At 47.1% G+C, this 71,542-nt stretch overlaps 2 protein-coding genes and 1 long non-coding RNA gene across 3 annotated transcripts in view; all 3 read left to right on the forward strand.

Annotated features, from left to right (window-relative positions):
* The first annotated feature begins 10,162 nt into the window (after window positions 1-10,162).
* LOC103172017 (NACHT, LRR and PYD domains-containing protein 3-like) lies at window positions 10,163-24,334 on the forward strand. The gene is given in 7 exon segments (XM_042345796.1): window positions 10,163-10,758; window positions 14,690-14,856; window positions 15,313-15,484; window positions 15,655-15,720; window positions 16,516-17,486; window positions 17,489-18,303; window positions 24,244-24,334. Coding segments are annotated over 7 exon segments (2,433 nt in total). The 5' UTR covers window positions 10,163-10,607.
* A 7,997-nt stretch (window positions 24,335-32,331) lies between these two features.
* LOC121851739 lies at window positions 32,332-36,763 on the forward strand. The gene is made up of 3 exons (XR_006085975.1): window positions 32,332-32,357; window positions 36,334-36,501; window positions 36,668-36,763. It is a non-coding gene; the product is annotated as an uncharacterized LOC121851739 (long non-coding RNA).
* A 26,397-nt stretch (window positions 36,764-63,160) lies between these two features.
* LOC103172597 (NACHT, LRR and PYD domains-containing protein 12-like) overlaps window positions 63,161-71,542 on the forward strand; it is a 13,520-nt gene continuing 5,138 nt past the window's right edge. Inside the window, 6 exon segments of the mRNA XM_042345795.1 lie at window positions 63,161-63,623; window positions 67,563-67,729; window positions 68,176-68,347; window positions 68,518-68,583; window positions 69,379-70,433; window positions 70,436-71,160. Coding sequence (XP_042201729.1) covers window positions 63,521-63,623; window positions 67,563-67,729; window positions 68,176-68,347; window positions 68,518-68,583; window positions 69,379-70,433; window positions 70,436-71,160 — 2,288 coding nt within the window. The 5' untranslated portion in view covers window positions 63,161-63,520.

Raw genomic sequence — 71,542 nt, forward strand, 5'->3', positions numbered from 1 at the left:
CGTTGAAGCTTAACTCACTGCAATAACAGCAACAACAACTTGGATGTACACAGCGCCCTCCACGCCGTAGGGATGAAGAAGGTCGAAGAGGAGGGTCTTGAGACATACCTTGAAGGAGGTAAGGGATGGAATGAGGCGAAGGGACTGTAATGGTTGCCAAAGGTGGGGGCAGAAACGAGAATGGATTTTGTATTTCTTTGACTCCCGGTAGATTATTGTAAACTTGGACAGCTCTGTTAGTAAACAAAACACACTGAAAGTTGTCAGACTGGTTGGATATACATTTCTGGGAATCGCCGCTCCCTGTGGTAAGAGTCAAATTTCAGAAGTTTTTCAGAGCACAAACAGCCTGAGAGCTGCAGCTTTCCTGTGCAGCAACAGAGAAGCCACAGGAGGGAAGAGAAGGGCAAAACAGTAAAAATAGAACCAACAAATGAAAGAAAAAAGGAACAGATAAAAAATGAATGCACAGTTTGTCTGAAGTACTCTGTTTAGCGGTGGTTAATAATTATATCAGTTTGTGAGTCCGGCATCACCTGGAGACAAGTTGTTTGCTCATGTGGTAAGTACAGGTCAGCAAGTAAACTTTAGCAGATTCATGTTGGAATAGATGACCATATCACCACACTTTGTTGAATACTTTAATCTTTGTTGCTAGAACCATCTCAGTACTACTGGAGTTTTAAAATCTCTATCAGCGACTTATGCACGCAGTGACTTGTCAAATGGTTGGCGGTGATTTTGAGAGAAGCACCGCTCCCTTTAGTGAGTGTCAGGTTTCAGAAAGGTTTCAGACGACAAACAGCCTGAGAGCTGCTGTAGGAGGGCCAGGCGACTGGTGATTCTGAAGGCTGAGAGACGAGGTGTTAGAATATATAATCATGGGCGGTGGGTAAGGGTGTTGGGGTGGAGGGGGACCATCGAGCCATCCCTCTTTAACGGTCTCAACTCTGGTTCCTGAGCTGGTGGTTGTGTATTATTCCAGGGCACTGCTAATGACAGCCCAGCCTGGCACATCAGCAACTCTTGGAAGTGCAGAACAGTGTAAGAGATTGGGGACAGACGATACGGTTGTGTAATACTCCAGGATTTATTAATTAATACAAATAGCTTTACTTAATCTTAAAACTGGGACCATAGATATGGCACAATCGATATCGATTCCATTGGGAAGTGTGCTCACCCCCCACGACAACTCCACAACTATTTAAAAGTTAGATTTTTAAAAATGTGTTTCCAACTCCAACTCCGCTCATCACAGAGATGAACACATCCATTACAGGCTGCCAGGGATCCTTGAGGAGGCTCTTTTTGCATGGGAAGCAACACCTGGTCACCAGCTGCACAAATACACATACACACACAGCGAGGAGCCAATGTCAACACATGGACACCAGCTACACACACAGACACACACACAAAACACACAAAGTGAGAAGCCAATGTCAACACCTAATCACCAGCTACACACACGCATGGCACACACACACAGTGATGAGCCAATTTCAATACCTTGTCACCAACTACACACTCACACACACACACAACACAGTGAGGAGCCAATGTCAGATGCACACACACACACACACACACAAATACAAAGTGAGGAGCCAATGTCAACACCTGGTCACCAGCTCCACACACACACACACAGCCAGGGCCAATTTCAACACCTAGTCCCCAACTACACTCACACACACATACATACACAACGAGGAGCCAATGTGAACACCTATTTACTAGCTACAAACACACACAGATGGTCACACACACACATACACACATGGTGACGATCGAATGTCAATAACTGGTCACCAGCTGCACACACACACACAAACACACACACAAACAAACAACCACACACATAGCGAGGAGCCAATATCAATGTCAATACCTAAGCACAAGCTACACACACACAAACACACACAAAGACAGACAGACAGAGGCGAGTGAACCCATCGACACACACACACACACAAACCTCACACTGAGGCCTCCCGGCGCCGAGGAATAAACCAAATAAACAAGTCAGGAATTTTTACGCCAAAAAGATAAAGTTTAATTCTCTTATTAATTTTGAACAGAAGGAAAGACGAGGCAGGAAGAGGTTTGCGCGAGTGAAGCCGCGGCTTCTCTGTCAGGACGACAGTGAAGTGAAGCCTCCGGACAGAGTCTCGAAGCTTTTCTGACCCGATGACCGGACGCGGTGAAGACCTTCGTGTTGGACCGTGACCTGCGGTCACCTCCCCCTCGGCTCGGCCTCGAGCTCCGCCACTGTCCAGCGCTCTGGGACCATCCCCTTCACCAGCGGCGCCATATAAAGGCAAGTTGCTGTTGTTGTTACAGACACAATATTAATACAGAATGGTTTAGTTTGACACAGTAGCCGTTGTCCCCTCCGCAGGGCGAGGAGACGGGCAAACTGTGCAGTGTAATGCTTTATCCGAGGCTCCAAGAAAACATTACATTGACGCTGTAGGAAAGGCTGATCCCGTCACTACAGTCATCCAAACAGGTCACTGGATCCACAAACAGCCCAGACAATTGGGCGTCGCCCAAATATATTGCCACAAAATATACAGTCAGTTCCCTTCACAATATATCCTGTGACGACTCGTGGATTTGACAAGACGCCATATTATAATTAAGGATTATTATTGTTATCACTGAAATGACGACTGATTGCACTGACTATGACAGTACAGGACTACACAGATTAAATCGCTCCGTACAAATAATGTCCCCGCAAACCATAAGAAAAATAATATTGAGAATTGGAGGTAAATGAATAAATGTGGAAGAATTTTGTTGGAAGCTCCAGTCACTTCCTACTCTTGGACTTGAATAAAGATTCCAGGCTGATTTCTGTCACATTTGTCCAAATGTTGGAATACTAGCTATCCCGAAACATCTTAATGTTACACAATAAAACATCACCGAAGTCGCATCAGTTGGGACCATAACATATAATAATAATATAATATAATAATAATTGTTGCATTTGATACTTTGCCTTATCAGGTCTTCGGAATGTCGAAAAGTGTTTAGCAGAATATTTTGTTCAGTGAGTTGACTGAGTTTTGTGGGCGAATCTTAGCATCCAATTGCCAAAGCGACATCCCACAAACAGTCGTGGTTTCTTTGAGAGAATTATTATTTGAATTTTTTGGGAATATTACCCGCGGAAAGTATTTCAATAATTAACAAATCAGTGGATTTATATTTACTGTGAAGTAAGTTGAGGTGTGTGTGTGAAGTAATTAAACTTTCCTGTGGTTTCTCCATGACTCGCCCGGGAATGAAATTCAGGTCTAGTTTGCGGGGCGAGTGTTCGCATCACTGAGCTGCAGGACTTCATGTGCGAAAGGCTCTATGCAAATGCAACGTTGTTGTTGTTGAATTCCGAGTTGCAGTAAATTTGTGGAAACGCTGTTTTTTCTCTATTAATCAAGAAATAAACTGCAATGCCCACACTTTTCTCTGCTTCCTTGGCTGCGATTGACACCAGTATTAAATTGTATAGGTGTTTAAACTCTCTCTGTATTTGTGTGTGTGTGTGACTGTGTATGTATCTGTTTGGGGGGGAATGTATCTCTCTGTCTATGTATTTGTTGGTGTCTGTGTGTCTTATCATGTTTATGTACCTGTGTGTGTTTCTGTGTTCGTAACTGTTTGGGTGTGTGTGTCTCTGTGTGTATTTCTCTATTTGTGTGTCTCTGTTTGTGTGCCTCACTGTGTTTGCGTGTGTCTGTCTGTGTGTGTTTGTTTGTCTGTAAGTAGGAAGTGCAGTGGCCAAAATGTTTGCTCTGCCTGTCAGAGACTGTGTAGCTGTGTGTAGGGAGGGCAGTCCCCACAGTGTGTGCTCTTCCTGTCGTGTACTGGGTTTGATAACTGCAGCAGTAAACAAGCCGCTCCTGACAATCAGCTGTTATTTTACATCAGGGGGTCCAACTGGGGCCCACAGCCTAATCCCACCCGAGAACCCTTTCAAATTTGTGTCACCCACTACCCCACACCCTCCCTTCCTCTTTCCCTCCCACTCACTTGCCCTCCGCGCTCCACCACCAACCACCCACCACCTTCCCCAACCGACCCCTTCCCTCTCCCAATGTATCCTTCTCCCCGAACCGATCCACCACTGTCCACCCTCTTCCTTTGCAATCCTCCCCCCCATGTCCATTTCAGGATTCGCTGGCCCCTGTAACTGCTCTGCCCTCCCAAGTCCTGCCCTTGAGCCAGGCTGGGCTGTGCTGTCATCAGCAGTGAGTTTCCTGCAATACTGCGGATCCTCCTGGCTCAGGAATAAGACGAGAGACTGTCACAGAGGCCCCAGTTGGAGTGTATCTCTTTATCTCTCTCTTTGTCTGTGTGTGTCTCTATATTGTTTTCTGTGTGCGTCTCTCTGTGTCTGCCTGTATGCGTCTGTATCTCTCTCTACGTCTTTGTGTTGCTGGGTGTCTGTGCATCTCAGTCTGTGTGAATCTTTCTATCCCTCTCTGTGTCTGTGTGTGTCTGAATTTGTATCGCTGTCTGTGTGCTCGTGTATCCCTATCTGTCTCTTTTTTGTGTTAAAGTATATTTATATCGATCTGGCTTTGTCTGTACCGAGCTTTGTGTCTCTATATCTGTGTGTCTCTATATTCCTGTCAGTTACTGGTTACTGGAAACGATGTGTTTTTAGAAACCCTGCTGCTTCTGTGTTCATAAAGAAAAATATCTACAAGTCTGGGGTTTGTAAATAACGCCCTCACTCTGGTTACACAAGTGGATTCAACACAACATGGTTTTACAACTCAAATTAACATGAGTTCACCCAAATCTACATTCTCAATCGTCTGATTATCAGTTAAGCAAACGGCCCCAATTTGAGCTGTTGCTATGTATTGATAATAATAACAATAATTATAATAATAATGGGACGTCCTCCTGACGTGAAAGGCGCTCAATAAATGGAATCTTGTTGTTGTTGTTGATGGTATGTTTGAGCTGTGTTTGGTTTACATGTTATTTTTGCCATGTGCTCTCGTGTGTCACCAACAGAAAGGAACAAGAAGCTGTGTGTTCAATTCCCACATTGCACATCCCCTGTGGTTAGTCACAGAAACCAGCACCTGGCTTCCTGTCTTTCTGTACAAGCAATGAGACAGATGCAGAACAAGATGTCGGGGCTTTAGCTGTTGACTGAAAACCCTCTAACTTCTCACTGTGGCCAAATATGGCGCAGGGAGTGCAGTGCCCAAACTGTGTGTTCTACGTGTCCCGAGATGTGTGTGACATCAACAACATTAAAGTTGATCTGTATCAGTGTCTGTGATTGTGTATGTCTCTCTTGAATCTCTCTCTCAGTCTCTATATGTCTCTGTCTGTGTACGTGTGTGTGTGTCTATCTCTCTACCTGTATCTCTCTCTGTATCTCTGGTTCTCTGCTTGTGCGTGTGAGTGGTGTGCGAGTGTGTGCATTAGTGTGTTTGTGAGCGTTTAGTTGTATATAGATGGGTGTCTATATGTGTGTGTCCATTGTCTGTGTCTGTGTCTGTATGTGTGTGCAGAGATGCTGCCACACACCAGGCTTCACCAGGTCTCAGTGGTCCAGAGCAGTCATTGTGTTGTACCCAGGCCTGTGACAGCTATGTTAAGGTTCAAGAAGTTATGTACACATTACATCACTTTCAGAAACTTTCTCATTGTGTCTCTCTGTCACTCTCTCTGCCTATGTGTGTGTGTATCTGTGTGTGTGTGTATCTGTCTCTCTGGGTCTGTGTATGTTTAGTTTTCTGTGTCTCCCTTTTGTCTCTCTGGTTCTGCGTGTGAGTTTATCTCTCTTGTGTCTCTGTCTCTCTCTGACGGTATGTGTGTGCACCTGTCTGTGTCTCTGTCTCCCTCTCAGTATCTGTGTGTGTGTATCTTTCTATATGTGTGTGTGTATGTTCTCTCTCTCGCTCTGTATCTCTGTCTCTGTATATGGTTCATCTCCCGCTTTCTCTGTTAGTATCTCTCTCTTCACCTGTGTGTTTCTCTCTGTCTGTCTGTGTGTATTTCGCTCTGTGTCTGAATTTCCCTCTGTGTGTGCCTGTATGTATTCCGCTGTGTGCTCTGTCTCTCCCTCTGTCTATATGCATCGCTCTCTTTTACTGTCTACTTCTCTCTGTCTGTCTGTGTGTGTATCTATCTCTATATTTGTGTAGCCCTGTCTGTCTGCATTTCTCCCTGTTTGTCTGTCTATCTGTATCTGTGTGTGTGTATTTCTCACCGTGTTCCTGTTCTTCTGTATCTCTCTGATGTTGCACATATCTCTCTGTGTGTATCTCCCTCTCTCTGTATTTTTCTATCTGTTTGTATGTGTGTCTGTATCTGTGTGTGTTAAACTCTCTCTTCCTGTGTATGTCCTCATCTGTGTGCCTACGCATCTGTGAGTGTGCACAGGTGTCTGTGTATCTCTTTCTTTCTCTCTCACATTGTGTGTATGTATCTCTCTCTCTGCCTGTGTGTCTGTTAGTATTTCACTCATTGGATCTATCTGACTGTGTGTATATCTATGCGTGTGTTTGGTTGTGTCTACGTAACTCCCTATCTTTGTATCTATCTCTGTCTGCGTGTGTTTCTGTATCTCTTTCTTTCTGTTTTTCTGTGCATGTTTATGCATATGTGTCTATATGTTTATGCGTACACGCTTTTCTGTGTAGTTCTCTCTGTGTATATGTTTCTGTGTGTGCATATCTCTGTGTGTGAATGTCTCTGTGTGTGTCAATGACTGTCTGTGTGTGAGTGTCTATTTTTTGTATATGCACGTGTGAGTTTGTGCGCATTTCCCTCGTTGTGTTTTTATATTTGCGTATATGTATATGTGTGTCTGTATGTGTATCTATGTGTGTCTGTGATGATGGGGAGGCACTATCACACACCACACCACACCTCAGTGGTCTCGAGCAGACATTGTGTGGTTCTCTGCCCTGTGACAGCTATGATGAAGATCAGATAGAGACACACAGATCACATCATTTTCAGAAACATCCCTCTCATTCTCACTCTATCTGCCTTTGTGTGTCTCTGTGTATGGGTGTAGCACTGTCTGTTCTCTTTTTCTGTATGTTTCCCTGTATGTGTGTCTCGCTCTGCCCTTAACTCTCAAACTTTCTGCCTGTCTGTCTGTGTGAATATCTCTCTGTGTGTATCTCACTCTGTCTGTATCTGTGCGTGTTCGTGAGTGTGCCCCTGTATCTCTCTCTCTCTCTGCCTATGTGTGTGTATATCTGTGTGTGTGTGTCTTGCGCTGTCTCTCTGTGTCTGTGTATGTTTAGTTCTCTGTGTCTTTCCTTTGTCTCTCTGATTCTGCGTGTGAGTTTAACTTTCTGTGTCCCTGTCTCTGTCTCTCTCTGGCGGAATGAGTGTGCATCTGTCTGTGTTTCTGTCTCTGTCTCCCTCTCTGTATCTGTATCTGTGTGTTTATCTTTCTATATGTGTGTGTGTGTATGTTTTCTCTCTCTCTCTCGCTCACTCTGTATAATCTGTATCTCTGTCTCTGTATCTATATGTCTGTATATGGTTTATCTCCCGCTCTCTCTGTTAGTATCTCCCTCTACACCTGTGTGTATCTCTCTCTGTCTGTATGTGTGTCTCTGTATCTGTGTGTGTCTGTTTGTCTATGTATTCCTCTCTCTGTGTCTGGTTATCTATGAGTCTGTCTGTTTGTTTGTGTACCCCTCTATCTCCCTTTGTCAGTGTGCATGTGTGTCTCCCTCTCTGTATTTGTCTTCAAATTTATCTCTCTGTCTCTCGGACTGTACGTATACATCTGTGTATGTGTCTCTGTGTCCCTCTCTCTACATTTATCTTTTTCTGTGTATGTATGTATTTGTGTATGTCTATTTGTGTATGTATGTCTAGGTGTGCGTGTGTGTGTGTGTAGGCGTATGTGTCTGTATTTGAGTGTGTGTGTCTATTTGACTTTCTGAGTGTGTGTGACTTTGTGTTTGTGTGTCTGTGTGTGTAGATATGAAGGTGGTGGCACACACCAGACTTTACCAGGCCTCAATGGCCTTGAGCAGACATTTTGTTGTACCCGGGCCTGTGACAGCCATTTTGAGGGGCTGTTTCTTTGTTCATGAAGATATAAACCGCTGGTCTGGTCTGTGTGGGTAACGCCCTGATTGTGGCGACATGAGCGAACTCACTACAGCATGGTTTTCCAACTCAAATTAACAGGATTTACACCAAATCTACATTCTCAACCGTCCGATTGTCAGTGGAATGAACGGCCCCAGTTTGAGCTTTTGCTATTTGTTGATCGTATATTTGAGTTGTGTTTGATTTACATGTTATTTTTGCCCTTTGCTCTCGTGCTGTGACTGTCAGCAACAGAGAGGAACAATAGGCTGTGAGTTCAGCTCTGCACATCCTGTGGTTAGTTATCCCAGCGCCTGGTTTCCTTTCTTTCTGTACAAGCAATGAAACAAATGCAGAACAAGAAGCCGGGGCTTTAGTTGATGATTGAACTTGATTATACAACCTAAGATGCTATTTCGGATTGAAGGACTGATGAACCATGATTTGTATAGCAATAAACCCTCGGTGGAATCGTAGGTTTTATCACAGGGCTAAACATGTCTCTCCCAGTGTTATTGATAAAAATCACTCAAATACAATTGGTTACTCACTTCAAGCTATTCAAAGGCCATTGCTGTTTGCTATTTGGCTAATGTGTTTGCCCACAAAATCTCGTGAAGCATTTAGTGAAGTCCTCTTGGTGTGAATGGTCCATGTAAATGCAATATGTAACAATGTAAAACTAATAGTAATATTTAGTGGTAGTAATAGTATTACGATAGAAAATTACAAAATTACATTTGTACATCGCCTTTCACCCAAGATACTCTCCATAGAATCAGCAAAGGAAGAGTCGTATAAATTCCGAGCTGTTGCTGTCACCAAACAGACCAAATGGGAGACAGAAAACAGAGAGCGCTGGTAAACAGTTGTTTTTCTGTCTGGAGGGAAGTGTGCAGTGTTATGCCCCAGGGTAGGGGTCGGAGGGGGTCGGTTGTGGGACCACTGGTGTGTTTTTATCTGTATAAATAACTTGGACATGGGTATAGGGAGTACAGTTTGCAAGTTTCCAGATGATACTAATCTAGGACAAGTAGCAAACAGTGAGGAGGATAGTAATAGACTGCAAGAGGTAATAGACAGACTAGTGAAATGGGCAGACATGTAGCAGATGAAGATTAATGTGGAGAAATGCGAAGTGATGTATTTTGGGAGGAAGACTGTGGAAATATAAGCTGATGGTAGAATCTTTAAAGGGGTGAAGGAACAGAGAGACCTTGGAGTTCATATAAGTAAATCTTTGAATGTGGCAGATCAGGTAAAGAACTTTTTAAAAAGTATTCGGGTACTTGGCTTTATAAATAGGGGCATAGAATACAATACTCAGGAAGTGATGGTGAACCTTAATAAAATACTGGTTAGGCCTCAGCTGGAGATTGTTCAATTCTGGGCACCACACTTGAGTTTCCTCAAGTTATTGGTGAGGGTGCAAAGTAGATTTTCCAGGATAGTACCAGCAATGAGCGACTTCAGTTACCAGGGGAGGCTGGAGAAGCTGGGTTTGTTCTACTTGGAGCAGAGAAAGCTAAGAGGAAACTTAACGGAAGCTTTCAAAATTATGAGGAAATTCAATATAATGAACGAGGAGAAACTGTTTCTACTGGCGGGTGGGTCTGTATCTGAGTACACTGATTAAAAATAGATGTTAAAAGAAACAGAGGTGAGTTGAGGTTTTCTTTAAACACAAGTTGTTGGAATCTGGTATTCATTGGCTGAAAGGCTGGGGGAAGCCGATTCGATAACAACTTTTATTTAAGAGAGAAGTAGGTAATTATTTGGGGAGGATATGTTTGCAGGACTATAGAGAGGGAGCTTGGAAATAGATTTGGACAGCTCTTTTCAAAGAGCTGGAACAGGCATTATGGGCTATCTCTTCTCTGCTGTATAATTCTATGATTCTATGAAATTGGCTGATGCATTCACCACCGAAATACAAATTAACAACAATTCGCAGTAAATGGGGAAGTGTTTTGAGACATTCTCCTCACTTGAAAGAAACCAAGTGCAAGAAAAGTTAGTAAATTTATCCTATTTCAGTAAGAAATCTGACTTTGCTTAAATCCTGTTTGTTACACTGACTTACAGTTTACTTCATTCGCAGGATAAATGTCAAATGTGAGAAAGGAGGAAAGTCATTGGATAAGCTAACCTTATGGTATTGTCTGGTAGATCACGTCTGGATTCCCTGTTAGCCTTGTAAAAGTTGTTCTACAAGAAACATAAATAAGGCTGAACACCTGTCACAAAACTCACCACCAGCTCGGCTGCACTTAGCAGGAATGAAACGCCTTGTTGGAACATTGTTGGAAAAGAGAAAACAAAACTCTAAAACACTGAGACACGAAAAACCTGATGAATCAATGAAATGGTCACCGTCACCACAACCAAACACATCCACATCTGGCGGGAATGAAACAGCGAGTACATCTGCAGTTACCCAAACACATTGTGATACGGATGCAAATCCCAACCAATGTTCCAGCATTTTGGGTACGTCGAGCGAGATGGCTTCCATTGAAACTGAACCGATAGCGAATGCAGAGTGCCATGCGATGATATGCGGTGTGCACCAGATACCCGGCAACCCACCAGAAGGCAATGTCTTCTCTTTATCTGACTTTGAGGAAAGTCTTAAAGAGACGATAACGAACAAAGGTAAATAGTTTATTGAGTACTTTTACACATAAATAAATACTTTTATCTCACCGGCCTTGGAACTCGGAGACCTGTCAATGTCGATTTTGATTGAGCAAACTCCCAGTTTGTTTAAATGACGATCTGGGAATTGTTTGATGGTTCATGAACCAAATCCCAGGTGATGACAAACCAGCCAGCCGGGCACATGGGCAAGTTTTGCAGAGATAGACCAGCCAGCCGGGCACATGGCAAGTCTGGAACTGACAGACCAACCAGCCTGGCACATGGGCAAGTCTTGCAGTGAAAGACTAGTCATAGGGGAATGGATTATTCCCGAATGTCTAGTCTTTTACTTACAGCTCCTGTTATCGATGTAAACCACCGCCCTTATGGGTAGAGTGGATACAGCCTACATGTATGCGGATGACACTCAAATCTACTTCTCCGCCTCCTGCTTCTCCTCCATTTACGTCTCCCAGTCCAGTAATGTCCAGTCAGTTTGTCTGACAGACAACAAGGTCTGGATGAGCACAAACTTCCTGCAGCTGAACGTCTGCAATACGGAAGCCACACTATTAGGCTCCCGCCAACCTCTTCGTTCCTGTGGGTCCAAATCCCTCAACCTCCCCAGGATCTCGCCCAAACGCACCAAACTCCTGCGCAACCTAGGAGTCAGGTTAGATCCACAGCTTTACTGTCTTCCCCAATTTCGTTCCCTGACCAGGATCGTTTTTTTCCACCTCTGTCGCATTGCCCTCCTCTGACCATAACTCACACCCACAGCTTCTACCTCATCCGCGCGTTTGCCACCTCCCAGCTGGACATTCCAAATGCCCTCCATGTTCGTCTCCCAAGATCCACCATAAACAATATTCAATTAACTCCGCCATCCGGATACTAACCAACACAAAGCTCTGGAGTGTCATCACACCAGTCCTTGCCAGGCTGCACTGGCACCCAATTTCCGAACGGATCGACTTCAAGTTTCTCTCCCTCATTTTCAAATGCCGACATGCACCTCGCCGACATACTCAACCCCCAGTCCTCCACCCGCTGTCTCAGGCTAGGCCTGCTCCGGCGCCCTGTTTGGCCCTCGCCCCCTCCTTTTCAACATCGGTGGCCATCCCTTCAGCCACTACGCCACAAAGCTTTGTAACTCTCTCCCTCAATGCCTACACCTTGCCCTCTGGCTCCCCAGTTGAAGGGAGGGGTGTGAAGGCCAGATACTGTTGAGTGATCCCAGCGAGACAAACAATGGACACTTTACGTTCAGTGCTCTGAATAGTTTTAGCTGATTGGATTATTTGTTAAACTACAGCCGTGACACACAACATACACGCCAGATACCCCATAGATATTTTTTTCATCTAAAATATATAATATCCACCAGGCAGCCTCATCCACCTGCCTTTTGTCGCCCACCACCAACCCTCTCGGCCCTCCTCACCCTCCCCATCAGCAGCTCCTACCTCGACCCCCATCCTACATTCCTTCCTCCCCATCTCTCCCTCCTCCCTCTCACCTACCATCACCTCCATGAAACCCACCACCTGCTGCCTCGATCCCCTCCCCACCAACTTGCTGGTCACACAGCTCCCCTTCCTCTGGCCACTATTGGCTGACATCATCAACCAGTCCCTCCCTACGGATCAGACCCTGCCCCCCTCAAAACTGCTGCCATCACACCCTTCCTAAAAAAAACCTTCGCAAGATCTCTCAAATCCCAGCCATTACCGCCCTATTTCTAAACTTCCCTTCCTCGCAAAAGTCATAGAGCGCGTTGTTGCCAAACAACTCCGCGCACACCTCTCCTCCCACTTCCTCTACGAACCCCTCCAATCCGGTTTATGCCCACATTACAGAGACTGCACTTATGAAAGTCACAAACGACATCCTCTTTATCTGTGACCAGAGCTCCCTCTGCCTCCTTGTCGTCCTGGACCTCTCCGCTGCGTTCGACACAGTTCGATCATGCCATCGTCCTCCACCGCCTTTCCTCCGTCATCCATCTCAGTGGGACCGCACTCGCCTGGTTCGAGTCCAACCTCACAAACTGCCAACAGTACATCTGCGCAAACGGCTTCTCCTCCCGCTCTCACCCGGTCACCTGCGGGTACCCCAAGGATCCATCCTTGGCCTCCTCCTCTTGCTGATCCTCATGCTCTCTCTTGGGGATGTCATCCGCAGACATGGGGTATATTTCCACATGTACGGGGACGACACTCAACTATTTTTCCATCTCTCTCTTCGCCCCCCAGTCCCTGATGTTCTGTCAGCTGACTGTCGGATCTCAGGGGCTGGATGAGCGCAAATTTCCTTCAGCTGAACGTTGACAAGACGGAAGCCATATTCTTTGGCTCCCGTCAACGTCTGAAGTCTCACGGTTTTCACCTCCTCAACAAACCCGACCTCCCACTAAAACTCTCCGAACCCGTACGTAACCAAGGCGTCAGGTTCGACCCACAAATATCCTTCCTCTCCCACATCCGGTCCCTCACCAGCACCGCTTTCTTCCACTTCGGACGCATCGCCCGTCTCCGCCAATATCTCACCACAAAAGCAGTTGAAACCCTGGTTCATGCCATTGTCACCTCTCGCCTGGACTATTCTAACGCCCTCCTCGCCGGCCTCCGATCCATTCGTGAAATCCAGATTATTCAGAACTCTCACCCGCACCAAACTCCGCTCCCCGAACCCCCAGTCCTGGCCAGACTGCATAGCTGCCTGTCCCAGAGAGGATCGACTTGAAGATCCTCAACTTGTCTTCAAATCCCTCCACTCCTCTTCACCCACCGACCTCTCTTACCTCCTCTCTCATCACAACAGTGCCCGTTGCCTTCGCTCCACTGGGTCTGGCCTCCTCCTTGTCCCCCGAATCATCTGCCACCAGCCACTACTCCCCGAGGAGCTCTGGAACTCCCCTCCTCACTCCCTTCGGCTCGCCCCTGCTCTTCCTATTTTCAGGTCTCTGCTGAAAACCTTTCTTTTCGATTGCGCCTTTGGTCACCTTGCACTCCCACCCCCACCCCCGCACATACACCACTGCTGGGTCCCAAGATCCGTTACTGTGAAGCTCTGAGACGCTCTGGAGAGCACTGTATAAATCCAAGTTGTTGTTGTAGACATAGTAGTTGGCAATCTGCAAGCCATAACACTGAACATCACTCTATTCCAGACAAAGGGAATGTTCTCTGTGGCATGAGTATAAACATAATATGCACAATAAAAAAAATACTAGTAGGCCTTGATTTGGTTTAGCTACAAATCATGTGATAAAAATCATTCCATATCAGGAAGACAACCCAAAGCGAATGTGACTGTGAGTCTTGTGGGAGAATGTGACAATATGCAAACAACAATGTCCCTCAAATAGCCATGGTGTGAGAGACCAATTTTGTTTGGTGTTTATTTATCCAGGATACCGGGAGCAACTCCCTTGTTTTAACCAACAGCAGAGCAACAACAAATGGGACCTTGGTTTAGTGCCCAGTCTGAAGTTGGCAGCTCAGCAGTGCAGGATACCCCAGCAGTGACCTGCTTTGCAGTGAGAAGATATGAGTTCCATTTCCCGCCGTGTGGCTTCAACCCTCAAAACGCTCTGATAGGTTTATCTTAATAGATTTGATACACGTGTTCGTAAATCATGAGGGATTTTGAGAGTAGAGAGGCTATAACTGTTTCTCTGGAGGGTCCGTGAATGAGGGACACAGACTTAAGATAATAGGCAAAAGAACCAGAACAAAACAACCTTCTGTCTCAGGAACGGGAATGATACCAACTGAGCCAGGCTGGCAGTTCTCTGATGTTAGCTTCCAAATTGTATTTTAGGCCAATGGATGATGGTTTATTCTGATTTTTTGCAACAATAAATGTAATATTTCCTGAAATATATTTTTAGAGAATACAAGTAAAATCATGTCTGACTAACGTTTTTACTGGTTACTAACAGGCACAAACACCTTATTCACCGAGACCCTGGCCCTGTACAATGGGTACCAGCTGCACCGACTGACAAAGTTCTATCGGGATAGATTGGAACAGGCCATTGAGGAAGGCGTGGAGGACATCAGCTCAAGGCTGACACAGAAGGAATGTTTCAGCCCCCAGGAGCACAAAGTAGGTTTGAGTCAGGAGGTTTCCCTTTCATTTGTTAAAAGCTCAGCAAATCTGTGCCTGTCTGCACGGCTCATGTGCTGCTGTTATCAGGAAATCAGCAGAATGCCAATCAACACTTCACAGCCAGTTGTGTTGTAATGCAGGCCATGTACTCTATGTTTGTAGTGGAGCAGTACTGCACAATGTAATAGGTGTCTGGTTATATAGCGTTTGAATAGCACCGTTCACGTGGCGAGGCAGTCTCAAGGCACTGACAGTTGAAAGTTAGAGCCCGAGCTGGATTTGGGAAGGGAAGGGGAGGGAAGATGATCAAAGGCATAATCACAGAGGAAAGCAGTTTGTGGAGGGAAGAGATAGCAAATCCAGCCAAGCCATCAATTGGTCTGGGTATTGCTGATCACTGTCACTGTTCATGTTTCACTCCATCTTCAATACATTAATGCTCACTCTCTGCAGAAACTCACTGAGCTCACACACAGTGGGCGGAAGAGACAAAGCTCGAAACTTCTTCTGAACATGGTGATGGGGAAAGGTTCCCAGGCCAGGATAGTGATGTGGGAATCCTTTGTGAAAATGAGGCCAACTTTGCCCAAACTGAACAAAATCATGACTGAAATACAGGAACAAGGTAATGTTATACATATTACCATGGGCCGAATGGCCTCCTTCTGTGCTGTAACATTCTATGAATGTGTGATGGTACGCAGTGTCTCCATTCTGTGGCGAGTTACAGATTTTACTCAAATAGTATTGAGACAAAGTTCATTCAAGCTAGTAATATTAACTCTATTCAAACAGGTGCCAGTCTAGTGAATGAGGTGACCATCGACCGAGGTGTACCAGACGTCTCCAGTGATATGATAGGTATGAGACAATGACAAGATTCAAGCCAGTCAATCACTTCCGAAATAAACAGTTTAAAACTTTTCCATTTACTTGGTGATTTCCAGAAAACTCAAATGAGGAGGAGAGAGGGTAGTAGGCAGACACAGAGGGAGAGGAGGGGAGAGGGGAGGATTGAAGATGAGGAGGGAGGGGAATGGTCCTTATTGGATTCTTAGATTATTTCAGCAAATATTGCTTTGGTATGATTTTTCTCACAATAAATCAGATGATGTCTCACAAGTCGTCATATAATGGCCTGAAAATCTCCATGGTTTGAATGCAATTCAGATTGTTTAACCCTTGTTTGTCTGGCTCAGTTAGTGTTCCTTTTGTCACGGAGTCAGAGGTTGTTCAAGTTCACATCAACAGGACTAGTTGACACTCCAGTTCAGTTCTGGGATGTGCTGCATTGACGCAGATGCCACCATTGGGATATCAAACCGAGGTCGTGTCTCCCTTTTCAGATGGACTTTAAAAACCCCAAGATACCATTTGAAAAGAGAAGGGAGTTTGTCACTCCCGGTTTCCCGGCCAAAATCTCACAAATAAATGTGGTGACTCACTTAACAGCGGCTTGTGGGACATCGCTTTGCACAAATTAGCCGCTGTGTTTGCCAGCGAAAGACAGCCACTACACCCTAGGGTTAAGCTAGTGCAGCGCTTTGGGCAGTCCTCCTGCCTTGAAAGGCCTTACACTGAATCAAAGTATTATTGTTTAACAATGCTCAATAATGCTTCTATTTACTTTATGATTATTTAATATTCAACATGAAGCTATTCAGCGACTGCACAAGGAGACGTTACAGAAACAATGTGAGAAACTGGAAGTGAAGACCATCCTGATAAAGGAGAAGGTGAGGACGTTTCAGTTGGTTGATCGCTACACGGAATTAACAATCATTTCTGATCTCCGTCACCGGAAACTGGTAGAACATGAGCTGCTGGCGAGAGGCAGAGACCACGAGGAGTGGAGACAGAAGCAACTCCGGGGAGAGCTGGAAAAAATCCGAACTGATAAACTGTTCCACAGCAGCTTCTCAAAAAGAAATACTTTACCTTCTTCTCAGAGAAGTGGATCTGATCCTCCTACAGGGACTTCCGCAGTAGTCAGTGGAGTGGCTGGGATTGGAAAAACAACCATGGTGCAAAAGATTGTCCATGACTGGGCCACAGGCAAAATCTATCCTCACTTCCACTTTGTATTTGTTTTTAAATTCCGAGACCTAAACAGACTTCACGACAGAACAACGCTGAACCGCCTGATCGGGGAGCAGTATCCTTACCTCAGGGGTGTTCTGGATGAGCTGTGGAAACACCCAGAGACATTGCTCTTTATATTTGATGGTTTGGATGAATTCAGGGCAAGGATTGATTTCGCTGACAGTCGGAGAGACACAGAGCCTCAGCGCAGGTGCACAGACCCTGAATTCCTCTGTGAAGTTTCTGACATTGTGTACAGTTTAATACAGAAAAAGCTGCTGCCAGGCTGCTCAGTGCTGGTGACCAGCCGCCCCACTGCATTACAGTTACTGGCAAAGGCTCAGGTCAGTGTCTGGGCTGAAATCCTGGGATTTGTGGGTGAAGAGAGAAGGGAATATTTTCACAAGTTCTTTGAGGATCAGGAGGTGGCGGCTGCTGTTTACAGCCACGTGGAGGAGAACGAGCTCCTGCTCACCATGTGCTACAACCCGTCCTACTGCTGGATCCTCGCTCTGTCTCTGGGTCCCTTCTTTACACGGAAACACAGCAACAAACAGCAGTGCCCAAGACAGTCACACAACTCTTCTCCTATTATATTTATAACATACTATCACATCACAGTGTCAAGATGGAAAGCCCCCGTGATGTGATGCTGAAGATTGGTGAAATGGCCTTCACTGGAGTCTCCCATAGAAACATTGTCTTTAATAATGAAGATCTGTTCAAATATAACCTCCAGCCTTCCCAGTTCCTCTCTGGGTTTCTCATGGACCTTGTGGAGAGAGAGTCTTCAGAGCACAGTGTGGTCTACACATTCCCGCACCTCACCATCCAGGAGTTTGTTGCCGCACTCGCTCATTTCCTGTCTCCTCATTCCAAACAAACCATGTGGCGTTTGATCCGTGGTGACATGGAGGAGGACGGCCGGTTTGAGATATTCCTGCGCTTTGTTGCGGGTCTCTCCTCCCCACGGGCAGCTCAGCCACTGGAGGATTTTCTGGGGTCATTTGTCCATCAGACAACCTGCGCGGTGATCGATTGGCTGAAGGAGAAGGTTAAAGCTCAGATCAGTGACACAGTCACCGTCACTGGGAAAAGGAAGCTGCTGAACACACTCCACTACCTGTTTGAGTCTCAGAATCGAGCCCTGGCACAGCTCACACTGGGCTCTGAACACACACTGACATTTGGTGACATCTCTCCAGGGAAAGCATTGAGACTGACACCGATAGACTGTGTTGTGGTGTCTCAGGTAATTGGACTGTGTGACACAATAAAACTGCTGAATCTGAAGAACTGCTACATTCAGGATGAGGGCCTCCAGCGTCTGGTTCGTGCTGTGCACAAATGTCAGGAATTGTGGTAAGTTTACTCTGTTTGTAAATCTTATTCATATTTTTCTTATTTCAAAGATATTCTCCAGGACTTTAATGACATTAAACATCAGCTGATCAATGGGAGAATGGTATCACACAGCTGGAGGGAACAGTGTGTGACACTGTGATAGCCGTCACACACCACAATCCTGTCCTGCGGGATTGGGATGTGAATGGCTGACATTCCACTGCACACCTGACTGCTCCACACCCTAAGCCCTTCGGTGGCATTCCCAATAGCTGATGCTATTGGGATTGGTTCCTGACTCCCGACTGGATTACTCACTTTATTGAATAAATTTTAACTTGATCCCAGGTCAGACAGACCAGAGTTTGTGCTCAGAGATGCCATTCAGTGGTTACTGTTTATTCATACAGGAGATAGTTCTCCTGACCACAGAGTCTCTGACACACAGAAACCCTTTTAACCTCTAAGCCTCTGAGCTTTCCACCAGCTCAGGACCCGAGGGTTCACTCTCCAGAACTGTGTGATTAGGCCGAAGGATTTCTGTTTCCTCATCTCCCGGCGGCAGCACCTCCCCCAATGCTGCACTCCAGGGCGAAGGGACCTCCCGAGGGCTTGGACATCCCATTTATCCAGGCGCAGCCACACCCTCTCTCCAGTACAATGTTATAAAACTGATACAATATAATTCACCCCAAACACATCTCCCTCAGCCTGACATCAGTCTGACAGGTGTGGGCTCCCCTGGCCTGGTGAAGAGTCTCCATTTCCAGCTCCTGAAATCTCACGACCCCAGAGATTCCGTTTCCCAGATCTGGGGCTCACAGTTTGTGGAGAATGAGAGAATAGACAGATAACCACTGCCCAGAACCTGGTCATTAAAGGCCGGGCTTGCAGAAGCCAAAATAATAGCCTCACTCACACACTGACTGAGGGTTACAGTGCTGCTGAAATAGACCCAGCGTAAACTGTGCTGCTGCCAGGACCAGGCATTGGAGGGAATCCACTCCATTAAGTCCCAACAACCCAGCATGTTAAGATGTATTGCCAAGTTAAAGGCTGTGAGAAATACAAGGTTTATTATTATGATTATTATTATTATTTTTCTGATCAGATCCTATCATTCATATTGGCTCCACTTTATGTCCACAAACGGCTTCTCCCCCAGTCCCCGCACTGCCTCGTGTCTTGTTCCTCAGGGCTTTGCACTTGGTCCCCCTCCTCTTCAACCTGTATATTCTCCCTCTTGGTGACATCATCTGCAGACATGGGTTCAAGTTCCACATCTATGAGGATGACACCCGACTCTACATCACTGCCTCTACCCTCGAACCCCACGACCACTGCTGTAATGACACAATGTCTGTCAGACATCAAGTCCTGGATCAGAACTAGCTTTCTACAGTTGAATGCCAGCAAGTCTGAGGCTCTGCTGCTTGGCTCACACCAGCACCTCCGCAACTCAGGCACTGAGCATCAGCATCTACGGATGCCCACTCCACCTCACCAAACCTGGGTGCCTTTCAACTGTCCTTTCTCCCCCATATCTTTGCCATGACCCGCTCTGCCTTCCCCCACTTCTGCAACATTGCCATCTCCACCTCTGCCTCACCCCTCAGGCTGTCGACACCCTGCCACTTGCCTCCATTACATCCTGGCTCAACTATGCCAATTCCCTGCTTGTCAGCCTTCCCAAATCTTCCCTCCACAAGCTGCATAACATCCAATTCTCTGCAGTTCATGTCATCTCCTGCACCAGATTCCTTGACCCCATCTCCCCCAGCCTCGCCCGGCTCCTCTGACTCCCCATCCCTCAGTAGATAGAACTCAAAATCCTCTCCTCACTTTCCAGGCCCTCTACGGCCTTGCCCCCTCCTAACTCTCTGACGTGCTGACCCCATTCAGTAGCCTGCGGCCTTCTCCATGTCTCCTACCCAACCCACCCTGCCATCGGCAGCCGAGCTTTCAGCCTCTCTGCCCCCGCCCTTTGTAACTCCATCCAACAATCCCTTGGCCTCGCTCCCTCCCTTCACGAGTCGCGGTTCCTCATGGCCTGAAGAGCCACCCATAATATCAGCTGGTCCCACTGCACTGTCCTCACACCCAGGTCACTTACACCGTTATAACGGGCTCTGAGTACCGGCCGTGGGGAAAGCGGGTAAACTGGGCACTGGGAATGTGAAGCCCGAGGACTTGCAGAGCACAAGACAGCTACGGGGGGAATTGTTCTACTGGGGGAGAGGCAGTTACCCCTTCCAGGTGTCACACTCTCCCTCTCAGTTCTCTCTCTCTCTGTCTCTCGCTCTGTCTTTCTCTCACTCAGTCTCTCTCTCCCCATCCCTTCCATTCAGTCTATCTCTCTATCTCTCAGTCTCAGTCTCTCGCTCTGTTTCTCCCGTTCTGTCTTCATGTCCTCTCTCTCTCTCTGTCAATCTCAGGCTCTCCCGTAAAACACAGTTACACATTATAACATATTCTCTCACACAATTTCTCTCTCTATCTCCATCTCTAACTTTGTCTCTGCTGTCTCTATCACACACTCTCCGTCTCTCTCTTTAACTCTCCCTCTCTCTCTCTGTCTCTCTCTCAGTCTCTCTTTCTCAGTTTATCTCTGCAGTCTCTCTCTCTCTATCTCCTATCCAGTATCTCTCTCTCTCTCTCTGTGTCTCTTTATCTCATCCTCTCTCTGTCTTTCCCGCAAAACACGCATGTTATAATATATTATCTCTCCGTCTCTCGCTATCTCTCTCATTCTAATAATAATAATCCTTGCATTTGATATAGCGCTTTTCACGCCTTCTCGACGTCTCAAAGCGCTTCACAGAATATGCTGTCAAGTGAATTGACCGTATATTTGTGGGCGAAAGGCGATTTGCGCACAACAGCGTCCCACAAACAGTCGTTGATTGAAAATGACCCATTTATTATTGTTTTGTTTTGGAGGGAATATTATTAGGCGTGTGGAGTAAACTTGCCCAAGGTTTCGCCCTCCTTGGAATTGAACCCAAATGACTCGCTTGCAAAGCGAGTGCTCTAACCACTGAGCTACAGGACTCCACTATCACTCAACTATCACTCTATCGCTCACAGTCAGATCTCAAAGTACCTCTTACTTAATTTCTTTCTCGGTCTCTTGCTCTCTATCTATTTCTCAGTCTCTCTCTCTATCGCTCTCTCTCCCACCTTTAGTCTCCCTCTGTATCTCACCTACAAACTGCACATTCTATACGATATACAATATATTCTCTCTCACGGTTTCCCTCTCTCAGTCGCTCTCTCTCTCTCTTTCTGTCTATCAGTCTCTCTCAGGCTCCCTCTCTATCTCTCTCAGTGTCTCTCTCGCTTTCTGCCTCTTCCGAAAAACACACGGTTACTGCAATTTATAATATATTTTCTCTCTCTCTCTCTCTCTCACTCAGTCACTCTCTTTATCTGTCTCTCTCAGTGGCTCCCTCTGTACCTCTCCCAAAAAACACAGTCACTACACTTCGTAATATACTTTCGCCCAGTCTCTCCTCTCTCAGTTTCTCTGTGTATGCCGAAAACACAGTCACTATATTTTATAAAATACTCTCTCGCTCAGTTTCTCTCTCTCAGTCTCTCTCTCAGTCTCTCTCGTTGTCCGTTTCTCTATCTTTCTCACAGTCTCTCTCTCTCTGTCTCACTCTACCACAAAACACACAGTCGCTGTACATTATAATATATTTTCTCTCTCAGTCTCTCTCAGTATATCTCTCTATCTCACTCAGTCTCTCTCTGTGACTCTCTTCGTCTCTTTCTCACTCTCTCTCTCCCTCCCAGTGACTATCTCTCTCTCCTAGACTCTCACACTTTCTCTCATTGTATCATTTTCTCATATTTTTGCTTTTTCTCTCCCCCNAAAACACAGTCACTACAATGTGTAATACATTATCTCTCACATTCTCTCTCTCGCTTGCTCTCTCTCTGTCTCTTTCAGTCTCTATTTCTTTCACTCTGTCAGTCTCTTTCCCTCAGTGTCTCTTCGTCTCTTCCACAAAACACAGTCACTACACGCTATGTATTTTCGCTCAGTCTCTCAGTTTCTTTCTCTCTTGCAGTCATCCTTTCACAGAGCTCTCTCTGTCTCTCTCAGTCTCTCTTTCTGTCTCTCTCTCTCTCTCTCTCATTCTACCTCTTTCTCATATTTTCGCTCTGTCTCTCACCCAAACCACACAGCAAATACACTTTATAATATATTTTCTCTCACATTCTCTCTGGCTCTCATTCTCTCTCTCAGTCTCTCGTTCATTCTCTTTCTTGCATGTGTATCGTGTATCATTTGCAGTTACTGTGTGTTTTGTGGGCGAGAGAGAGAGAGATGGAGAGAGAATAACATACAGAGAAAAGGAGTCAGACCGAGCGACTCAGAGGGAAAATAGACTATAAAGTTTATTGACTGTTTCGTGGAAGAGAGTGAAGAGAGAGTGAGACTGAGAGAGAGACTGAGAGACACAGAGAGAGAGATTCAGAAAGGGACTGGCAGAGAGAGACTGAGAGAGAGAATGAGACTAATCGAGATACACTGAGAGATCGAAGTTGAGAGATGGACAGAGTGAATAAATGAGAGTGAGAGATTCAGAAAATAGAGAGAGAGAGAGGCTGAGAGACTGTGAAGGAGAAAGACCGATAGAGAGTGACTGAGAGAGATAGAGACTGAGAGAGATAGAACGAGAGACTGAGTGAGAGAGATCTCGAGAGAGTGAAAGAGACAAAAAGATAGACAGAGAGGGTTTGTGTGTGAGACAGAGGAGAGAAACTAGGGGAGAATAACGGCGATATATAGAGAAAAATGACATAGAGAAAGAGACTGGTTGGGAGAATATATTATATTTCAAGTATAGTGACTGTTTTGTGTAAGAGACAGAGCGAGAGGGAGAGAGAGAGCGAGACTGAGAGCGATACTATGACAGAGAATATGTTATAAAATGACTGTTTTGTGGGAGACTTAGAGAGAGACTGAGAGTGGGAGACTGAGAGAGACAGCGAGAGTGAGAAAATACATTATAATGTATAGTGTCTTTCTGTTTGGTGGGAGAGACTGAGAGAGAGTGAGAGAGAGAGGGAGAGACTGAGAGAGAGACTGTGAAAGTGACTGAGAGAAAGCAAGACTGATCGAGATACGCTGAGAGACTGCGAGACGGAGAGAGAGAGAATAAATGAGAGTGCGAGATTGAGAGAAACAGAGACTGAGAGAGAGGAAGACTGAGAGAGAGATTGGGAAAGAGAGAGAAAGACAGACAGAAAAAATAAGAGATACTGAGAGGGAGACTGATAGAGACAGTGAGCCAAAATATGTTTTAAAGTGAAGTGACTGTGTGTTATGTGGTAGAGACTGAGGGAGAGAAACTGCAGTAGAGATCGAGGAGAATGAAAGAGTGATTGAAAGAAAAAGTGCGAGACACAGTGTGAGAGAGACTGAGAGAGAGACTGAGAGAGATTGTGATAGAAAACAGAAAGAGAGAGAATCAGATAGAATATATTACGAAGGGAAGTGAGGGCGTGTTTTTGTGGGAGAGACATAGAGAGATTGAGAGAGCGAGTGAGAGGAACAGAGTTAGAGACAGTGAAAGCGCACATATTATAAAGTGTAGTGACTGTTTTGTGGGAGAGACAGAGAGAGACTCAGAGAGAGAGAAACTGAGAGACAGAATGGGAAAAAGATTGAGAGACAGAGAGAGTGAACGAGAGAGACAGTGAGAGAGACTGAGATACAGAGAAAGAGACAGAGAGAGAGAGAGAGAGCGTGAGAGAGACGGAGAGAGAGTGAGAGAGAGAGATAGAGAGAGAGAGACTGGACTGTGTGGGCACATGTGTGCATGTGCCTGACACTGGTCCCACCGCTTTGGGACTTGCTCCCCACGTGAAAGGTTCCTGTATATACATGTCAATGTGTATTGTGTTGTTACACTATACTCCCTGTGTTTGTGTCTCTGTGTCCAGGTTGGGGGACAATAATCTGGGAGATTGTGGAGTGAAGCGACTGTGTGAGGCTCTGAGGAACCCGGAGTGTAAAATACAGAGTCTGGAGTAAGTAACGCACAGTGTCTCCAGAGTCTGAATGACTGCAATATCTCAATGTGTTTATTGTGACTGTCTGATCACTGCGGCTGAATATTGTGACAGGAATCGGTGTGACAATGTGAGGCTACAAGCCATCGTTTACATCAAACTCTCAACATGTGTTAAGGTGCGCCTGTGTGTGTATGTATGTATTTGTTTGTGTGTGTGTGTGTGTGCCTCTGTCTGTTGTGAGAAACATTTCCAACTATCTCTAACAATTTTACAATGACTCGATTCCAGCTCACCAATTGGATGAGTTAAGTCACTTTGTTCAGGTCAAAACAGCAGGAAATACACAAATAAATGAAACAATAAAATAATACACAAGACACAAAACGGTACCGAGCGGATTCCTGTCACAGCCCTGGTCGTGTCTCGCACTGCTCTGCGACCATTCCCGAGAGATATCTAACACACCTTTGTTTAAAGACACCTTAATATCTCCAGCCGACGCTGTCTTTTTTAAGAAAAAATAACGGTTATATTCATAACATGTTTCAATTCTCCCTTTATCCACATTTTATTCTCTCCTGATCAGTCCTTTCGTCCAGTGTGTAAGTGTGAACAGACTTTCTGTGTCCTTCTACGTCCTGACCTTATGTTGCCATTGTTTTTTTATAAATGGAATCTTGTTGTTGTTGTTGTTGTTGTTGTTTTGGGCTCTGCCTTCAGTCACTGAGCTTTGCCGCCTTTGCACTTCTCTTTTATATTCTTTAACCACACTTTACACTATCCCATGAAAACATTTTGTGTATGCGTGTGTGTGTGTGTGTCAGGGCATATGAATTAGTCTGTGTCATGTGTGTGTCTGTGTGCCTAGCTGTGTGTGTGCATGTTTCTGTGTACGTGTGTCTGAGTGTTTTTGTGACTGTTTGTTTGTGTGTTTTTGAGTGAGCTTCTGTGTTTTTCTTGTGAATGCGCCATTCAGTGTGTGTTTGCTTCTGTGTTTCTGCGTGTGTATTTGTGCGCGTCTGTTTGTTTGTGTGTATATTTGTGTATATGTTTGTGTTTGTGTGCGCATTTGTGAGTGTTTGTGTGTGTCTGTCAGTGCCTTGGGACGTCCTCTCGACGTGAAAGGTACTATACAAATATTGTTGTTGTTGTTGTTCGTGTTTGTGTATGTTCCTGTGAGTGTGTGAGATTGTGTGTGTGTTTGTGTGTGTGTTCCCAACTCTTCCCTTCACAAACTGCAGATCATCCAAACACTGCAGCTCGTGTCCTCTCACACACACCAGGCTCCCGACCCCATCACTCCCACCCTCGCCCGACCCCATCACTCCCACCCTCGCCCGACCCCATCACTCCCACCCTTGCCCGACCCCATCACTCCCACCCTTGCCCGACCCCATCACTCCCACCCTCGCCCGAACTCATCACTCCCACCCTCGCCCGACCCCATCACTCCCATCCTCGCCCGACCCCATCACTCCCACCATCGCCCTACCCCATCACTCCCACACTGGCCTGATCACATCATTCCCACCCTCGTCCGACCCCATCACTCCCACACTCGCCCAAGTCTCTCCATCGTCCAGAAGATCGAGTTCAAAATCCTCGTCCTCACTTTTAAGGCCATCCATAGCCTCGCTCCCTCCTCCCCTCTCTGACTTGCTGGCTGCCTACCAACCTGCCCGCTCCCTCCGTTCAGTGGGCTCCGGGCTGCTCCATGTCTTCCGGCCGACCCGCCCTCCCATCGGCGGCCGGGCTTTCAGCCTCTCTGCCCCAACACTCTCGAACTCCTTCCCATGGTCCCTTCCATTCACTTCCTCCCCGGCCTCCTTCAAGGCCGGTCTTAAGACCCTTCTCTTCTACCGTGCCTTTGATCTCCCTCCCACTTCTCTGCCTTCCCCCAACCCTCCCACATCGATCCCACCACTCAGCCCTTCCCCACCTCTCCCCCATGCTCGGGCCTCGACCCCCGACTGTTCAGCGCTCTGGGATGTCCTCAGGACGTGAAAGACGCTCTGTAATTGTCATTTTGTTGATGTTGCTATGTATTTGTATTTGTGTGCGTGCAAGTGTGTATGTGTGTGTGTGTGTGTGTGTGTGTGTTTGAGAGTTTGTATGTGTATTTATCTGTGTGTTTTTGCGTTTGTTTGCGTGAGTGTGCTCACGTATGCGTTTGTGTGTGATTGTATGTTTTTCTTTGTGTGTGCATTTGTGTGTTTCATCGTGTGTATGTTTGTACGTGTATTGGTATGTGTGGGTTTTTATTTGATTTTGTGCTTCTGTTTATGCTTGTGTGCTTTTCAGTGTGTCTTTACGTGTGTTTCCATGTGTGTGTGATTGTGTGTGTTATGTTTGTTTGAATCTGCATGTGTGTGCGTGTTTGTGAGTTTGTTTTAATTTGTATTTGTGTGTTTCTGAGTATATATCTGTGCGATTGTTTGCGTGTATGTTTATGCATGTTTATATATGTATGTGAATTTGTGCTTGTGTGCTTTATTCTTTGTATGTCTGTTTTTGTGTGTGTCTGTGTGTTTGTGTGAGTGTTTGTGTTTGTTTCTGTGTGTGCGATTGTGTGCGTTTGTGTATTGGTGTGTTTGTTTGTATGCGTATGTGTGGGTAAGTTTCTGTGTCGGTGATTGGTGTGGGTGTGTGTTTGTGCGTGTAATTTTGTGTTTGTATTTATGTGTTTGTGTGCATGTGTGTGTATGTGTCTGTTTGTTTTTTCTGTGTGTATATGTGTCTTTAAGTGGGTGAATTTTTTCTGTGGGTCATGTGCTTGTGTTTGTGTATGTGTATTTATGTGTGTGTGGTTTTGTTCATTTTTGTGTGTGTGCGCTTGTGTGAGATTTTACGCATGTGTGGTTGCGTGAGTGTGTTTGTGTGTGTGTGTCTGTGTATTTGTCTGTGGGTCATGTGTTTGTTTGTGTGTGTATGCGTGTTTATGTGTGTGTGCTTCTGTGTGTGTGTCTATCTGTGTATGTCTATGTGTGTTTGTGTGTATGTCTGTGTGTGTGTATTTGGCTGTGGGACATGTGTATGTATTTATTGTGTGTTTGTGTGTGATTTTGTTTTTGTTTGTATGTGCGCGTGTGATTGTTTGCGCGCGCCTGTGTATGCGTATCTGCGATTTTGTGTGCATGAGTTTGAGTGTTTGTGCGTGTTTGTCGGTTTCTGTGTTTGAGTGTGTGCATATTTGCATGTTTGTTTGTTTGTTTGTGTATCTGTGTATGTTTATTTATGTGTGCGTGTTTGTATGTGATTTTGTGTGTTTCTTTGTATTTATTTCTGTTTTTGTGTGTGTTTGTATGTTTGTGTGTTGCGTTTGTTTGTGTGTACATGTGCGTGTGTGTTTGTGAGTTTGCTTTTGTGTATGCTTGTTTGTTTGTGTGTTTCTGTGTGTGTGTATTTGTGTGTATTTCTGCGTATGTTTGTGTATGTGTGTTTGCTTGTGTTTATTTCTGTGTTTGTGTGTGTTTACGTATGTGCGTTTGCATATGTTTATGTGTGCGTTTTCGTGCGTGTCTGTGTATTTGTTTGTGTGTGTTTCTCTGAGTGTGGGGGATTGTGTGCGTTTGTGTGTCTGTGTGCTTGTTTGTGTGTTTCTGTGTGTATTTTCGTAAGTCTGTGTTTGTGTGGGTGCGTTTATTTATGTGCTTGTGTGTTTATGTGTGTTTCTATATGTATGTGTGTATCTCAATGTGTCTGTGTGTGTGTCTATGTGTGCGCGTCTGTCTGTGTGTGCTTGGGTGTCTGTGTCTGTTTGTGTGTATTTGTATGTGAGTCATGCGTTTATATGTGTGTGTGAGTAAGAGTATATCGGTCGCTGCGTGTCTGTGTTGGTGTGTATCTGGTGTGTGTGCGTGTGTGTGTCGCACTCCTACAACCTGTCCGGCATCAAACAAACTGTGAGTGACAGTGGGTTACACACACTGTGTTTACTCCGATCCCTGTTATGTCTCTGTGTCTCTGATCTACAGACTGTGGGGTAACAATCTGACAGCTGATTGTACTGAGGATCTGACCTCCGCTCTCAGCACAAACCACTCACTGACGGACCTGAACCTGAGTTACAATAAACTGGGAGATTGTGGAGTGAAGCGATTGTGTGAGGCTCTGAGGAACCCGGAGTGTAAAATACAGAGTCTGTGGTAAGTAACGCACTGCGTCTCCAGAGTGTGAATGACTCCAATATCTCAATGTGTTTATTGTGACTGGCTGATCAGTGCGGCTGAATATTGTGACAGGAATCGGTGTGACAGTGTGAGGCCACAAGCCATCGTTTACATCAAACTCTCAACATGTATTAATGTGTGTGTCTGTGCGGGTGTGTGTGTCTTTCTGTGTGTGTCTCTGTGTGTGTGTCTCTGTGTGTCTGTGTATGTGTGTGTGTGACTGTTAGAACAATTTGAAACTCTCTCCAAAAATTTTAAAATGATCCGATTCCAGTTTACCTATTGGTTGAGTTCGGTCACTATATTCGTGAAAATAGCAGGTAATGCACAAGTAAATGAAACAATAATATAATACACAAGACACAAAACGGTACCGAGCGGATTCCTGTCACAGCACTGGTCGTGTCTCGCACTGCTCCGCTACCGTTTCCGAGAGATATCTAACACACCTTTGTTTAAAGACAACTGAATACCTCCTTCTGAAGATGACTTTTTTTATGAAAAACAACTCCTTGTATGATTATATCCATAATATGTTTCAATTTCGATTCTCCCTTTAACCAGAAGGATTTTCCGTGTCCCTGTAAGTCCTGACCTTATGTTGCCATTGTTTTGGGTTCTGCCTTCAGTCAATGAGCTTTGCCGCCTTTGCACTTCTACTTTAGATTCTTAAACCACACGTTAACATTAGCCCATGACAACACAGTGTGTATGTATGTCTCTGTGTGTGTGTGTGTGTGTGTGTGTCAGTGCATGTGTCGTTGCATGTGTGTGTGTGTGTCAATGGATGTGTGTGTGTGTGTGTGTGTCAATGGATGTGTGTGTGTGTGTGTGTCTGTTTGCGTGTCTGTGTGTATGTGTGCGTTTGCCTGTGTATGTGGGTCTCTGTGCTTTTGTGAGTGGTTTTGTAAGTTTGTGTGTGTGTCTGTGTGAGCGATTGTTTGTGTGTGGGTTCGTCTTTGTTTCCGTGTTTGTGTTTGTGCGTGTGTTTTTGAGTGTATCTATATATGTATATATTGTGTGTCTCTCTGTCTGTGTGTGTTTGTTTCTGCAGAGTTTTTTGTCTCTCAGTGTGTATTTGTGTTCGACTGTGTTTGCTTGTGTGACTTTGTGCTTGTGAGTGTGTGTGTGAGAGAGCCTTGGGACGTCCGACATGAAAGGCGATATACAACTGTAATCTTGTTGTTGTTGTTGTGTGCGTTTGTGTATGTTCCTGTGAGTGTGTGCAATTCTGTGTGTTTGTGTGTGTTCCTGTGAGTGTGTGCGATTGTGTGTGTGTTTGTGTGTGTTCCTGTGAGTGTGTGCGATTCTGTGTGTGTTTGTGTGTGTTCCTGTGAGTGTGTGCGATTGTGTGTGTATCCCAGAGGATCGAGTTCAAGATCCTCATCCTCACCTTTAAGGCCATCCATGGCCTCGCCCCCTCCTCCCCTCTCTGACCTGCTGACTCCCTACCAACCTGCCCGCTCCCTCCGTCCAGTGGGCTCCGGGCTGCTCCATGTCTCCCGCCCGACCCGCCCTCCCATCGGTGTCCGGGCTTTCAGCCTCTCTGCCCCACACTCTGGGACTCCATCCCACGGTCCCTTCCCCTCACTTCCTCCTTTGCGTCCTTCAAGGTCGGTCTCAAGACCCTTCTCTTCGATCGAGCCTTTGGTCTCCCTCCCACCTCTCTGCCTTCCCTCACTCCTACGCCACCCCTCCCCCACCCCTCGCCACCCCTCCCCGACCCCTCCCCCACCCCTTCCCCACCCCTCCTCCACCCCTCCCCCACCCCTCCCCACCCCTCCCCACCCCTCCCCCACCCCTCCCACACCCCTCGCCACCCCTCCCCCACCCCTCCCCACCCCTCCCCCACCCCTCCCCACCCCTCCCCCATGCTCAGGCCCCGACACCTGACTGTTCAGTTCTTTGGGACGTCCTGTCGACATGAAAGGCGCTCTGTAAATGCAATTGTATTGATGTTATTGTGTATTTGCGTGTGTGTATTTGTGTGTGTGAGTGTGTGTGCCTGTCTGCGGTATGTGCGTGGTTGTGTCTGTGTGCTTGCACGTTTGTGTGCTTGTTGTGTGTATGTGAATTTATGTGTGTGTGTTTTTCTGTGTGTGTTTGTGTGTGGGTGTTTGTGTGTGTGTGTTTGCGTATGTTTCATAGTGTGAATCTATGTATCTGTATTTATGTCTGTGTTTGTATTTGATTTTGTGTTTCTTTGTTTGTTTGTGTGTTTTTGAGTGTGTGTCTGTTTGTCTTTATGTATGTTTCTATGTGTGTGTATATGACTGTGTGTTGTGTTTTTGTGTGTGCGCATTTGTGAGTTTGTTTTTGTGTGTCTTTGTTTGTGTGTTTCAGTGTGTATTTGTGCGTGTGTTTTCGAGTTGTGGTTATGTATCTTTGTATATGTCTTTGTATGTGTATTAGTGTGTGTACCTGTGTGCTTTTTTCTATGTGTGTGTGTTTATGTGTATGTTTGCGTGTGTTTGTGTGTGTGTCCCTTTGTTTGTGTTTCTGTGAGTGTGTGTGTTTGTTTCTGTGTGTTTCTCTGTGTGTGCGTCACTGTGTGTGTCTGTATTTGTCTGTTCGACATGTGCTTGTTTGTGTGTGTGTGTGTGTGTGCTTGCATGAGTGTGTTTGCGTGTGTGTTTGTGTGTGTGTACTTGTCTGTGGATCATATGTTTGTGTGTGTGCATGTATGTGTGTGTGTTTGTGTGCCATTATGTTTATGTTTGTGTGTGTGCTTGTGTGAGTGATTGTGCTTATGTTTGCCTTTGAGTGTGTGTGTTGGCGTATGTTCGATTTTGTTTATATGAGGTTTTGAGTGCTTTTGTGAGTGTTTGCGTGTGTTTGTGTGTTTCTGTGTGTGCGTGTGAGTTTGTGTGTGTGTATATTTGTGTGTGTTTGTGTTTATCTATGTATGTCTATTTATATCTGTGTTTGTTTGTACATGATGTTCTTCTGTTCGTGTTTGTGTGTTTTTGAGTGTATCTTTATGTGCGTTTGTATGTTTGTGGGTGTTTATGTGTGCGTGTTTGTCAGTCTGTTTTCGTGTACGTTTGTTTGTTTCTGTGTGTGTGTATTTGGGCGTGTTTGTGTGAATGTTTATGGATGTTTGTGTGTGTATGCGTGTTTGTGCGTGCGTGTGTTTTTTTCTGTGTGTGTATTTGCGTGTGGTTGTGTTTGTGTGCACATGTGTCTGCGTTTGTGTGAATGATTGATTATTTGTGTGTGTGTTTGTGTTTGCTTTTGTGAGTTTCTGTGTGTGTTTGCGTACATATGTGTTTGCGTGGGTGAGTTTTTGGTTGTGATTGTGTATGTTTCTGTGTGAGCGCGTTTGTGTGAGAGTGCTTGTGTGTTTGTTTGTCTGCGTGCGTGAGTGTGTGTATTTATGTGTGTATGTGTGTGTCTGTGTGTGCGTCTGTCTGTTTATATGACTCTGTTTGTGTGTGTTTGTGTGTATATTTCTGTGGGTCATGTGTTTGTGTTTGGGTGCATTTTTGTGTGGGTCATGTGTTTCTGTGTATTTGTGTGTGTGAGAGTAAGTGTGTATCTGCGGCGATGTTTTTGTCTGTGTTTGTGTGTGTTGATGTGTGTATGTTTGTGTGTATGAACTCCTGCAACCTGTCCGGCATCAAACAAACTGTGAGTGACAGTGGGTTACACACACTGTGTTTACTCTGATCCCTGTCATGTCTCTTTATCTCTGATCTCCAGGTTGGACAGTAACAATCTGACGGCTGATTGTACCGAGGATCTGACCTCCGCTCTCAGCACAAACCACTCACTGACGGAGCTGAAGCTGAATAATAATAATCTGGGAGATTGTGGAGTGAAGCGACTTTGTGGGGCTCTGAGGAACCCGGAGTGTAAAATACAGAAACTGTGGTAAGTAACGCACTATGTCTCCAGAGTCTGAATTACTCCAATATCTCAATGTGTTCATTGTGACTGTCTGATCAGTGCGGCTGAATATTGTGACAGGAATCGACAGTGACAATGTGAGGCCACAAACCATCGTTTACATCAAACTCTCAACGTGTGTTAATGTGTGTGTGTGGGTTTGTCCTTTGCAACTATCTACAACGACTTTAGAATGACCCGGTTCTAGTTTACAATTTGGTTGAGTTCAGTCACTTTATTCAGGACAGAACAGCAGGTAATACACAAATAAATGAAACAATAAAATAATACACAAGGCACAAAACTGTCCCGAGCGGATTCCTGTCACAGCACTGGTCGTGTCCCGCACTGCTCCGCTACCGTTCCCGAGAGATATCTAACACTCCTTTGTTTAAAGACAACTGAATAACTCCAGACAAAACTTATCTTTTTTAAGAAAAACTACTCCTTATATGGTTATATCCATAATATGTTTCAATTTCAATTCTCCCTTTAACCACAAGGACTTTCCGTGTCCCTGTACGTCCTGATCTTATGTTGCCATTGTTTTGGGTTCTGCCTTCAGTCACTGTGCTTTGCCGCCTTTGCACTTCTATTTTAGATTCTTGAACCACACTTTAACATAAACCGATGACAACACTGTTTACATGTATGTCTGTGTGTGTGTGTGACAGTGCATGTATTTGTGTTTGTGTATGTGTGTGATTGTGTATGTTTGTGTGCATTTGCCTGTGTATGTGGGTCTGTGTGTTTTTGTATGTGCTTTCGTAAGTGTGTGTGTGTCTGTGTGAGCGATTGTTTGTGTGTGGGTTCGTCTTTGTTTCTGTGTTTGTGTTTGTGCGTGTGTTTTTGAGTATATCTATATATATTGTGTGTCTCTCTGTCTGTGTGTGTTTGTTTCTGCAGAGTTTTTTGTGTCTCAGTGTGTATTTGTGTTCGACTGTGTTTGCTTGTGTGACTTTGTGCTTGTGAGTGTGTGTGTGTCAGAGCCTTGGGACGTCCGACATGAAAGGCGACATACAACTTGTAATCTTGTTGTTGTTGTGTGCGTTTGTGTATGTTCCTGTGAGTGTGCGCGATTGAGTGTGTGTATCCCAGAGGATCGAGTTCAAGATCGTCGTCCTCACCTTTCATCCATGGCCTCGCCCCCTCCTCCCCTCTCTGACCTGCTGACTCCCTACCAACCTGCCCGCTCCCTCCGGCCAGTGGGCTCCGGGCTGTTCCATGTCTCCCGCCCGACCCGCCCTCCCATCGGTGTCCGGGCTTTCAGCCTCTCTGCCCCACACTCTGGGACTCCATCCCACGGTCCCTTCCCCTCACTTCCTCTCTTGTCTCCTTCAAGGTCGGTCTTAAGACCCCTCACTTCGATCGTGTCTTTGGTCTCCCTCCCAACTCTCTGCCTTCCCTCACTCCTACCCCACCCCTCCCCACCCCTCCCCACCCCTCGCCACCCATCGCCACCCCTCCCCCACCCCTCCCCCACCCCTTGCCACCCATCGCCACCCCTCCCCCAGTGCTCAGTCCCCGACACCTGACTGTTCAGCGCTTTGGGAAGTGAAAGGTGCTCTGTAAATGCAATTTTATTGATGTTATTGTGTATTTGCGTGTGTGTGTTTGTGTGTGTGAGTGTGTGCGCATGTCTGCTGGTATGTGCGTGGTTGTGTCTGTGTGCTTGCACCTTTGTGTGTTTGGTTGTGTGTATGTGTATTTATGTTTGTGTGTTTTTCTCTGTGTGTTTGTGTGTGGGTGTTTTGTGTGTGTGTGTTTGTGTATGTTTGTCCGTGTGAATCTAGGTATGTGTTTTTATGTCTGTGTTTGTATTTTATTTTGTTTCTTTGTTTGTCTGTGTGTTTTTCAGTGTGTGTCTGTTTGTCTTTATGTATATTTCTATGTGTATGTGTATGATTGTGTGTCGTGTTTTTGTTTTGCGCGTATTTGTGAGTTTGTTTTTGTGTGTCTTTGTTTGTGTGTTTCTGTGTGTATTTGTGCGTGTGTTTTCGCGTGTATGGTTATGTATGTTTGTGTATGCCTGTGTATGTGTGCGTGTGTAATTGTGTGCTTTTTTTGCGTGTGTGTGTGTGTTTACGTGTATGTTTGCGTGTGTTTGTGTGTGTCCGTTTGTTTGTATTTCTGTAGTGTGTGTGTTTGTTTCTGTGTGTTTCTCTGTGTATATGTGTCTGTGTGTCTGTATCTGTGTGTGTGTATTTGTCTGTGCGACATGTGTTTGTTTGTGTGTGTATGTGTGTGCTTGCATGAGTGTGTTTGCGTGTGTTTCTGTGTGTGTGTGTTTACTTGTCTGTGGGTCATGCGTTTGTGTGTGTGACTGAGCGTATTTGTCTATGGGTCATGTGTTTGTTTATGTGTGTATGTGCATGTATGTGTGTGTGTTTGTGTGCCATTTTGTTTATGTTTGTATGTGAGCTTGTGTGAGTGATTGTGCTTATGTTTGTGTGTGTGTTTGAGTGTGTGTGTTGGCGTGTGTTCGATTTTGTGTGTATGAGTTTGTGAGTGTTTGTGTGAGTTTTTGTGTGTGTTTGTTTGTTTCTGTGTGTGCGTGAGTTTGTGTGTGTGTATATTTGTGTGTGTTTGTGTGTATCTATGCATGTCTATTTATATATCTTTGTTTGTATGTGCTGTGCTTCTGTTTGTGATTGTGTGTTTTTGAGTGTGTCTTTATGTGCGTTTGTATGTTTTACGGGTGTTTTTGTGTGCGTGTTTGTCAGTCTATTTTCGTGTACGTTTGTTTGTTTGTGTGTTTCTGTGTGTGTGTATTTGTGTGTGTTTGTGTGAATGTTTATGTATGTTTGTGTGTGTATGCGTGTTTGTGCGTGCGTGTGTTTTTTTATGTGTGTGTGTTTGCGTGTGGTTGTGTTTGTGTGCATATGTGTGTGCGTTTGTATGAATGATTGATTGATTGTTTGGGTGTGTGTTTGTGTTTGCTTGTGTTAGTTTCTGTGCGTGTGTTTGCGTACGTGTGTGTTTGCGTGGGTGTATTTTTGGGTGTGATTGTGTATGTTCCTGTATGAGCGCGTTTGTCTGAGAGTGTTTGTGTGTTTGTTTGTCTGCATGTGTGAGTGTATGTGTTTATGTGTGTATGTGTGTGTCTGTGTGTGCGTCTCTCTGTTTATGTGACTCTGTTTGTGTGTGTTTGTGTGTATACACGCCTAATAATAATCCCTCCAAAAAAACAAAACAATAATAAATTGGTCATTTTTCAATCTACGACTGTTTGTGGGACATTGCTGTGCGCAATTGGCTGCCGCGTTCGCCCACAAATATACAGTCAATTCACTTTACAGTGTGTTCTGTGAAGCGCTTTGGGACGTCCACCCGACGTGAAAAGCGCTATATCAAATGCAAGGATTATTATTATTATTATTATTATTATTATTATTATATTTCTGTGGGTCATGTGTTTGTGTTTGTGTGTATTTGCGTCTGTGAGAATAAGGGTGTGTCTGGGGCGATGTTTTTGTCTGTGTTTGTGTGTTGGTGTGTTTGTGTGTGTTTGTGTGTATGAGCTCCTACAACCTGTCCGGCATCAAACAAACTGTGAGTGACAGTGGGTTATACCCACTGTGTTTTCTCTGATCCCTGTCACGTGGAGTCCTGTAGCTCAGTGGTTAGAGCACTCGCTTTGCAAGTGAGAGACCTGAGTTCAATTCCAGGCAGAGGGCGAAACCTTGGGCAAGTTTCCTTACTCCACACAGAGCCTAATAATAAGCCCTCCAAAAAAAAAAAAACAATAATTAAATTGGTCATTTTCAATCTACGACTGTTTGTGGGACATTGCTGTGCGCAATTGGCTGCCGCGTTCGCCCACAAATATACAGTCAATTCACTTTACAGTGTGTTCTGTGAAGCGCTTTGGGACGTCCTCCCGACGTGAAAAGCGCTATATCAAATGCAAGGATTATTATTATTATTATTATTATTATGTCTCTGTGTCTCTGATCTCCAGGTTGGACAGCAACAGACTCACCGACGGCTGCATTGATGATCTGGTCTCCGCTCTCAGTACAAACCGCTCACTGAGGATCCTGGACCTGAGGTCTAACTCCTTCACAGACGGCTCTGTCCCCGCTCTCCGCCGCCTCATACAGACCTGCACCAGTCTGGAGGGGATCAGGTGAGTGTTTGTGTCAACGTTTAATGTGATAAACACACAGAGAAAGGGCTGTGTATCAGAATGGGAACAGTTTGAAGGGATTTATTTATTCATTAAACTGCGACACGAACATTTTACAGTTTGTACCATTATCCCATGGGTTTATTTCCTGTTTAATGTGTTTCAGGCTGAGAGGGAATGGGTTCAGTTCAGATGGAGAGAATCAGCTGTCGTCACTGTGGGGAATCAGACCTGAGCTGAGAGTGTCAGTGTGACACTGACTGAGGCAGTGACTGTCCACACAGTCTGTGTAATATGGAATATATTCTGGACACTGTAGTGACTGATTATTAAAGATGTTGATCCTGATTCCTCTCCCATCTCTGCTCTGGTGACCGTTATTGACACACACCGCCTACGGGCGTGCGGGCGGCTGGAGAGCCCCGACCCTCAGTCACTGCTAAACTGCTGTAAGCGACCACAACTGATGCACTTTCTCTCACAGTCTCTCTCTCTCTCTGTGTGTGACAGTCCCTCTCAGTTTATACATTTCCGTCTCTCTCTCTCTCTCTGTGTGTTTGCCTCAGTCAGTGCTGGTCTTTGAGATAGTGTGCGAGAGCAGTCAATCTGTGTGTGTGTGAGAGCAGTCAGTGTGTGTGTGTGAGAGCAGTCTGTGTGTGTGTGTGTGAGAGCAGTCAGTATGTGTGTGTGTGTGAGAGCAGTCAGTCTGTGTGTGTGGGGGGGAGAGCAGTCAATGTGTGTGTGAGAGACCAGTTAGTGTGTGTGTGTGTGACAGCAGTCAGTGTGTGTGTGTGTGTGAGAGAGAGCAGTCAGTGTATGTGCGTGTGAGGCAGTCAGTGTGTGTGGGAGCAGTCATTATGTGTGTAGGTGTGTGTGTGAGAGAGCAGTCTGTGTGTGTGTGAGCAGTCAGTGTTTTTTGAGAGCTGTCAGTATGTGCGTAGGTGTGTGTGTATGTGAGAGAGCTGATAGTCTGTGTGTGTGTGAGCAGTCAGTGTGTGTGAGAGCAGTCAGTATTTGTATAGGTGTGTGCGTCTATGTGAAAGCAGTCAGTATGTGAGTATGAGAGAGAGTAGTCAGTGTGTGTGTGAGAGAGCAGTCAGTGTGCGTGTGTTTGTCAGTGTGAGAGAGCAGTCAGTGTGTGTGTGTGTGTGTGTGAGAGCAGTCAGTGTGTGTGGGTGAGAGCAGTCAGTGTGTGTGTGTGTGTGTGTGAGCAGTCAGTATGTGTGTGTGTGTGTGTGTGAGGCAGTCAGTGTGTGTGAGAGCAGTCAGTTTGTGTGTATGAGAGAGAGTAGTCAGTGTGTGTGTATGAGAGAGAGTAGTCAGTGTGTGTGTGTGAGAGAGAGCAGTCAGAGTGTGTGTGTGTATGAGAGCAGTCAGTGTGTGGGAGCAGTTAGTGTCTGTGTTTGTGTGAAGTCAGTGTATGAGAGCAGTCAGTGTGTGTGTGTGGGGGTGGGGGGAGAGCAGTCAGTATGTGTGTGAGAGAGCAGTTAGTGTGTGTATGAGAGCAGTCAGTGTGTGGGAGCAGTTAGTGTCTGTACGTGTGCAGTCAGTGTGTGAGAGCAGTCAGTGTATGTGTGTGTGTGAGGCAGTCAGTGTGTGTGTAGGTGTGTGTGTGTCTACGTAAGAGAAGTCAGTATGTGTGTAGGTGTGTGTGTGTGTCTATGTGAGAGCAGTCAGTATGTCTGTGTGTGAGGGTGGGAGAGTAGTCAGTGTGTGTGTGAGAGAGTAGTCAGTGTGTGTGTGTGAGAGAGAGCAGTCAATGTGTAGGAGAGCAGTCAGTTTCTGTGTGTGTTTGAGAGAGAGCAGTCAGTGTGTGTGTGAGCAGTCAGTGTGTGTGTGTGTGAGAGAGTAGTCAGTGTGTGTGTATGTGTGTGTGTAGGGGGAGATAAGTCAGTGTGTGTGTGTTTGTGTGTGTGAGAGAGCAGTCTGTGTGTGTGTATGTGTGTGTGTGTGAGAGAGAGAGCAGTCAGTGGGTGTGTGTGTGTGAGTCAGTCAGTGTGTGTGAGAGCAGTCAGTATGTGTGTGTTTGTTTGTGTGAGAGAGCAGTCAGTGTGTGTGTGTGTGTGAGAGAGCAGTTAGTGTATGTGTGTGTGAGAGCAGTCAGTGTGTGTGAGAGAGAGAGAGCATTCAGTGTGTGTGTGTGAGAGAGAGCAGTCAGTGTGTTTGTGTGTGAGAGAGCAGTCAGTGTGTGTGTGTGAGAGCAGTCAGTGTGTGTGTGTGTGAGAGCAGTCAGTGTGCGTGAGAGCAGTCAGTATTTGTGTAGGTGTGTGTGTCTATGTGAAAGCAGTCAGTATGTGTGTATGAGAGAGAGTAGTCAGTGTGTGTGTGTGAGAGAGAGCAGTCAGTGTGTGTGTGTGAGAGAGAGAGCAATCAGTGTGTGTGAGAGTAGTCAGTGTGTGTGAGAGCAGTCAGTGTGTGTGTGTGTGTGTGAGAGAGCAGTTAGTGTATGTGTGTGTGAGAGCAGTCAGTGTGTGTGTGTGAGAGAGAGCAGTCAGTGTGTTTGTGTGAGAGAGAGCAGTCAGTGTGTTTGTGTGTGAGAGAGCAGTCAGTGTGTGTGTGTGTGTGTGTGAGAGAGAGAGCAGTCAGTGTGTATGTGGGGGGGGGGAGTAGTCAGTGTGTGTGTGTGTGTGTGAGAACAGTTGGTGTGTGTGTGTGAGCAGTCAGTGTATGTGTGTGTGAGGCAGTCAGTGTGTGTGAGAGCAGTCAGTATGTGTGTAGGTGTGTGTGTGAGAGAGCAGTTAGTGTGTGTGTGAGAGAGCAGTTAGTGTGTGTGAGAGAGAGCAGTTAGTGTGTGTGTATGTGAGCAGTAAGTGTGTGAGAGATCAGTCAGTGTATGTGTGTGCGTGTGTGAGGCAGTTTGTGTGTGTGTATGGGGGGGGTGTGGGGAGAGCAGTCAGTGTGTGTGAGAGCAGTCAGTATGTGTGTGAGAGAGAGTTGTCAATGTTTGTGTGTGTGTGTGTGAGTGAGAGAGAGCAGTTAACGTGTGTGTGTGTGTGTGTGTGAGAGAGAGCATTCAAAATGTGTGAGAGCAGTCAGTGTGTGTGTGTGAGAGAGCAGTCAGTGTGTGTGTGACAGCGGTCAGTGTTTGTGTATGTGAGCAGTCAGTGTGTGAGAGAGCAGTCAGTGTATGTGTGCGTGTGTGTGAGGCAGTCTGTGTGTGTGTAGGTGTGTGTGTGTGAGAGAGCAGTTTGTCTGTGTGTGTGAGTGTGAGCAGTCAGTGTGTGTGGGAGCAGTCAGTATTTGTGTAGGTGTGTGTGTCTATGTGAGAGCAGTCAGTATGTGTGGATGAGAGAGAGCAGTCAGTGTGTGTGTGTGAGAGAGGGTAGTCAATGTGTGTGTGTGTGTGAGAGAGAGAGAGAGCAGTCAGTGTGTGTGTGTGAGAGAGAGCATTCAGTGTGTGTGAGAGCAATCAGTGTGTGTGAGAGAGAGCAGTCAGTGTGTGTGTGTGTGTGAGAGAGCAGTCAGTGTGTGTGTGAGAGAGAGAGCAGTCAGTGTGTGAGTGAGAGCAGTCAGTGTGTATGTGAGAGAGAGCAGTCAGTGTGTGTGTGTGTGAGAGAGAGCAGTCAGTGTGTGTGTGTGAGAGAGAGAGTAGTCAGTGTGTGTGAGAGCAGTCAGTGTGTGTGTGTGGGAGAGAGCAGTCAGTGTGTGTGTGTGTGGGAGAGAGCAGTCAGTGTGTGTGTGTGTGAGAAAGAGCAGTCAGTGTGTGAGTGAGAGCAGTCAGTGTGTGTGTGTGTGTGTTTGTGAGAGAGGAGTCAGTGTGTGTGTGTGAGAGAGAGTAATCAGTGTGTGTGAGAGAGCAGTCAGTGTGTGTGTGGGGGAGAGCAGTCAATGTGTGTGTGTGAGAGAGAGCAGTCAGTGTGTGTGTGAGAGAGAGCAGTCAGTGTGTGTGTGTGAGAGAGCAGTCAGTGTGTTTGTGTGTGAAAGCGTAGTCAGTGTGAGTGTATGAGAGCAGTCAGTGTGTGTGTGATAGCAGTCAGTGTGTGTGAGAGAGAGAGAGCAGTCAGTGTGTGTGTGTATGAGAGAGAGCAGTCAGTGTGTGTGTGTGTGAGAGAGCAGTCAGTGTGTGTGTGTGAGAGAGCAACAACAACAAGATTCCATTTATAGAGCGCCTTTCACGTTAGGAGGACGTCCCAAGGCACTGTGCAGATGGGTCAGGACCCGAGCATTGGGGGGGAAATGGTCAGGTTGAGGGGAGGGAAGGGAGGGAGCGAGGACGGGGGGAGATGGTCAGGGTGAGGGGAGGGAAGGGAGGGAGCGAGGAGGGGGTAGAGAGTCCAGAGGGGAGCTGAAGGCTCGGTCAAAGAGAAAGGTCTTGAGACCGGCCTTGAAGGAGGAAAGGGAAGAAGCGGCGAAGGCACTGGGGATAGAGTTCCAGAGCCTTGGGGCTGAGAGGCTGAAGGCCACCGATGGTAGGGCGGTTGGGGCGGGGGATGTGGAGCAGACCGGAGCCAGAGGAACGGAGGGTACGGGCAGGTAAGTAGGGGATAGTAGGTCGGAGAGGTAGGAGGGAGCGAGGCCGTGAATGGCCTTGTAGGTGAGGATGAGAGGCTTGAATTCGATCCTCTGGGGGATGGGGAGCCGGTGGGGGCGAGCGAGGGCGAGAGTGGGAGTGATGTGGTCGCGAAGCCTGGTGCGGGACAGTACCCAAATCATCCCACTTTCCCCTTCTTACCCCAAGTAGTCCCCCTGCTGTTACCCCAAATATTTCCACTCCCCTGTTCTCACCCCAACCAGTCCCACTCATAGCTCTTACCTACCAATGTTTCCCTCTCGCGCACACTTACCCCAACTTGCCCCATCAGCACCATCCTCGCCCAACTTCACCGGCTTCCCATTACATAGAGGGTATGGTTCAATATCCTGGTCCTCACCTTCAAAGCCCTCCATGACCTGCTCCCCCCCCCCACCTCTGTGACCTCCTAACCGCCTACCAACCTGTACACTCTCTCCGCTCAGCAGGCTCCAGCCTGCTTCATGTGCCCCGCCTCACCCGCCCCATCAATGGCAGTTGGTCCTGCAGCTCCATCCTACGGTGCCTCCGCCACAATCGTCCCCTCCTCACCTCCTTCAAGGTACATCTCAAGACAAGCGAAACGTGGAAGCCGATGACGCCCAGCGACGCCCCCACAAACAGTCGGGGGTTGAAGTGACCAAATTAATATCATTATTATTCCGAAGGGATTATTACCCCCGAAATGTGATTCCATTTCGAAGATGGAGAAAGATGCTAAGATCTGGGTGATGTTGAGCTGAGCTCCTCCCCCTCCACCCCCGGGTGCCCAGCAGGTAAAACACACATTTATAATAATAATAATATTAATAATCCGTGCAGTTGATATAGCGCTTTTTATTTCGGGAGGAAGTCCCAAAGCGCTTCACAGAACACACTGTAAAGTGAAGTGACTGTATATTTGTGGGCGAACGCGGCAGCCAATTGCGCACAGCAATGTCGCACAAACAGTCGTAGATTGAAAATGACCAATTTATTATTGTTTTGTTTTTTTGGAGGGATTATTATTAGGCTCTGTGTGGAGTAAGGAAACTTGCCCAAGGTTTCGCCCTCTGCCTGGAATCTAACTCAGGTCTCTCACTTGCAAAGCGAGTGCTTTACACACCGTTACAGCCGCACTGCCTTCCTTTACTAAGATGGGCGCCACCGTCTCCGTCACTCAGACGGTATCACACGGGGAGCGGCGGCATCACAGCGCGGGGAGGAACCTGGGCCAACCTGCACAGGTATGTAAGGTCGCGGCGGGAGGGAGTGCAGCCGCACGGGGAGCGGCGGGAGGGAGTGGAGCCACACGGGGAGCAGCGGGAGGGCGTGTAGCCGCACGGGGAGCGGCGGCGGGGAGTGCAGCCGCACGGGGAACGGCGGGAGGTAGTGCAGCCACACGGGGAGCGGCGGGAAGGAGTGCAGCCGCACGGGGAGCAGCGGGAGGGCGTGTAGCCGCACGGGGAGCGGCGGCGGGGAGTGCAGCCGCACGGGGAACGGCGGGAGGTAGTGCAGCCACACGGGGAGCGGCGGGAGGGAGTGCAGCCACACGGGGAGCGGCGGGAGGGAGTGCAGCCACAGGGGGAGCGGCGGAGGGGAGTGCAGCCGCACGGGGAGCGGCGGGAGGGAGTGCAGCCAAACCGGGTGCGGCGGGAGGGAGTGCAGCCGCACGGGGAGCGGCGGGAGGGAGTGGAGCCACACGGGGAGCGGCGGAAGGGAGTGCGGCCGCACGGGGAGCGGCGGGAGGGAGTGCGGCCGCGCGGGGAGCGGCGGGAGGGAGTGCAGCCGCACGGGGAGCGGCGGGTGTGGGGGATCTGAGGAGGAAACCGCTGACGTCGCAGTTCAGTTTTCAGGAGTGTGCGCGCGCAAAAAAAAAACCTCTGCCCCCCCCCCAGGGTTCACATCAGAGCCCCCCATGGACCTGTTGGGTTGGCTGCCCCAGCCCCAGCCTATGGGATAATGCCATCCACCTGAACGCTCGCTCCCGGTCTCCGCGTGCGCACTATGGCTGCCGCTTTGACATGAGCTCCCGAGCCCCCTCCCTCCCTCCTCTCTTCCCCCAAACCCTCCCCCCTCTGCATCTCCCGTCTCTCCTCCTCTCTCTCCGTCCCTCTCCTCTTCTATCCCCACTTGAACCTCCCGCAATCTCCCTCTGTTCCAGTCTGGGAATCCTCCGCCGGGCTCACCGCGGCACTCGGCGTTGGCTGTCCAGCAGCAGCCACACCCACTGCCCCATTCCCCACCACACTCGCCACCCACCACGGACACAGACACGGGGAGCCAACCTCTCCTCCCTTATCCCCATTTCTCCCACCCCTGCCTCACAACCTGGACCTCCCTCCCCTCCCACACACCCTTCTGTCAACCGCTCCCTCCACATCGGACTGCAAAATGTCCGCTCCCTCTATAGCAAGGCCCTGGTCATCAACGATCTCATCCTTGATGAGAGTATTGACATCATGGCCTTAACGGAAACCTGGCTCACGCCAGGTGACACCTTCCGCCTCACGGAGGTCACATCACCCGGCTACACCTCCTCCCATCATCCCTCGCCCCAACCGCCGTGGCGGTGGTGTAGCCCTTATCTCAAGGACACCACTGGCCCCATTCCCCTATGCCTCTGGCTCTTTCCCCTCTTTCGAGCACCTCGCACTCTCCGACCCCTCCTTCGTCTCGTTCAGAATCCTCCTCCTCTACCGGCCCCTAAAAACCTCTCCCACCTTCATCTCCGATATTTCAACACTCCTTACATCTCTCTGCCTCTGCTCTGATCGCCCCATCATTCGGGGCGACTTTAACCTGCACTTCACCCCCTCCTGCTCCATTTCCTCAGACTTCTCTTCCCTGCTCTCCTCGCTCAACCTCTCCCTCCACAACAACTCCCCCACTCACAGTCACGGCCACCCACTCGCCTTGGTGATCACCCGGGGCCTCAGTGTCTCGGATGTCACCATCACCGACAAGGCCATCTCCGACCACCACTTCATCTCCTTCACCACCATCACCCTCCCCACCTCCACCAGACCCATCACCATCTTCTACCGCCCCTGGAAGAAGTTACCCCCACAATCCCTAATCGCTGCCTTGGAGTCCTCTGAACTCCTCTCCCTTTGGCATTCAACCCTCACTGACCCCTCTTCTCCTCTCACCCTCCTCCACAACACCCTCTCCTCCACACTCGATACTGTTGCCCCCATCACCTCCCGTACTGTCTCCTACTCCCGCTCCTCCCCCTGGTACACCACCCACCTCCGCTCACTGAAGAGCCAGGTGCGGGCTGCTGAACGCACCTGCGTCAAATCTGGTCTAACGGTCCACTGACAAATCTGGCTGGACCTCCTCAAATAAAATGTGACAGAGCAGTCAGCGTGTGTGTGTGATCTGTCAGTGTGTGTGAGAGAGAAGTATGTGTGTGTGTGAGAGAGCAGTCAGTGCGTGTGTTTGTGAGAGCAGTCAGTGTGTGTGTTTGTGAGAGAACTGTTAGTGTGTGTGTATGTGTGTGCGTGTGTGTGAAGTCAGTTTGTGTGTGTTTGAGAGCAGTTAGTATGTATGTGAGAGAGATCAGTCAGTGTGTGTGTGAGAGAGAGCAGTCAGTGTGTGTAAGTGTGTGAGAGAGAGCAGTCAGTGTGTGTGTTTGTGTGTGTGAGAGCAGTCAGTGTGTGTGTGAGAGAGAGCAGTCAGTGTGTGTGTGTGAGAGCAGTCAGTGTGTGTGTGTGTGAGAGAGAGCAGTCAGTGTGTGTGTGTGAAAGCATTCAGTGTGTGTGTGTGAGAGCAGTCAGTGTTTGTGTTTGTGTGAGAGCAGTCAGTATGTGTGTGTGTGTGAGAGAGAACAGTTAGTGTGTGTGTGAGTGTGTGTGAGAGAGCAGTCAGTGTGTGAGAGAGCAGTTAGTGTGTGTGTGAGAGAGCAGTTATTGTGTGGAGTGTGTGAGAGAGCAGTCAGTGTGTGTGTGTGTGTGAGAGAGCAGTCAGTGTGTGTGTGTGAGTGAAGTCAGTGAGTGTGTGTGTGAGAGAGAGAGCAGTCAGTGTGTGTGTGTGTGTGAGAGAGCAGTCAGTGTGTGTGTGTGAGCAGTCAGTGTGTGTGTGTGAGAGCAGTCAGTGTGTGTGTGTGAGAGCAGTCAGTGTGTGTGTGTGAGAGCAGTCAGTGTGTGTGTGTGAGAGCAGTTAGTGTGTGCGTCCGTGTGTGTGAGAGAGAGCATTCAGTCTGTGTGATTGTGTGTGTGTGAGAGAGCAGTCAGTGTGTGTTTTTTTGAGAGCAGTCAGTGTGTTTGTGTGTGTTTGTGTGTCTGTGTGTGTCTGTGTCGGTGTGTGTGTGTGTGTGCGGGGAGGGTGTTGGGGGATGTTAACAGAGTTAGTATTTGCTCAGCTGAGGGGGTCAATCAAACACACTCGGGTGATTGCTCGGGGAGAGGGTGGGAAGGGTTCGTGCGTTCAACCTGACGCGGGTTTGTGGGCCGTTACCGGAATCCCAAACATCCGCCACGTTTGCCAACACGTACCCGAGGCTCGACCCCCTCCCACTTGACCCCCAACCCCCCCCACCAGCATTGGCGGGATGTGGTCGGGAAGAGGGCAGTGCCCCGGTCCCGGATTCCGGGACCCGAAGATCAACCGGTTCCCGGTGTGTGACCCTCCGCAGTGACGGGGATGTCCCCGCGGGTCCGGCGGCAGATTGCGGTGCCGCTCGGCCCGGGGGTCATTCCGCTCGTTCGGGCCGCCGCTTCCAATCGGGACCCAACGCCCCCGAATTCCCTCGACGGGACGGCGGCCCTCGGGGGCTGATGGGCGGCGAGGAGTCCGCGGTCATGTCACGCGGCGTCTTAACCCCAACACGGCCTCAACCACAACAACAACAACAATAAGATGGCTCGTGTGCAGCGGCTTTCACTGCGGGAGGACGTCCCGAGGCGCTGCACAGTGACAGCGTTTCAGACCCGAGTCGGTCTCACACACGGGAACCCCTCCCCTGCGCCTCCCTCCCCCACTCCCCACCCCAACACTTTGCTGTCCATCCCCCGCCATTGCCATCGCCTCTCCCGATCTTCCCCCTATCCCGGAGCGCCTTATTAAGCTCAGGTAGGGTGGTGGGGGAGGGGTGGAGTGAGGTAAGGATTGGAGACCCCCCACCCCCAGGAATGCTCATTGTGTCATTGTGGGGATGACCACTGGAGTATCACCAGCACCCGCTCTTTTTTGTTCACGATAAGACTCTTGGAATAAAACAGTAGGAAAGAAGTCTCCATTCCCAACCCCCCCCCCCCCCCCACCGACCCCACCGCACACATGATTATTCCCGGGAACAAACGGCAATGAAAATTATCCCCACAATGATGATGGTGATGATGATGATGGTGATGATGATGATCCTCGTGTCGCGATGTGGCTTCTGTCGTGGCAGGAATCTCAGAGCTGCCTCGGCGCAGGGTGGTCCCCCACCCTGTCGGCTTGAGCTCTGATCTGGGTGTGGTGTTGGGGTGTTGGGGGCTGGCACCCACAACCTCGCGCCCCAGAGTTGAGCGACCGAGAGAGAAAGAGAGAGAGAGAGAGAGCGGGGCTGGCGGCTGATTATCGTAGCCCCCGACCCTCGTTCTCTCTTCCCGGCTCTGCCCGTCACTTGGATTGAGACGTGTTCCAGGGTTTCGCCCCCCCGGTCCCTGCGAGGAAGAACCTGGTGCCAGTCGGGGAAGGCAGGAGTTAGACCCCTCTCCTCGCAAACCCCAGTCCCTGTAGCTCAGGTGATAGACCCCTCGCCTCGCAAACAGCAGCCCCTGTAGCTCAAGAGTTAGACCCCTCGCCTCGCACCCCATATCCCCTGTAGCTCGTGGGTGAGAACCATCGCCTCGCACCCCACAGCCCCTGTAGCTCAAGGGTTAGACCCCTCGTTTCGCAACCCACAGCCCCTGTAGCTCAGTCTCACACACAAATACACAGACAGACAGACAAACAGACACAGACAGACAGACAGACAGAAACACACACTTGCAGACGGACACACAGACAGACACACAAACACACAGGCAGACACACACACAGACACACACACACACACACAGACAGACACACACAGACACAAACACAGACAGACAGACAGACAGACAGAAACACACAAATACACAGACAGACACACAAACACACATACAGACACACAAACACACAGACAGACAGACAGACAGAGACACACAGACAAACACACAGACAGACAGGCGCTACGCCCCGAAACTCCGTCAGCCACGCGACCGGAGATGGCACTGCGCAGCGCGAAGTCAGATAAAAAATGAGGCGCCAAAGTCAAGCGCTGCTGTTCATCAGTCGACGAGAGACACAGAGAGAGGGACAACAGTGCGGCCATGTTATCCCCACCGCCAGTCACCAGCCACACACACACAAAGTGACAGACAGACAGACAGACAGACAGATAGACAGACAGACAGACAGACAGACAGACAGACACAGACAGACAGACAGACAGACAGACATCAGCTCAGAGCACTGACCGATACAGGAAAATATCATCTGTTAACGTGACACAATATCGCACTACATCTGTGGACACCGCATTGCGTTTTGCACAAAACGCTGACATTTGCATTTATTGCTTCACTGCGGAGAGGTTTGACAAACGGTTAAATATTTGAGGCAAACGGGCAGCGACTTGTCCAACCGGTTCCACTTATGTTTTTCCAAGAAGCGCCGCTCCCTATAGTCAGAATCAAATGCCAGGAGTGTCTCAGCTGGAATGCGGCTCAGGGGCTGAACCTGTCTGTCACACAGGTGTGAGCGTCTCTCACAAACCTTCACATAACCAGCCATTCGGCACATTACCAGCAGGTTGGTGCTGGTGGGTGGGAGAGATCACCGAGTGTTGCTGATTGGGGACCAGGAGAGAACTGGTTGAAGGAGCTGGTGGTCTCCAGTCACTGGGGAGCAGCTCAGCGCGTCCCCGTGATCACTGGTGAGCAGATATCATCAAAAATCTTCAGTACTTCCACTTCTCCATCTGATAATCTTTAAAAATGTTTCTCAATTTGGTGTCTGATGTTATGCGTCTTCTCCAGGCAGAGTGGACAGGGGAGTGGGGGCGCCTCATTCAAACGCCCTCCGTGGGGGTGAGGGGAGTGAGTGGGCGGGTTATCCGAAGGGCGGAACCGGCTCCGAGGTGGAAAGGTTTGGCTGCAGGTTATCGGAATCGAGCCGTCCTCCTGTAACCGACTCTGCTCTGTTTCCTGAGCCGGTCGGGCCCGTGGTATTCCAGGGCACTGCTGATAGCAGCACAGCCCAGTCCGGCTCATCGACAGGACCTGAAGGGCAGACCAGACACTGGGGCAGATATCCTCCTAGTCGGCTCCTATTAACCCTGTAAAAAAAGTCCTAACTTATAGGGTGTTCGCAGCTGGAAAAGAAACAGGAAAGCTCGCCGGGCAGCAATATCAATTGCGAGCTATGGGGTTTTCGCTGGTTAGATTCCAGCAGTTACTCCAACCCATGCTCTTGGGTGCCCAAACTTTGGCTCTTGCCATTCCTTGCCTTTACTGTCCGGAATAGAGTGATTAGGATGGAATTCAAGATCCTCATCCTCACCTACAAGGCCATTAACGGCCTCGCTCCCTCCTACCTCTCCGACCTACTATCCCCCTACTTACCTGCCGGTACCCTCCGTTCCTCTGGCTCCGGTCTGCTCCACATCCCCCGCCCCAACCGCCCTACCATCGGTGCCCGGGCCAACAGCCTCTCAGCCCCGAGGCTCTGGAACTCCATCCACAGTGCCTTCGCCGCTTTCTCCCTTTCCTCCTTTAAGGCCGGTTTCAAGACCTCTCTTTTTGACCGAGGCTTCAGCTCACCTCTCGACTCTCTCTACCTCCTCCTCGCTCCCTGCCTTCCTTCCCCTCACCCTGACCATTTCCCCCCTCCTCGCTCCTTCCCCACCCACACCATGAACATGTCCTCCCTCCTCGCTCCCTACCTTCCCTCCCCTCACCCTGACTATTTCCCACCTGCTCGGGTCCTGAGCCAACTGTCCAGCGCCTTGGGCACATCATCCCGACGTGAAAGGCGCTCTATAAATGAGATCTTGTTGTATCTTGTTGTGGGATGCATCACTCCAGCGGGAGTGAGAGTGCACATTCCATTAGAACAATCTCTCTCTGGAAATTCTCTGTGTAGGTGGGATGCAGAAAATTCCCAGTTTGGTTTGGAGACTTATGCTTTGTGCTGGATTTCCCTCTGTGAAAATTTTATCACAGCCATATTACGATATATAAAACTCTTCCGGTGAGATCCTGACATGGAGAAGCAGAGCTTGAACCTGAAAGTTTACTGATCCTCGCGTTTGCTTTAGCGACTCATCGTATGTTCAAGACGTCTCCAAGCGCTTCAACGGATGCAATGTAAAGTGCCGTGAATGTGTGACCCACATGCAAGTCCCTGACGAGAGAGTGAGATTGGACTGATTCCTTCTCCATAGCCCCAGAACAATAAGGCTGATCGCCTCTCTTCCACCAGCTGAGGGTTCCTTGTCTGAAAGCATCATTGCCGTGTGTCAAATTCTCCCAATCCCAACCCCTAACTTCTCACACTATCGACTCTCACCCAAATTAGTACCACTCCGCCCGTTCTTACCCCAACTAGTCCCACTACATCAATCGAACCCCAACCGATCCCATTCCCAGACATTTACCTCGGCTAGTACAACTCACTTACCTAACTGGGGGGTCTTACTCTAACTCACCACGTTTATCGCTACTCCTCCCCCCCAGCCCCTGCCCATCCCTCTGAGCTTAGTGTATCCCATTGCCCCGCCATTAAGATGGTGACTGAAGGTCAAAGGAGACAAAGAGGGAATGAGGCGAAGGCAATGTGAGGCGCAGTTCCAGAGGTGGGAGCAGATAAAACCAAAACATGGATTTCTTAATTCTTTGATTATCGGTAGATTGCTCTAAAGCTCAACAGCTCTGTCAGTAAACATGAAACAGAATGACTTGTCTGACTGGTTGGGGATGTATTTCAGAGAATCGCCGCTCTCTGTGGTGAGAGTCAAATTTCAGGAATATTTGAGATCATAAACAGTTTTTCTGATGAGTTGTATGTCGCGGTGGTGAACACTTGTATCAGATTTTGATTCCTGTATCGCCTGGCGACCAGGTGTTTGGTCATGTGTCAAGTACAGCTCAACAGGTAAAGTGTTAGCAGATTCATGTTGGAATACATGACCATATCATCATACTTTATTGAATATTTATAATCGCTGTTGCTGAAACCATCTCAATACTATTGCAGTTTTAAAATCCACATCAGCAAATCATACAGGTAGGGACTTGTCAGATGGTTGGAGGTGATTAAGCGAGAAGCGCCGCTCCCTTTAGAGTCAGGTTTCAGGAAGGGGGGNTGCGTTGTGGGGGACGTTAAGTGGAAACTCGTTGAAGCTAAACTCACTAAAGTAGCAACAGCAACAACTTGGATGTATATAGCGCCCTCCGCGCCGGACGGCGTCTCAGAGCGCTTCACAGTAACAGATCCCGGGGCCGAGCCAGGGGGAGAGGGGACGAAAAGAAAGGTCTTCAGCAGAGACCTAAAAATAGGAAGAGAAGGGGAGGGAGTGAGTAAGGAAGTCCAGAGCCTCGGGATATCGCGGCTGAAGGCACGGCCGCCGAGGGTGGAGCGGACCTGTACGGCAATGGAATGGATAATCGAGCCAACCCTCTCTGATGGTCTCAAGTCCGGTTTCTGGGCCGAGGGTGTCCGCAGTTTTCCACGGCAGTGATGATGGCAGCACAGCCCAGCCTGGCTCAGCAGCAACACTTATGAGGGCAGACCAGTCACAACAACAATTATCCCACTCAGCTCCCGTTAACCATGTAAACCAGTGTCGGACACCCAAGTGACACAAAAATATCCAAACGTCATTTCTCAGCCCAAATATGATAAAATAGGAATCTCATGCATAGACTAAGGGCTTGACCCTGTTTTCAAACTGCAGTTCCTGCACTTCCCTGGAGATTGTACAGTGCTCCCTGGGGCTGGAGGACAACCTCAGTCCTGATCCCTGGACCAGCAACAAATCCCTGGATACCGAGTGTCTGCTTGTCTGAACAACTCGTGTCATTGTGTGGATCTCCCAGGGAGTTCGGGAGGCAAAACGTGATCTAACTTCAGGTTTAAATTGCAAACCAGCTTCAAGTGTGAAATGCTTCCCTTGCTGACCGTTGTTATACAAATGCAATTGGTGCAATATACAGGGTAATTCATTTTACAGTGTAGGGTTTTGAGACGACTCGCAGACACGATAAGTCGCTGAATCAAACGTAAGAACTGCTGTCTTATTATATATTATTAACTTTCTCTCCACTGCAAAAGTGGCAATAATGCAGAGCAGCGCTTGCAGCTACTGGATGTTTGGTCCAGGGGAACCGCTCGCCCCTCAGGGCTTCAGCTCCACCGCTTCTGTCGCAAATAACGAGAAGATGGGATTTCCTCCCCACATTCTTATCCTCCAAACAGGCCATGTTCATCACCTCCCTTTTGTTGAATACACTATTTCTCGCTATCTCCCAAGATTCTCAGCCTCGTCTGCAAATCCCTTCTCATCCGAGGCCTTCCCTAAATCTGGGAGTAACTCCTGTGCCTCTCTCTCTCCTGATCTTCCCTCCACTCGGGCATCTAAACATCAGGTCCATCTGTAATAACGACCTGGCATTAAGTCCAGGAGGTGAGAGTATGGTATACATTAACAGCCAATGTTTACATTCAATGTAATGAGTGATTTTACTCAAATATCCTGAACTGTTAAAATCTCAAATAATTCAGAAACCTGCTATAAGATAGCAGAAGATCTACAACGAGAGGAAAGTGAACAGAGTGTTTACACTGAAGTCTTTTTGCAGTTTGGTAACTTTGTACAACTGTTGTCTGTCCGTGGGACTGTTTGGTGGAGAATGCTGACATGGTTCACAATTAAAATCTAGAAACACCCGTCACTTTACAACCTTACAACCTATCCCCCAAATGTACCGCCCTAACCATTAGAAATCAGGATTGAGGAATATAGCAAGGGATTCCTGACACTGGGAAATGAAGAAAAATAAGGCGTCGATAACTGCAGTGCATTGTTCAATGGTAGTGAGTAGCATTTACACAGTGAACATAAAGCTCCGTATATCTATATATACATACAACTCCTTATCATGTTGTCCAAACATCTGAAAGCTTTGCAGGATTTTACTCCGATGTGCAATGGCAGTGTATATGTCGGTGAACAGCCAACTTTAGCTATTGTGTGCGGTTAATGGGGAGGAATATAGGCAGTGGGATTAATCCCTCGTCCCCCACCCCGAATCCCCTGGCTGTTACCACAAGTAGTCCTACTCCCCAACTCTTCATCCAACTGGTGCCTCTCCCTGCACTTACCAAAACTAGTCCCCATCCCCACGCTTTTTCCCCAACTTGGACCAAAACCCCACACTTAACCCATGTAGGTGCACTTCCCCGCTCGAACCCCAAATAGTCCTGCTTCAACCAATATTTTTAGCGATGCAGTAGGGCGAAGAGGAGGGTATTGAGACGTACGTTGAGGGAGGTAAGGGATGGAATGAGGCGAAGGGAATATGACGGTTTCCAAAGGTGGGGGCAGAAAAGAGAATGGATGTGGTATTTCTTTGACTCCAGGTACATTATTGTAAACTTGGACAGCTCTGTCAGTAAACAAAACGCACTGTAAGTTGTCAGACTGGTTTGATATACATTTATGGGAATCCTCGCTCCCTGTGGTAAGAGTCAAATTTCAGAAGTTTTTCAGAGCACAAACAGCCTGAGAGCTGCAGCTTTGCTGTGCAGCAGCAGAGAACCCACAGGAGGGAAGAGAAGGGCAAAACAGTAGAAATAGAACCAACAAATGAAAGAAATAAGTAACAGATAAAAAATGAATGCATAGTTTGTCTGAAGTTCTCTGTTTAGCGGTGGTTAATAATTATATCAGTTTGTGAGTCCGGCATCACCTGGAGACAAGTTGTTTGCTCATGTGGTAAGTACAGGTCAGCAAGTAAACTTTAGCAGATTCATGTTGGAATAGATGACCATATCACCATACTTTGCTGAATAATTTAATCTTTGCTGCTGGAACCATCTCAGTACTACTGGAGTTTTAAAATCTCTATCAGCGACTTATGCACGCACTGACTTGTCAGATGGTTGGCGGTGATTTTGAGAGAAGCGCCGCTCCCTTTCGTGAGTGTCAGGTTTCAGAAAGGTTTCAGATGACAAACAGCCTGAGAGCTGCTGTAGGAAGGCCAGGCGACTGGTGCTTCTGAAGGCTGTGAGGGGAGGAGTTAGAATATATATTCATGGGCGGTGGGTAAGGGTGTTGGGGTGGACAGGCCATCGAGCCAGCCCTCTGTAACGGTCTCAAGTCTGGTTCCTGAGCTGGTGGTTGTGTATTATTCCAGGGCACTGCTAATGACAGACCAGCCTGGCTCATCAGCAGCTCCTGGAAGTGCAGAACAGTGTAAGAGATTGGGGACAGACGATACTGTTGTGTAATAATCCAGGGTCTATTAATTATTACAAATAGCTTTACTTAATCTTAAAACTGGGACCATAGATACAGTGGAATCGATATCGATCTCATTGGGAAGTGTGCTGACCACCCCCCCCCCCCCCCCCCACGACATCTCCACAACTATTTCAAAGTTAGATTTTTTAAAATGTGTTTCCAACTCCAACTCCGCTAATCACAGAGATGAACCCGACCATTACAGGCTACCAGGGATCTTAGAGGAGGCTCTTTTTGCATCGGAAAATAATTGATAAGGAGAAAGATATGGACAGTTAATTTGGAGGATGCTGCTATCGCCCTGTTTCTCATTCTTCAGAACCAGATGTCTAGGAGTGTTCTTCCACTTTTCTCTCGCCCCTCCCCTCTGTCTCTCACACTCTCACTCAGTCTCTTTCACTCCCACTCTCTCTGTGTGTCACACACTAACTATCTTTCTTTCACACACACTCTCTCTCGCTTTCCCTTTCACTCCTCCGCCATCACAACCTCCCGCATTCGCGCCTCGCGCTCAGACGAGAGACACAGAGAGAGACACAACACCTAATCACCAGCTACATACACTCACGCACACAGTGAGGAACCAATGCCAACACCTGACCACCAGCTACACACACACACACAGTGAGGAGCCAATGGCAACACCTGTTTACCAGCTGCGCGCACACACACAGACGCACACACACACTCACACACACACACACACAGCGAGTAGCCAATGTCAACACTTGGACACCAGCTACACACACACACAAACCCACATAGTGAGGCGCCAATGTCAACACCTAATCACCAGCTACACACACACGCGCGCACACACATACACACACACAGTGAGGAGCCAATTCCAACGCCGAGTTACCAACTACATACTCACACACACACAGTGAGGAGCCAATGTCAACACCTTGTTACCAGCTACAAACACACACACAGATGCACACACACACACACACACAAATACACACATGGTGAGGAGCAAATGTCAACACCGGGTCACCAGCTACTCACACTCACACAGCGAGAAGCCAATGCCAACACGTATTCACCAGCTACACACGCACACACACACAAAAACACACACAAACAAACACACACATAGCGAGGAGCCATTGTCAATGTCAACACTTAACCACAAGCTACAAACACACAGACAAAGAGAGAGACAGGCAGGCAGGCAGACAGACAGACAGGCAGGCAGGCAGGCAGGCAGGCAGACAGACAGACAGACAGACAGAGGCGAATGAACCCATCAACACACACACAGAAAACTCACACTGAGGCCTCCCGGCGCCGAGGAGTAAACCAATCAAATAGGTCTGGAATTTTTTACCCCAAAAAGATAAAGTTTCATTCTCTCATTAATTCTAAATAGAAGGAAAGACGAGGCAGGAAGAGGTTCGTGTGCGTGAGTGACGCCGCGGCTTCTCTGTCAGGACGTCGGTGAAGTGAAGCCTCCGGACAGAGTTCCGAAGCTTTTCTGACCCGATGACCGGACGCGGTGAAGACCTTCGTGTTGGACCGTGACCTGCAGTCACCTCCCCCTCGGCTCGGCCTTGAGCTCCGCCACTGTCCAGCGCTCTGGGACCCTCCCCTTCACCAGCGGCGCCGTAGAAAAGCCAAGTTGTTGTTGTTGTTACAGACACAATATTAATACAGAATGGTTCAGTTTGACACAGTAGCCATTGCCCCCACCGCAGGGCGAGGAGACGGGCAAACTGCGCAGTGTAATGTTTTATTCGAGGCTCCAGGAAAACAGTACTTTGACGCTGTAGGAAAGGCTGATCCCGTCACTACAGTCATCCAAACAGGTCACTGGGTCCACAAACAGCCCAGACATTTGGGCGTCGCCCAAATATATTGCCACAAAATACACAGTCAGTTCCCTTCACAATATATCCTGTGACGACTCGTAGATTTGACAAGACGCCATATTATAATCAAGGATTATTATTGTTATCACTGAAATGACGACTGATTGCACTGACTATGACACTACAGGACTACACAGATTAAATCGCTCCGTACAAATAATGTCCCCGCAAACGATAGGAAAAATAATATTCAGAATTGGAGGTAAAGGAATAAATGTGGAAGAATTTTGTTGGTAGCTTCAGTCACTTCCTACTCTTGGACTAGAATAAAGGTTCCAGCCAATTTCTGTCACATTTGTCCAAATATTGGAATACTAGCTCTCCCGAAACATCTAAATGTTACCCAATAAAACATCACCGAAGTTGGATCAGTTGGGACCATAACATTTAATAATATTATAACATAATAATAATTGTTGCATTTGATACTTTGATCTTTGATCAGATCTTCGGGATGTCGAAAAGTGTTTAGCAGAATATTTTGTTAAGTGAGTTGACTGAGTTTTGTGGGCGAATCGTAGCATCCAATTGCCAAAGCGACATCCCACACACAGTCGTGGTTTATTTGAAAGAATTATTATTTGAATTTTTTGGGGGGCAGGGAATATTACCCGCGGAAAGTATTTCAATAATTAACTAATAAGTGGATTTATATTTATTGTGAAGTAAGTTGAGCCGCGACTGTGAAGTATGGAAACGTGCCTATGGTTTCTCCCTGACTCGCCCGGGAATGAAATTCAGGTCTCGTTTGCGGGGCGAGTGCTCTAACCACTGAGCTGCAGGACTTCATGTGCGAAAGGCTCTATACAAATGTAACGTTGTTGTTGTTGAATTCCGAGTTGCAGTAAATTTGTGGAAACGCTGTTTTTTCTCTATTAATCAAGAAATAAACTGCAATGCCCACACTTTTCTCTGATTCCTTGGCTGCGCTTGACACCAGTGTTAAATTGTATAGGTGTTTAAACTCTCTCTGTATTTGTGGGTGTGTGAGACTGTGTATGTATCTGTTTGGGGGGGAATGTATCTCTCTGTCTATGTATTTGTTGGTGTCTGTGTGTCTTATCATGTTTATGTACCTGTGTGTGTTTCTGTGTACGTAACTGTTTGGGTGTGTGTGTATTTCTCTCTTTGTGTGTCTCTGTTTGTGTGCCTCACTGTGTATGCGTGTGTTTGTCTGTGTGTGTTTCTTTGTCTGTATGTAGGAAGTGCAGTAGCCACAATGTTTACTCTGCCTGTCCCAATCTGTGTGTCTCTGTGCAGTGAGGGCAGTCCCCACAGTGTGTGCTCTGCCTGCCGTGTACTGGGTTTGATAACTGCAGCAGTAAACAAGCCGCTCCTGACAATCAGCTGTTATTTTACATTAGGGGGTCCAACTAGGGCCCAAAGCCTAATCCCATCCTAGAACCCTTTCAAATTTGTGTCACCCACTACCCCACACCCTCCCTTCCTCTTTCCCTCCCACTCACTTGCCCTCCGCGCTCCACCATCAACCACCCACCACCTTCCCCAACCGACCCCTTCCCTCTCCCAATGTATCCTTCTCCCCCAACCGATCCACCACTGTCCACCCTCTTCCTTTGCAATCCTCCCCCCCATGTCCATTTCAGGATTCGCTGGCCCCTGTAACTGCTCTGCCCTCCCAAGTCCTGCCCTTGAGCCAGGCTGGGCTGTGCAGTCATCAGCATTCAGTGTCCTGCAATACTGCGGATCCTCCTGGCTCAGGAATAAGACGAGAGACTGTCACACAGGCCCCAGTTGGAATGTATCTCTTTATCTCTCTCTTTTTCTGTGTGTGTCTCTATATTGTTTTCTGTGTGCGTCTCTCTGTGTCTGTCTGTGTGTGTCTGTATCTCTCTCTACGTCTTTGTGTTGGTGGGTGTCTGTGCATCTCAGCTGTGTGAATCTTTGTATCCCTCTCTGTGTCTGTGTGTGTCTGAATTTGTATCGCTGTCTGTGTGCTCGTGTATCCCTATCTGTCTCTTTTTTGTGTTAAAGTATATTTATATCGATCTGGCTTTGTCTGTTCCGAGCTTTGTGTCTCTATATCTGTGTGTCTCTATATTCCTGTCAGTTTTTGGTTACTGGAAACTATGTGTTTTTGGAAACCCTGCTGCTTCTGTGTTCATAAAGAAAAATATCTGCAGGTCTGGGGTTTGTAAATAACGCCCTCACTCTGGTGACACAAGTGGATTCAACACAACATGGTTTTACAACTCAAATTAACATGAGTTCACCCAAATCTACATTCTCAATCGTCTGATTATCAGTTAAGCAAACGGCCCCAATTTGAGCTGTTGCTATGTGTTGATAATAATAACAATAATTTTAATAATAATGGGACGTCCTCCTGACGTGAAAGGCGCTCAAAAAATGGAATCTTGTTATTGTTGTTGATGGTATATTTGAGCTGTGTTTGGTTTACATGTTATTTTTGCTATGTGCTCTCGTGTGTCACCAACAGAAAGGAACAAGAAGCTGTGTGTTCAATTCCCACATTACACATCCCCTGTGGTTAGTCACAGAAACCAGCACCTGGCTTCCTGTCTTTCTGTACAAGCAATGAAACAGATGCAGAACACGATGTCGGGGCTTTAGCTGTTGACTGAAAACCCTCTAACTTCTCACTGTGGCCAAATATGGCGCAGGGAGTGCAGTGCCCAAACTGTGTGTTCTGCGTGTCCCGAGATGTGTATGACATCAACAACATTAAAGTTGATCTGTATCTGTGTATATGATTGTGTATGTCTCTCTTGAATCTCTCTCTCAGTCTCTATATGTCTCTGTCTATGCACGTGTGTGTGTGTGTGTATCTCTCTACCTGTATCCCTCTCTGTATCTCTGGTTCTCTACTTGTGCGTGTGTGTGGTGTGTGTGTGTGTGCATTAGTGTGTTTGTGAGTGTTTAGGTATGTATAGGTGGGTGTCTATATGTGTGTGTCCATTGTCTGGGTCTGTGTCTGTATATGTGTGCAGAGATGCTGCCACACACCAGGCTTCACCAGGTCCCAGTGGTCCAGAGCAGTCATTGAGTTGTACCCAGGCCTGTGACAGCCATATTAAGGTATAGGAAGATCTACACATATTACATCACTTTCAGAAACTTTCTCAGTGTGTCTCACTGTCACTCTCTCTCTCTCTCTCTCTCTCTCTCTCTCTGCCTATGTGTGTGTGTATCTGTGTGTGTGTGTATCTGTCTCTCTGGGTCTGTGTATGTTTAGTTCTCTGTGTCTCCCCTTTGTCTCTGATTCTGCGTGTGAGTTTATTTCTCTTGTTTCTCTGTCTCTCTCTGACGGTATGAGTGTGCACCTGTCTTTGTCTCTGTCTCCCTCTGAGTATCTGTGTGTGTGTGTGTGTGTATCTTTCTATATGTGTGTGTGCGTATATGTTCTCTCTCTCGCTCTGTGTCTCTGTATATGGTTCATCTCCCGCTCTCTCTGTTAGTATCTCTCTTCACCTGTGTGTATTTCTCTCTGTCTGTCTGTGTGTATTTCTCTCTGTGTCTGAATTTTCCTCTATGTGTGCCTGTATGTATTCATCTGTTTGCTCTGTCTCTCCCTCTGTCTATATGCATCGATCTCTTTTACTGTCTACTTCTTTCTGTCTGTCTATGTGTGAATCTATCTCTGTATTTGTGTAGCCCTGTCTGTCTGCATCTCTCCCTGTTTGTCTGTCTATCTGTATCTGTGTGTGTGTATTTCTCACCGTGTTCCTGTTCTTCTGTATCTCTCTGATCTTGCACATATCTCTCAGTGTGTATCTCCCTCTCTCTGTATTTTTCTATCTGTTTTTATGTGTGTCTGTATCTGTGTGTGTCAAACTCTCTCTCCCTGTGTCTATCCTCATCTGTGTGGCTTCGCATTTGTGAGTGTGCGCAGGTGTCTGTGTATCTCTTTCTTTCTCTCTCACATTGTGTGTATGTATCTCTCTCTCTGCCTGTGTGTCTGTTAGTGTTTCACTCATTGTATCTATCTGTCTGTGTGTGTATACCTGTGTGTGTGCTTGTGTGTAATTCCCTATCTCTGTATCTATCTCTGTCTGCGTGTGTCTCTGTATCTTTCTTTCTGTTTTTCTGTGTATGTATATGCATATGTGTCTATATGTTTATGTGTACACGCCTTTCTGTGTAATTCTCTCTGTGTATATGTTTCTGTGTGTGTGTATATCTCTGTGTGTGAATGTCTCTGTGTGTGTAAATGACTGTGTGCGTGTGAGTGTCTATTTTTTGTGTAAGCATGTGTGTTTATGTGCGCATTTCGCTCGTTGTGTGTTTATATTTGCGTATGTGTTACGTGTATATGTCTTTGTGTGTCTGTATGTGTATCTATGTGTGTGTGTGTTGATGGAGAGGCACTGTCACACACCACACTTTACCAGGCCTCAGTGGTCTAGGGCAGACATTGTGTGGTTCTCTGTCCTGTGACAGCTTTGATGAAGATCAGAGAGAGCCACACAGATCACATCATTTTCAGAAACATCCCTCTCTTTCTCACTCTATCTGCCTGTGTGTGTCTCTGTGTATGGGTATAGCAGTGTCTGTCTGTTCTCTTTTTCTGTATGTTTCCCTGTATATGTGTCTCGCTCTGCCCTGAACTCTCAACCTTTCTGCCTGTCTGTCTGTTTGAATATTTCTCTGTGTGTATCTCACTCTGTCTGTATCTGTGCGTGTTCGTGAGTGTGCCCCTGTATCGCTCTCTCTCTGCCTAGTATGCGTGTGCATCTGTGTGTGTGTGTATGTGTATGTATCTGTTTCTCTGGGTCTGTGTATGTTTAGTTCTCTGTGTCTCTCCTTTGTCTCTCTGATTCTGCGTGTGAGTTTATCTCTCTGTGTCCCTGTCTCTGTCTCTCTCTGGCGGAATGAGTGTGCATCTGTCTGTGTCTCTGTCTCTGTCTCCCTCTCTGTATCTGTGTGTGTGTATCTTTCTCTATGTGTGTGTGTATCTTTCTATATGGGCATATGTGTGTGTGTGTATGTTTTCTCTCTCTCTCTCGCTCACTCTGTATAATCTGTATCTCTGTCTCTGTCTCGGTTTGTATATGGTTTATCTCCTGCTCTCTCTGTTAGTATCTCCCTCTACACCCGTGTGTATTTCTCTCTATCTGTATGTGTGTCTCTGTATCTGTGAGTGTCTGTTCATCTATGTATTCCTCGCTCTGTGTCTGTGTATCTATGAGTTTGTTTGTTTGTTTGTGTACCCCTCTATCTCCCTTTGTCAGTGCGCATGTGTCTCCCTCTCTGTATTTGTCTTCAAATTTATCTCTCTGTCTCTCGGACTGTATGTATACATCTGCGTATGTGTCTCTGTGTCCCTCTCTCTATACGTATCTCTGTCTGTGTATTTATGTATTTGTGTATGTCTATTTGTGTATGTATGTCTAGGTGTGCATGTTTGTGTGTGTGCAGGTGTATGTGTCTGTATGTGTGTGTGTGTGTCTATTTGACTTTCTGAGTATGTCTGTGTGACTTTGTGTTTGTGTGTCTATGTGTGTAGATATGGAGGTGGTGGCACATACCAGACTTTACCAGGCCTCAGTGGCCGAGAGCAGACATTTTGTTGTACCAGGGCCTGTGACAGCCAATTTGAGGAGCCGCTTCTCTGTTCATGAAGATATAAACCGCTGGTCTGGTCTGTGTGGGTAACGCCCTGATTGTGGCGACATGAGCGAACTCACTACAGCATGGTTTTCCAACTCAAATTAACAGGATTTACACCAAATCTACATTCTCAACCGTTCGATTATTAGTGGAATGAACGGCCCCAGTTTGAGCTTTTGCTATTTGTATATTTGAGTTGTGTTTGATTTACATGTTATTTTTGCCCTTTGCTCTCGTGCTTTGACTGTCAGCAACAGAGAGGAAGAAAAGGCTGTGAGTTCAGCTCTGCACATCCTGTGGTTAGTTATTCCAGCGCCTGGTTTCCTTTCTTTCTGTACAAGCAATGAAACAAATGCAGAACAAGAAGCCGGGGCTTTAGTTGATGATTGAACTTGATTATACAAGCTAAGATGCTATTTCGGATTGAAGGACTGATGAACCATGATTTGGATAGCAATAAAGCCTCGTTGGAATCTTAGGTTTTATCACAGTGCTAAACATGTTTCGCCCAGTGTTATGGAAAAAAATCCCTCAAATACAATTTTGGTTACTAACTTCAAGCTATACAAAGGCCATTGCTGTTTGCTATTTGGCTGATGTGTTTGCCCACTAAATCTCGTGAAGCAGGTAGTGATGTCCTCTTGGTGTGAATGGTACCATGTAAATGTAATATGTAATATTGTAAAAATTATAGTAATAATTATTGGTAGTAATAGTATTACAATAGAAAATTACATTTGTACATCGCCTTTCACCCAAGATGCTCTCCATAGAATTAGCAAAGGAAGAGTCGTATAAATTACGAGCTGTTGCTGTCACCAAATAGACCAAATGGGAGACAGGAAGCAGAGAGCGCTGGTGTACAGTTGTTTTCCTGTCTGGAGGGAAGTGTGCAGTGTTATGCCCCAGGGTGTGGGTCGGATGGGGTCGGTTTTGGGACTACTGCTATGTTTTTATCTATATAAATAACTTGGACATGGGTATAGGGAGTACAGTTTGCAAGTTTCCAGATGATACTAAGCTCGGACGAGTAGCAAACAGGAGGATAGTATAATGGGCAGACACGTGGCAGATGAAGGTTAATGTGGAGAAATGCGAAGTGATGTATTTTGGGAGGAAGACTGTGGAAATATAAGCTGATGGTATAATCTTAAAGGGGGTGAAGGAACAGAGAGACCTTGGAGTTCATATAACATCTATTTTTAGATGTTATATGAACAGGTGGCAGGACAGGTAAAAGTTTTTTAAAAAAGCGTTCGGGTACTTGGCTTTATAAATAGGCATAGAATACAATAATCAGGAAGTTATGGTGAACCTTAATAAAACACTGGTCAGGCCTCAGCTGGAGACTCTGTTCAGTTCTGGGCACCACACTTTCGGAAGGATGTCAAGGTATCGGAGAGTGTGCAAAGTAGATTTTCCAGTATAGTACCAGCAATGAGCGACTTCAGTTACCAGGGGAGGCAAGAGAAGCTGGTATTATTCTCCTTGGAGCAGAGAAAGCTAAGAGGACTTTTTCAAAGTTATGAGGGAATTCAATATGGTGAACAAGAAAAAATTGTTTCTACTGGCGGGTGGGTTGGTACCTGAGTACACTGATTAAAAATAGATGTTAAAGAAACAGAGGTGAGTTGAGGTTTTTTTTTTAAACACAGCGAGTTGTTGGAATCTGGAATGCATTGGCAGAAAGGTTGGGGGAAGCCGATTGGATAACAACTTTTATTTAAGAGAGAAGTAGTTAATTATTTGGGGAGGATATGTTTGCAGGACTGTGGGGAGGGAGCTGGGAAATGGATTTGGATAGCTCTTTTCAAAGAGCTGGAACAGGCATGATGGGCTATCTCTTCTCTGCTGTATAATTCTATGATTCTATGAAATTGGCTGATGCATTCACCTCCGAAATACAAATTCACGACAAATCACAGTAAACGGGGAAGTGTTTTCAGACATCTTCCTCACTTGAAAGAAACTAAATGCAAGAAAAGTTCGTAAATTTATCCTATTTGAGTAAGAAATCGGATTTTGCTGAAATCCTGTTTGTTTCCCTGACGTACAATTTACTACATTTGTAGGATAAATGTCAAATGTGAGAAAGAAGGAAAGTCATTGGATAAGCTAACCTTATGGTATTGTCTGATAGATCACGTCTGGATTCCTTGTTCGCCTTGTAAATGTTGCTCTACAAGAAACATAAATAAGGCTCAACATCTGTCACAAAACTCACCACCAGCTCGGCTGCACTTAGCAGCAATGAAACGCCTTGTTGGAACATTGCTGGGAAAGAGGAAACAGGACTCTGAAACACCGAGACACGAAAAAAAAGATGAATCAATGAAATGGTCACCATCACCACAACCAAACACATCCATATCTGGCGGGAATGAAACAGCGAGTACATCTGCAGTTACTCAAACACATTGTGATATGGTTGCAAATCCCAACCAGTGTTCTAGCATTTTGGGTGCGTCGAGTGAGACAGCATCGGTGGAAATTGAACCGATTGCTAATGCAGAGGGCGGTGAGATGACCTGCGGTGTGGATCAGACACCCGGCAACACACCAACAGCCAATGCGTTCTCTTTACCTGACTTTGAGGAAAGTCTAAAAGAGACGATAACGAACAAAGGTAAATAGTTTATTAAGTACTTTTACACATAAATAAATACTTTTATCTCACCAGCCTTGGAACTGGGAGATCTGTCAATGTCTATTTTGATTGAGCAAATTCCCAGTTTGTTTAATTGAAGATCTGGGACTTGTTTTACGGTTCATGAACCAAATCCCAGGTGATGACAAACCAGCCAGCCTGGCACATGGGCAAGTTATGCAGTGATAGACCAGCCAGTCTGGCAAATGGGCAGGTAGTGCAGTGACAGACCAACCAGCCTGGCACATGGGCACATGTTTCAGTTAAAGACGAGTCATGGGGGAATGGATTATCCCCGCATGTCTAGTCTTTAACTTACAGCTCCTTTTATCGCTGCAAACCACCGCCCTTATGGGTAGAGTGGATACAACCTACATGTATGCGGATGACACTCAAATCTACTTCTCCGCCTCCTGCTTCTCCTCCATTTACGTCTCCCAGTCCACTAATGTCCTGTCAGTTTGTCTGACAGACAACAAAGCCTGGATAAGGGCAAACTTCCTGTAGCTGAACGTCTGCAAGACAGAAGCCACACTATTAGGTTTCCCGCTAACCTCTTCGTTCCTGTGGGTCCAAATACCTCAACCTCCCCTGGATCTCGCCCAAATGCACCAAACTCGTGCATAACCTAGGAGTCAGGTGAGATCCACAGCTTTCCTGTCTTCCCCACATCCGTTCCCTTACCAGGATCATTTTTTTCCACTTCTGTCATACTGCACTCCTCTGTCCATAACTCACACCCACAGCTTCCACCTCATCCGCGCCTTTGCCACCTCCCAGCTGGACATTCCAAATGCCCTCCATGTTCGTCTCCCAAGATCCACCATAAACGATATTCAATTAACTCCTCCATCCGGATAATAACCAACACAAAGCTCTGGAGTGTCATCACACCAGTCCTTGCCAGGCTGCACTGGCACACAATTTCCGAACGGATCGATTTCAAGTTCCTTTCTCTCATTTTCAAATGCCGAAATGCAATTCACCGACATACTCAATCCCCATTCCTCCACCCCCTGTCTCAACTTGGCCTTCTCCGGGCCCCTGTTTGACCCTGGCCCCCTCCGCTCCACCATCGGTGGCCGTCCCTTTAACCACTACGCCACAAAGCTCTTTACGTCTCTCCCTCAATGCCACCACCTTGCCCCTGGCTCCCCAGTTGAAGGAAGCAGCGTGAAGGCCAGTTGTTATTGAGTGGTCCCAGCGAGATAAACAGTGGACACACATTAGGTTCAGTGCTCTGAATAGGTTTAGCTGTGTGGCTTTTGTGTTAAACTGCAGCAGTAAGACACAACATAAACGCTGCATACCCCATAGACATCTTTTAATCTAAAATATGTAATATCCAACAGGCAGCCTCATCCACCTGCCTCTTGTCACCCACCACCAACCCCCTCTGCCTTCCTCACCCTCCCCATCAGCAACGCCTACCTCGAACCCATCCTACATTCCTTCCTCCCCATCTCTCCCTCCTCCCTGTCACCTATCATCACCTCCATAAAACCCATTACCTGCTGCCTCGAACCCCTCCCCACCAACTTGCTGGTCACACAGCTCCCCTTCCTCTGGCCACTATTGGCTGACATCATCAACCGGTCCCTCCCTACGTATCAGACCCTGCCCCCCTCAAAACTGCTGCCAACACACCCTTCCTGAAAAAANCCTTCGCAAGATCTCTCAAAGCCCAACCATTACCGCCCAATTTCTAAACTTCCCTTCCTCGCAAAAGTCATAGAGTGCGTTGTTGCCAAACAACTCCGCGCACACCTCTCCTCCCACTTCCTCTACGAATCTCTGCAATCTGGATTATGCCCACATTACAGAGACTGCACTTATGAAAGTCACAAACGACATCCTCTCTATCTGTGACCAGAGCTCCCTCTGCCTCCTTGTCGTCCTGGACCTCTCCGCTGCGTTCGACACAGTTCGATCATGCCATCGTCCTCCACCGCCTTTCCTCCGTCATCCATCTCAGTGGGACCGCACTCGCCTGGTTCGAGTCCAACCTCACAAACTGCCAGCAGTACATCTGCGAAAACGGCTTCTCCTCCCGCTCTCACCCGGTCACCTGCGGGTACCCCAAGGATCCATCCTTGGCTTCTTCCTCTTCCTGATCTACATGCTCCCTCTTGGGAATGTCATCCGCAGATATGGGGTACATTTCCACATGTACGGGGACGACACCCAACTATTTTTCCAGCTCTCTCTTCGACCCCCAGTCCCCTGATGTTCTGTCAGCTGACTGTCGGACCTCAGGGGCTGGATGAGCGCAAATTTCCTTCATCTGAACGTTGACAAGACGGAAGCAATACTCTTTGGCTCTCGTCAACGTCTGAAGTCTCACGGTTCTCACCTCCTCCACAAACCCGACCTCCCACTAAAACTCTACGAACCCGTACGTAACCAAGGCGTCAGGTTCGACCCCCAAATATCCTTCCTCTCCCACATCCGGTCCCTCACCAGCACCGCTTTCTTCCACTTCCAACGCATCGCCCGTCTCCGCCAATATCTCACCACAAAAGCAGCTGAAAAGCTGGTTCATGCCATTGTCACCTCTCGGCTGGACTATTTCTAACGCCCTCCTCGCCGGCCTCCGATCTGCTATCATTCGTGAAATCCAGATTATTCAGAACTCTGCCACCTGCATTTTCACCCGCACCAAACTCCGCTGCCCGATCCCCGAGTCCTTGCCAGACTGCATAGCTGCCTGTCCCAGAGAGAATCGACTTGAAGATCCTAACCTTGTCTTCAAATTACCCACTCCTCTGCATCCCCCGACCTCTATGACCTCCTCTTTACTCACAACAGTGCCCGTTCCCTTGTCTCCACCGGGTCTGGCCTCCTCCTTGTCCCCCGAATCATATGCCACCAGCCACTACTCCCCGAGGAGCTCTGGAACTCCCCTCCTCACTCCCTTCGGCTCGCCCCCACTCTTCCTATTTTCAGGTCTCTGCTGAAAACCTTTCTTTTCGATCGCGCCTTTGGTCACCTTGCACTCCGACCCCCCCACACACCACGGCTAGGTCCCAAGATACGTTACTGTGAAGCTCTGAGACGCTCTGGAGAGCACTTTATAAATCCAAGTTGTTGTTGTAGACATAGTAGTTGGCAATCTGCAAGCCATAACACTGAACATCACTCTATTCCAGACAAAGGGAATGTTCAGTGTGGCATTCGTATAAACATAATAAGCACAATAAAAATAATACTAGTAGTCCTTGATTTGATTTAGCTGCAAATCATGTAATAAAAATCATTCCATATCAGGAAGACAACCCAAAGCGAATGTGACTGTGAGTATTGTGGGAGAATGTGACAACATGCAAACAACAATGTCCCTCAAATAGCGATGGTGTGAGAGACCAATTTCGTTTGGTGTTTTTTTATCCAGGATACCGGGAGAAACTCCCTTGTTTTAACCAACAGCAGAGCAACAACAAATGGGGCTTTGGTTAAGTGCCCAGTCTGAAGTTGGCAGCTCACCAATGCAGGATACCCCAGCAGTGACCTGCTTTGCAGTGAGAAGATATGAGTTCCATTTCCCGCCGTGTGGCTTCAACCTTCAAAACTCTCTGATAGGTTTATCTTAATAGATTTAATACACATGTTCGAAAATTATGAGGGATTTTGAGAGAGGCTATAACTGTTTCTCTGGAGGGTCCGTGAATGAGGGACACAGACTTAAGATAACAGGCAAAAGAACCAGAACAAAACAACCTTCTGTCTCAGGAACGGGAATGATACCAACTGAGCCAGGCTGGCAGTTCTCTGATGTTAGCTCCCATATGGTATTTTAGGCCAATGGATGATGGTTTATTCTGATTTTTTGCAACGATAAATGTAATATTTCCTGAAATATATTTTTAGAGAATACAAGTAAAATTATTGCTGACTAATGTTTTTACTGGTTACTAACAGGCTCAAATACCTTATTCACTGAGACCCTGGCCCTGTACAACGGGTACCAGCTGCACAGACTGACAAAGTTCTACCGGGACAGATTGGAACAGGCCATTGAGGAAGGCGTGGAGGACATCAGCTCAAGGTTGACACAGAAGGAATGTTTCAGCCCCCAGGAACACAAAGTAGGTTTGAGCCAGGAGGTTTCCCTTTGATTTGTTAAAAGCTCAGCAAGTCTGTGCCTGGCTGCACGCCTCATGTGCTGCTGCTATCAAGAAATCAGCAGAATGGCAATCAACACTTAACCAGCCAGTTGTGTTATAACGCAGGCCATGCATTGTATGTTTGTAGTGGAGCAGTACTGCACAGTGTAATAGGTGTCTATTTATATAGCACGGTTAACGTGGTGAGGCAGTCTCAAGGCACTGACAGTTGACAGTTAGATCCCGATCTGGATTTGGAAAGGGAAGCGGAGGGAAGATGATCAAAGGCATAATCGCAGAGGAAAGCAGTTTGTGGAGGGAAGAGATAGCAAATCCAGCCAAGCCATTAATTGGTCTGGGTATTGCTGATCACTGTCACTGATCATGTTTCACTCCATCTTCAATACATTAATGCGCACTCTCTGCAGAAACTCACTGAACTCACACACAGTGGGCGGAAGAGACAAAGCTCGAAACTTCTTCTGAACATGGTGATGGGGAAAGGTTCCCAGGCCAGGATAGTGATGTGGGAATCCTTTGTGAAAATGAGGCCAACTTTGCCCAAACTGAACAAAATCATGACTGAAATACAGGAACAAGGTAATGTTATACATATTACCATGGGCCGAATGGCCTCCTTCTGTGCTGTAACATTCTATGAATGTGTGATGGTACGCAGTGTCTCCATTCTGTGGCGAGTTATAGATTTTACTCAAATAGTATTGAGACAAAATTCATTCAAGCTAGTAATATTAACTCTATTCAAACAGGTGCCAGTCTACTGAATGAGGTGACCATCGACCGAGGTGTACCAGACGTCTCCAGTGATATGATAGGTATGAGACAATGACAAGATTCAAGCCAGTCAATCACTTCCGAAATAAACAGTTTAAAACTTTTCCATTTACTTGGTGATTTCCAGAAAACTCAAATGAGGAGGAGAGAGGGTAGTAGGCAGACACAGAGGGAGAGGAGGGGAGAGGGGAGGATTGAAGATGAGGAGGGAGGGGAATGGTCCTTATTGGATTCTTAGATTATTTCAACAAATATTGCTTTGGTATGATTTTTCTCACAATAAATCAGATGAAGTCTCACAAGACGTCATATAATGGTCTGAAAATCTCCATGGTTTGAATGCAATTCAGATTGTTTAACCCATGTTTGCCTGGCTCAGTTGGTGTTCCTTTGGTCTCGGAGTCAGAGGTTGCTCAAGTTCACATCAATAGGACTAGTTGACACTCCAGCTCAGTTCTGGGATGTGCTGCATTGACGCAGATGCCACCATTGGGATATCAAACCGAGGTTGTGTCTCCCTTTTCAGATGGACTTTAAAAACCCCAAGATACCATTTGAAAAGAGAAGGGAGTTTGACACTCCCGTTTTCCCGGCCAAAATCTCACAACTAAATGTGGTGACTCACTTAACAGCAGCTTCTGGGACATGGCTTTGCACAAATTAGCCGCTGTGTTTGCCAGCGAAAGACAGCCACTACACCCTAGGGTTAAGCTAATGCAGCGCTTTGGGCAGTCCTCCTGCCTTGAAAGGCCTTACACTGAATCAAAGTATTATTGTTTAACAATGCTCAATAACGATTCTATTTACTTTATGGTTATTTAATATTCAACATGAAGCTATTCAGCGGCTGCACAAGGAGACTTTACAGAAACAATGTGAGAAACTAGAAGTGAAGACCATCCTGATAAAGGAGAAGGTGAGGACGTTTCAGTTGGTTGATCGCTACACGGAATTAACAATCATTTCTGATCTCCGTCACCGGAAACTGGTAGAACATGAGCTGCTGGCGAGAGGCAGAGACCACGAGGAGTGGAGACAGAAGCAACTCCGGGGAGAGCTGGAAAAAATCCGAACTGATAAACTGTTCCACAGCAGCTTCTCAAAAATAAATCATTTACCTTCTTCTCAGGGAAGCGGATCTGACCCTCCTACAGGGACTTCCGCAGTAGTCAGTGGAGTGGCTGGGATTGGAAAAACAACCATGGTGCAAAAGATTGTCCATGACTGGGCCACAGGCAAAATCTATCCTCACTTCCACTTTGTATTTGTTTTTAAATTCCGAGACCTAAACAGACTTCACGACAGAGCAACACTGAGCCGTCTGATCGTGGAGCAGTATCCTTACCTCAGGGATGTTCTGGATGAGCTGTGGAAACACCCAGAGAGATTGCTCTTTATATTTGATGGTTTGGATGAATTCAGGACAAGGATTGATTTCGCTGACCGTCGGAGAGACACAGAGCCTCAGCGCAGGTGCACAGACCCTGGGTTCCTGTGTGATGTTTCTGACATTTTGTACAGTTTAATACAGAAAAAGCTGCTGCCAGGCTGCTCAGTGCTGGTGACCAGCCGCCCCACTGCATTACAGTTACTGGCAAAGGCTCGGGTCAGTGTCTGGGCTGAAATCCTGGGATTTGTGGGTGAAGAGAGAAGGGAATATTTTCACAAGTTTTTTGAAGAACAGGAGTTGGCGGCTGCTGTTTACAGCCACGTGGAGGAGAACGAGCTCCTGCTCACCATGTGCTACAACCCGTCCTACTGCTGGATCCTCGCTCTGTCTCTGGGTCCCTTCTTTACACGGAAACACAGCAACAAACAGCAAGTGCCCAAGACATCACACAACTCTTCTCCTATTATATTTATAACATACTATCACATCACAGTGTCAAGATGAAAAGCCCTCGTGATGTGATGCTGAAGATTGGTGAGATGGCCTTCACTGGAGTCTCCCAGAGAAACATTGTCTTTAATGATGAAGATCTGATCAAATATAACCTCCAGCCTTCCCAGTTCCTCTCTGGGTTTCTCATGGAACTTGTGGAGAGAGAGTCTTCAGAGCACAGCGTGGTCTACACATTCCCGCACCTCACCATCCAAGAGTTTGTAGCCGCACTCTTTCAGTTTCTGCCTCAAAATGCAGGAAATCTGCGGAAACTCCTGAATGAAGCTCACAGGGAGAAGGACGGCCGGTTTGAGATATTCCTGCGCTTTGTTGCTGGTCTCTCCTCCCCGCGGGCAGCTCAGCCACTGGAGGAGTTTCTGGGTCCATTTGTCCATCAGACAACCTGCGCGGTGATCGATTGGCTGAAGGGGAGAGTTAAAGCTCAGATGCAAAACAACAAGAGCGACCGTGGGAAAAGGAATCTGCTGAACACACTCCACTATCTGTTTGAGTCTCAGAATCAAACCCTGGCACAGCAAACACTGGGCTCTGTACAAACACTAACATTGGGTGGCGGCTCTTCAGAGATGACACTGACACCGATAGACTGTGCTGTGGTGGCTCAGGCCATTGCACTGTGTGACACAATAAAACAACTGAAACTGAGTCACTGCAACGTTCATGATGAGGGTCTCCAGCGTCTGGTTCCTGTTTTGCACAAATGTCAGGAGTTGCAGTAAGTTATTTTTGTAAATATTATTCTTATTTCAAAGCCATTCTGGAGGACTTTAGTGACATTCTTTAGTGACATTAAACAGCAGCTGATCAATGGGAGAATGGTATCACACAGTCACTGCACATTATCACATATTTTCTCACTCAATCTCTTTCTCTCTCCATCTCTATCCCTGACTCTTGTTCTGTCTCTAACTCTCTCTCTCTCTCTCTCTCTCTCTCTCTCTCAGTTTCTCTCTCTCTACCAGTCCTCTGCCTTCTCTCTTCCCCAGTCAGTCTATCTCTTTCTCAGTTTCTCTCTGTTTCTCTTGCAGTCTCTCTCTCTCTCTCTCGGTATTTCTCTCGATATGTCTGTCCACCCCTTAGTCTCTTTATGTCATAAT

This window comes from Callorhinchus milii, unplaced genomic scaffold (genome assembly GCF_018977255.1).
Source record: "Callorhinchus milii isolate IMCB2004 unplaced genomic scaffold, IMCB_Cmil_1.0 Scaffold100, whole genome shotgun sequence".
Taxonomy (NCBI): domain Eukaryota; kingdom Metazoa; phylum Chordata; class Chondrichthyes; order Chimaeriformes; family Callorhinchidae; genus Callorhinchus; species Callorhinchus milii.